A 72,089-nucleotide genomic window follows, 5' to 3' on the forward strand; every position below is an offset into this window, starting at 1 on the left:
CAGCGCGGTCTAGTGGTTTGAGTGTCGGAAGAAAACTCTGGAAAGCAGGGTTCACTTCTCAGCTTGGCCACGAAACCCACTGGGGGGCAAGTCACACTCTCTCAACCTCAGGGGAAACCTTGCCAAGAAAACCCCAGGGGAGATTGGCCTTAGGGTCGCCAGAAAGTCGGAAACGACTTGAAGGCATACATCAAACAAACAAACAAACAAAACAACCGAGGACAGTTAATGGTACTTCTTTCTGGGAGAAAGGTGGCATGCAAATGAAATAAGTAAAGTTATTTCAAGCCGGAGAGCAGCATTACTGTATTTGTTTAAAAAAAGAAAGAATGAATAAATCAACCCGATGGAAAGGGCAAAAGGGAGCTAGAAAGGGAAAGCAATGCGTTAAAATGAAATAACTCCACACCTTGAAGGGAGGAAGGGTTGAGCTTGGGAGCTGTCAGTTCAAGAGAGGCTTCGCTTCTCTGGCTTCATTTTGTAGGAAACACCTGGTGGCTCAGGTAAAGACATGCCCACCAACGCCCAACTAGGCAGCAGACGGCTAAGGCGGCATCCACACGGCAGAAAGAATCGGGTTTGACCCCACTTTAACTGCCATGGCTCCGTGCTGTGGATTATGGGGGTTGTATTGTGGCCCCACAGCGGAGCTCCGCTCCCAGAATTCCAGAGCAAGGAGCCCTGGCAGTGAAAGTGGGGCTAAACTCCATTGTTTCTGCAGTGTGGATGCAGGCAGTGGGAGAGCAGGGCCTGTTTTGGAGCAGTTTCTTTTCGTTTTGACACAAGGAAAAGAAAGAGGGTAAAGGAAAACCAAGGTTTTGTAACTGGACCGGGGCAATTGACTAGAGATCCCTCTTATCCACCCCCGAAAAGAGGAAGATTTAAACTATGTTAGTCTGGAAAAATCAGTATGCAAAGGGGTCTTGGAGCACCTTTGCTGAAAGAAAGAAGCTGGGAGGATACGAGCTTTGGCAGGTTTGCGCCTGCTTCCTGAGATGCATACCTTGGAGCACCTTTGAGGTGAACTGAAAGAGAGAGAAGTTGGTAGGATGAGCTTTGGCAGACTTGAACCTACTCCCTCGGATGCATGCCAAGGGATCTTGTAGGACCTTTGAGATGCTGAGAGAGAGAAGTTGGTAGGATGAGCTTTGGCAGAATTGAGGGGACTTCCTCAGATGCATGTCAAGGGATCTTGGAAGACCTTTGAGATAAAGTGAGATAGAGAGGTTGTTAGTATGAGCTTTGGCAAACTTGAGCCTGCTTGCTCAGATGCATGCCAAAGGTACCTGAAGCACCTCTGAGATGAATTGAGAGAGAGCTTTGGCAGACTTGAGGCTAGTTGCCTGCAAAGCGATCTTGGTCGGAGCACCTTTGAGAAGCGGCTCTAGGAAAGCCCGTGATGCCAGCTCCTTTCTTTCAGGGGATCTCAAAGGTGCTCCAAGATCCCCTTCCCCTGAAGGCGGAGGGAAGTCGTTTTCTGAATGAACCGATTGCAGCCACTGAGAATAGAGAGAGGGCGGACTTTGGGTTGAAACCGAGCCGCTTCTCCTTGTCTTCTGCCGCTCGATGGGGCAAAGGAGGAAGAGGAGGGAAGGGAAAAACCGGGCAGAGAGGAAGGCCTGAAGAAGAGACAGGAGAAAGCGGTGGGAAGGTGGGGCCCTCAAATGGTGGCGGCACTGGGTTCATCTGCACTGCAGAAGTGAAGCAGTATGACACCGCTTTAATTGCCATGGCTCTATCCGATGTGACCCTGGGATGTATAGCTTGATGTGCCCCCCAGAGCTCTCTGCCACAGAAGGCTACATGTCTCACAAGGCTACGGATCCCAGAAATCCATAGCATTGAACAATGGCAGTTAAAGCGGTGCCAACCAGGATTATTTCTGCAGTGTAGATCAGACTTTTGCAAGGCCAGCGGTAAAAACAAACAAGCAATAATCGACCAACGGCTTCTCTAGGTTTCCCTGCTTTTTAATACACACACACACACACACACACACACGTACTTGCATACAAGCATGCTCCATATGAATGTATGTGTGTGTGTGTGTATGTATGTATGTATGTATGTTTCCAGTAGATAAGTGTATGTATGTATACACACACGGACATTTATCTACATATCATTACACGCACTTATTATTATTATTATTATTATTAATGTTTATTTATATAGCGCCATTAATTTGCATGGCACTATATACATCTCTCTCTCTCTCTCTCTCGCTTAGATATATATAGATATATATATAGAATGTACACGAACACACACACACACACACAACACCAATCCACAACCCGTCTTCTTTCTTCTTTTATATGCCTCCGTTTAGGTGCGGGATCGTTTTATTAGTAAGCACATCAAAGGCGAGAGCAAGTCTGTTAAAAAGTGTGTATGTGTGTGCATGTTTAATTACATATATATATATGTGTGTGTGTGTGTGTGTATAGAGAGAGAGACGCATATATACACACATGTATATGTGTTATATATATCTATATCTATATCACACATATACATGTTATTATTTTGTATATTTTATTAGGGCAAATTCCCCCCCCCCCCGTCCTCCATTAGGACTGAACCTGCTAAGCAAGAAACGTGCAGCGCAAGGTCTGTGCAAGGAAGAGCCCAACGTCTATCTCGCGCTGCGAAAGCAGCAGGGAAATACAAACTGAGGAAACCGAGAGAGTTTGGTGTGTCAAGAAAGCGCAGGACGGTCAGAGAAAGCGAGAGGGAGAGAAAAGGCAGGGCTGGAGAAATGCAGAATTTGATGGGGAGGCAGAGAGAGACCTGAACGGATTGGTAAGGGAGGCTCAGGTAATGCATCCGCACTGAAGAAATAATCCGGTTTGAGAGCGCTTTAACTGCCATGGCTCAAGGCTATGGAACTCTGAGGGTTGTAGTACCTCCAGAATTCCATAGCCTTGAGCCATGGCAGTTAAAGCGCTCTCAAACCGATTATTTGTCCAATGCGGATGCAGCCTTGGTCCCCAACTGGGCCGCTTGGGATGGAGGGGTTCTCCCTCTCCTGGTCTTTGTGGCCCTCCTCCCCCAGCCTTGGCTTTCTTCAACCCATTGTCACACCGCAACGCAATGGGATTTTGCACACTTGAGGTGTAATAGCATTACTGCATTAATTAAAATTTTCATTTCACGTCCAGATTGTTTACTTATCTGCTGGAAACATATGTCGAGCGGAGGGAAGATGCTGGACTCTGCACTGTTGCCCAAGGTGCAATTCAATACTGGGTCGGGGAGGGGGTCGGGGATGGAGGAGGGTTTTTGGGGGGAGGGGGAAGAAGACGAAGAAAAGAGAGCCCCCACTCTCCCCTCCTCTCTTTTTTATATCCTCCAGCCTTATCTTGGTGGCTGTAAATTATAAGGGTACTTATAATATGAATATAATATATCTTATGTGAAGATTACATTCCCTGTCCCCGATCCCCCCCCCCCCCCCACTCCCCCCCCCCCCCCCCCCAAGAAAAGCTCCTTTTAAAGCCCGATCTCTCTGCAGCCTCGACGGGGCGAACAGGGTCTCGCTTTTCGGCCAGATTCCTACCCCATTTCCATTGCTTTGATGCTGATGAAAAAGATGCTGCTGCTGCTGCTGATGAAGAATCTGGGATCCTTTCCGGCCTCAGACTTGGATTAAGACACATGCAGTCCCAGGCTGCATCCGCACTGCAGGAATAATCCTGTTTGATCCCACTTGAGGGCGGGGTGGGGGGGAAAGAGAAGAGAATCTCGCGCCATTTCTCAAAAGTAGTAGGTTATTTCAGTGGTGCCACTTGTTTTTCTCCTTATACACCTGTTAGCCTGGGGACCCGCCATGGCTCCCTTTCTGGCAGAAAGGCAGCATACCATGGAAACTGAAATCCATAAAGAAATAAACGAAGACATTTCTCCCTCTTCCCAAAAGGTCTTACGCTCCCCCCCACAAAAAAAACAAAACCAGAGAAAACGTGAAACTTTAGTTATCATCACTACTGATGGGAATGGATCCGTCAGGGAGGAAGCTCCAGAAAACGATCGTTTAGAGGTGTCCATCTGGCGTTGCCAAGAGGATCTGAGGTAACCCCCCCTTTCCTGGGATCCTTTGAGATAGTGTGTCCCGAGGTCCTCCTTTTCCAGGACCTGTCCTCCATGTCAGCCTTCTTTCCAGGAGGGATTCCGACAATATCCTCCATTTGGAGCAGGACTAAACAGCTCGACTTGATCTTTCTCAGAGGGTTTTTGGAGCCCTTTCCTTTTGGAATGTCCTCCACCTTTCTGGAAGGTCCTCCATTTTTTTGGGTCCTCCTTGGCTTTGCGAGGAAGAGGAGGAGGTCTTAAGGGCCCCTTCCTCCATCCCTGCATTTATACTGGAGAAACGACCTGGTTTGGCTCTATGTCAAGTGCCCTGGTTGAATGCTATGGAATTCTGGGAATTGTAGTTGGTTGTGGTCCCCAGAGCATTCAACCATGGCACTTGAAATAGAGTCAAACTAGATTACTTCTTCAGTGCGGATGAGGCCGCAGCCAATCTGATCTGTCCTTTTGGGACCACAAAGTTGCAAAAACAAGGACAAAACAGCCCAAACTTGCCCCCCCTTCTCCCTCAAACTAAGGGGGCAGCAGGGGACAGAGTCGTCGGAGGAGGGAGGGGATCAATCCTCCTTCTCTCCCGGGATCTCTTTTATTTCAGCATCGGAGCCGCTTTGCAAGAGGCATCCAATCTCTCCTTATCTCGGCCAGGCTCCTTTCAGGCTGAGATCCGGGGGGGGGGGGGGAGGAGGGGGGGGGGGAACGGACGAAAAGAAAAAGAAAAAAAAAAAAAAAAAAGAGAGAGAGAGAGAGAGAGGGGGTAATTGTTCTTTATTTCTCTCCTCCTTCCCCCCTTCTTTTTTTTTCAAATTTAATACGACGGCCGCCGCCGCCGCTTTCAGGTCATTTATATGCCTAATTTAGTGATAAAAGTCAATAAGCCAGGATCACACAGCCTTGTCCCCACTTCCTTGCAAAATAGGGCACAGCGAGGAGTGTGTGTGTGTTTGTGTTTGTGTCTCAGAATGGGATGGAGAGAGAAAGATTGAGAAGAAGGGGGGAAAAAGAGAATATTTTTTTCCTCTACCAAATCCGCCTCCGCCTCTTCTAAAGCATCCTTTTTTTAATGTCATGAGACTGATCTTGCTTTTGCTGTCAACCAAGGCAGGTTTGGATTTCCCTCCTTGGGGATCTTCCTCCTAGACCCACCAGAAGAAAAAAGAGAGAGAGAGAGAAAAGAGAGAGAAAGAACCCTAAACAAAACCCAACCACCCGCGATAGAATCGGTTTTAACATTTCTCTTTGGTTTGACCAAACCCCGCCCAGGAAATATACACATTTCTATATTGGAAATAATTTTTTTAGGGAGTGGGTGGTTTTGTTTTGTCTTTTTTTTAAAGGGGTGGGGGATGTTTCCTTTGGTAAAGTCGGAGGAGAGGGTTCCCCCCCCTCTAATTTTTTTAAAAAGAGAAATGCTAAGGTGTCATCCTCCCTTCCTGGTCTATCTGTAATTGAATCTAGGTCAGTATTCTAAAGCAAGAAAAGTATGCTTCTGACTTTCCTACATCGCCCTAGAATTTAGGGGAAAAGGGGGGTGAGTTGTCTTTGCAATTTCATTTAAAATGTAATGGTGGATGAACTGATAAGCAAATGGGGGTTTGGGAGGGGGCTCTGCTTAAGAGGAGAGAGAGAGAGAAAAAAAATAAGGCATGGTTTTAATATGCTTCCAGGTGGGGGGAAATGATTTACATGGGAGTTTATTTCCTCTTTGCTGATATGAAAGAATTACAGATACAAAACCCACTGATCTATAGAATAAAAAAAAGAAAGAAAAGAAATGTTATTTTGCTGTAAAGGTATCAGTTCATTTATATTCATTTAACCATCCATCCATCAATTTAGTTTCTCACTCCTTGCACATATTCCTTAGCTCTGTTAAAGCCTACCAACCAATATACTTTTCTGGAATATACAATGAAGTTCCCCTTTGCTTAATAAATAAATAAATTTTTTTAAAAAAAGCATGGGATGAAGTTAGTAAAGAGGAGACCGTTTTCACCCTGGGGAACACATGTGCACACACACAGACACACACAGACACACACAGACACACACACACACACACACACACTTCTGGAGAGAGGGAGTACTAGTAAAGATGAACCAGTCATTTATTCATACATATTAAACTGATTCATCTTCCCATTCATCAATCCCTTTATAGTCATGTGCCACAGATATATACACACATCTCCACGACATTCATTTTGTTCATTATGCTGGTGATGATTATGCAAATATAATGTAGACGTGAAAAATTAGTGCACAAATATAAAATACAATATTCCAATATATCAGACACACACACACACACACACACACACACACACTGAGATAATGCATTTTATAGCTGGGCACTGATTTGGCACACCTACATTATGTTTCATATTGGCATATTTATCAATAATGATCTGAAAAATCAGAATAAGAATAATTTGAATGCATTTGTGTACATAATGTACACAACGCACACACACTTCTTAGTGAAAAAAGAGGAAGTTCTTTCTTCATTTACTGTACAGAATAAAAGAAAGAGAAGGTCAGATTAGATTCTCATAATACAGAATAGTCCCATCTGGTTTTTAAATCAATAAAAGATTTTCACTGGAGGGAACAGAGAGAGACACAGTTTGCTCTTTGTCAGGAGTATTCAAAGAAAGCAAGGCCAAACCCTTTCTCCCTGGAAGCAGCACATGCAAACATTAAAGCCAAGCAAGACCATTGTAGAAGAAGCTCATTTTTAAATCTTTACTCTCTGTACATTAGGTTTTAAAAAAAACACCATAGTGTTTTAAATGGCTTTTCTCCAGTATTTGACTCTTTCAGGCCTACTTGGGTGAGAAGTTGCAGGAAGGTAAGTGGGATTATTCTCCAGTGGTGAAAAAAAAAGGGTACAGTTCAAGTTTATATATATATAATGTCTTACCCATTTATTTGTGTAAAGAACCTTTTTTAAAAAAAAAGGCTAGGGAAATTAGCTCAAATTAAGGAAAGCATAGTAGACAAATATTTAGCAAAGGGAAGTCATGAAAAAGGGAGCAATCCTGGGCTGTCTGTCCCATTGAACTCAGAGGGACTTACTTCTGAGTAAAAATTCATTGACTTGTGTTCCTTGTTTCACTGAAAACACGGTGTGATGGGACCCCCAATATATTCAAATGTATGCATGCTCAAAAGTAAATCCCCACTGTGTGCAATGGTGTTCGCTCCCAGATAAGTGTGCACAGGATTTTAGTTTTACTTGTAATTCATTCTTCCTGGATCATGTCTAGATTTCTATCTTCAGTAAAAGAGTGGCTATGCAGCATTCTGAACTTCTTTCTCACTCTTTCAGAAACACACATCTAAATAACAGACTTATGAAATGCTCCAGACAGCCTCAAAACAATGAGACAAGCAACTTGGCAGAGAGCTTACAAAGAGATCAAAGTCTGAATGTTAAATGGGGTGCATTTTATAAAAAAAAAAAAAATTGAACCCATACCTGAATAAATCCACGATCCTGTTATAAACCATAGTTAATTATAAGGTTGCTACCAGGCTGTAAAAGAGTAAAACAAAACACGGTTTAAAGAAACATGCATGGAATTAATGCATTGAAAAGGCACTCTTGAAATACAAGCACAAGTGGAAATTAGAGTCATTGGCATCCACAGACTGGGGGCTTTTGTTTAAATTATGTAACATGGGTTTTGTGCTTGACTTTGGCAGTGGGATTCTAAAATTAAACCACTGAACCACACAAAAGCCCAGTCCCTCCTAACTAGTCTCATTTCAATCAGTGGGAGCTTGGCCATACATTTCCATGAGAGCCCAAAGGGACTTCAAAGACCCAATTGGGTTGGGAACTGAAATGCTGTTGCATAGTGCTTAATTTTATTAATCTTTTTAAGCCCACTGCTTTTGAACAAATGCCCATTTAAAGCAGTTTTGCATAATTACATGTTTCAGTCGTGTTTGAGTTGATTCTTAATTTATTATTATTATTATTATCATCGTCTTGGGTTGCATGAAAATTTCTTGATTCATTTGCTGAAACTGAGTCAGGTCTCTCTCTTGAGCTCTTTTCTCTGAGACACTTTCAGGATTCACTGCTTTGCTGCAAGAAGGTTTGGACACAGAGGACGGTGCCAGCTTCTAGAATGGGTGAGCAAATCTTTCTAGTGTTCTTCAGTTCAAATGTTCTCCAGTATAGAGTTGTGTTGCTGCACTGTGTCCCAGAATATAGTAAAGTTCCTCCCATACAAGGTTTTTCTTTATCTTTTTTCCCCTGTATGTCTTCTTGGTCACCCAAAGTCACCTCTGTCTTCCATATAAATAAATAAGGAGGCTGCTTCAGGTCATGAAGCAAGCTAGGTCTAGGGTGCTAAGTGAAGATAAAGGCTGCTGTTTCATGGTGTAACAAGATCTTTTCAAGTGTTGGCCCTAGCATGCCTTCAGTGTTTGGAGAAAGTGCCATTTGGACTCTATCTAGTTTAGGCAAAAAAATGGTCCTGGGGCAGCATTACTACCTGTACTTAACTTACTGTGGTTTCCATTTAAGACCGGGTAAACATTGGGGCTGTCCAACAACATCTGGGAGGCTACATAATTCCCATCTCTGATTTAAAACTTTAGCAGAACCAGCTGAAATCCACAGAGCTTAATTTCAAGTAGATATTCTGTAAATATAAGAAAGACAGGTTCGTCTCATTGCATCTCCTTAACATGGGCATTCAAAAAAAGTTACTTTGATAACCTGTTTCATAAAGCCAATCTAAAGTTTGATGAGAGTTATACATGAGTTTAAATATCTTCCTTTGAATTCAATGGGACTAATAGCTCATGGATTTGGCTTTCTTTGCTCCTGGATTCTACATATATCTGTGAAATGTTTAAGTTTGCATATACCTGTGAAATGTTTATTAAATGTTAATGTTTATGAAATGAAAAAACCTAAAATACGAGCAGGGCAGAACTATGTGAAATATAGGTACACACCCCAGGGAATCCAGAGGGTTCTTACTGAAAGCTGTATGTGAGAAATACATGCTTACTGTTACGATGAATGGCCTGTTAACATATTAAGACTCAGCCCTACAGTCTGACACGACTAGACAGTTCTGTCAAGGGAAAACCTTTACCTTTTACCTTTTATACACAAACACAGAATCAAAGTGAGGGCTGCAGGAAACAAGTAAACATGCACCACACACACCTGTACATAGACATTTTCCCATAAGTTGTAGCCTCAGACTTTCCCCTTTAGTGTACTCTGTGAGGGAGCATCCTTCAGTGATAGTACTTTGTTTTATATGCTCAACTCTGATATCTCTGGTTAAAAGGACCAGGTAGAAGACATTGGGAAAGGTTCTAGCTAGGAAGAGAAAACAACAGTTACCTACATAGAGGTGCAAATTGTGTGGCCCTCCCGATATTGCTCAACTACAGCTCCCAGCATCCTCACCATTAGCAATGCTGACCAGACCTGCTTGGAGTTACAGATCAACAGTATCATGAAGGCCACATAATTTGTATTCCTGGCATAGATGGGCATATAGTCTGACCTGGTGAAAGAAAGCATGCTGTTTGCCTCAAACATAGCAAATATAGGCTTGCTGGTTTGAAGATTGCCAGGATACTTTTTTAATGGATCCATCTTACTCTTATATCTAACAGAATAAACAGAGCACTATGTGTGTTTGAATGATGGGAGGAACATCAGAAATGCATGGGATGATGTTCACAAAAGAGGTTGGCCTCTAGACCATGGGATGAACCTTGGAGAGTTGTGGAACACTGAACCATACCCCAATTTCTAAAGTGTTTGTACAAGAGAATTAGAATGGATTTTGCTTTGCAGATCTATAATGTGAGTATAAAAGAAAGATTGGAAAGAGTGCTTATTTGATTTTAAAAAAAATCTCTCTTCCATTTCCCCCCTCAAGTTAAGGTGAACATGCTAAAAGATAGTCATGTGTAAAAACAATGGTCTCTTTCCCTTCTCTTTGTTTATATGTGGTAATTTCCTTGCAGATGTTTAAAGTGAGTCAACACAAGTGAAGCTTTAAGCCTTATGGTTCAAAGGCCATTTTGGTGAACTGGGCATTTGAGGCTATGTTAGGGTTTATTTCTCACTGTGGAAACATAAAATGTTTCAGAAGTTCTATTATTTTTTTGCACACACGTACACACCTTTGTCTCTCTGAGTTTTTCTTTTCCATTGAGGTTTATGAAATTAGGTGCTCCTGGCTGCTCAGGAACATAAAACAAATGTATACTCCAGTTTTGATTTTAATACAGTTAGTTTCTTTGGACTTCAGCAAGAGTTGGAAACAAAACACTTTATTTTAAAAAATGTGTGTGTAGCAGGTTGATTTAACAGAATCTACTTTTGGGGGAAGCAGACAGTTTGATCCACAACACAATTAAATGGATGGATTTAAGCCATTTTAGACCCAATGAAGACAGAGCTACCTGAATTTCAATTTTGGTTGTGGATTGGGAGCTTTGTAACCCCCCTTTGTCACTATACTGTATCTTGAATGCAGTGCAGGCCATCATATTAATTTATGGGTAGTACCACAAACCTGCTAGTATATGTTTTTATAACCCCAGACTTTCTGCATTAATTGAGTATTTCCAGGCTGAAGCTTTATAAGTGCTATTTCTCAAAACACTGCTGTTTCGTGATTCTTGTAGATGGCTCATCTACTTTCTGGTTAGCTGTTCTCGATTATACAAGTATATGTTGAGATATATGTAGGGCACTGTATCTCTCTACTTATGACTACTGTTTCCTTGCTTTTAGCTCTCTTCTCTTGTCAAATCCTGCTTACTTGTCTACATGAAAACCCACCTCTGGAAGCTGCCTTTGTGGAACCTCCTTGAATCTCTCAGTATTGTTCTACCTTATGGACACATTTTCAGATCTGCAATTCTGCTGGAAAAGGTAAGCACTAGAAATCTTTCAGTTAGTAACCTTTTTTGGACCCTTTTTAGTATAACGAGTTTGACTGCTCTTGATGTTTTCTGTCCTTCTGAATCTGCAAATGACTTTGTTTTTGATAATGTTTTCAGTACTGGTTTGTTGGTTTAAAGAAAACGAGTGGTACTAAAGGACTTGTTATGACTAGAGGCTTTTCTGCCACCCTTATGTGACCATAGAAAAGAGTCTAATCTAAAAGAGTGATTGGGATAATTCCCTTCCTTAGTTTTCATTCTTTAAATCGTCCCAAGATAACTTTTACCACCTTCAAGCAAAACCAGGCCAACTTAATTTAATAGTGGGGCCTAATGCTAGCAGTTGGTGACAGTAGTGTCACTAGGATTGGTGTCACCCTGTATGGTAACTCATGGTGTCACCCCCCCCCCCCCATTGACCTCCTCCCATAATACACTATACTGAAGCCTTAGTCATTTTTTGTACTACTGTTACTCATAAATCATAATTCAGATATATATCACTCAATGTAATGTTAATAGCTGAGACATAAACAACTAGCAAACATGAAAATTATCATATGCACAGCCTAAATGTATTTACATGCACATAATTTCATGTGGTTAAAGGGAAAATTTAGTTAGATATGATGTTTTTAAAGAAAATTAGAAAAAGAATAAACAATTTTAATTTTTTAAAATTGAAATTTTTAATTTTTTTATTTTAATAATAATAATAATAATAATAATAATAATAATAATAATTTAAAAACTGAGTCCTCTCCCCCCACTGAACCTTGCTCCACTCACAGCATTGGCTCAGCATTTTAAAATAACACAGACAAACTCCACAGCCTGTTTCTGCCAAAAGCCAAGGTATTCAGGGAGCAGTGGTGTCACCTCCACCTTTGGGTGCCACCTGATGTGGCCCACATCTCTTGAACCCTAGTGATGCCCCTGACTGGTGGAATGCGCTTTGATTTTTTGACATTTACTCAAACATTAGATGATGAGACCTATATGTTCACCAGTTTTGTTATATTGCAATGGCATTACAACCCACTTCCTCTTCTTCAGTGTTACAAGAAGAAGCATCCTGACAAGTTTGTGAGCTGGCCAAAGTTCTGAATTTCTCAAAGTCAAAAGCCCTAAAACTATTAAAAAATAATAATTTATTTAGGAAACCCTAATATAATGAAGGCTTTCTCTTCTTCTGGGCAGAAAGCAGCAGAACATTTGTTGCTTGTATATTTGGGTTACATGCTAATATAATAATAAATAAATGTTTATTTCTATACCGCTATTCCTCAATGATCACAGCTGTGTACAAGATATATAAAAACAATATAAAATGACAAAAACCCCTCCAACCCCCCACATATACAATATAAAAACAGTTAAAACATCATAAAACCCCCAATACACATAGCTGACAAGACAAAATGCATATGTACATTGCTAGAAGGGGAGAAGAATCACAAAAGAGCTCATGGGGGAAAAGCCTGGCGAAAAAGGAAGGTCTTCAGAGTCCTTTTAGAAGCATCGAGGGAGGTGGCTGTACGGAGCTCGTCGGGCAAGGTGTTCCAGAGTTGAGGGGCTGAAATGGAGAATGCCCTCCGAGTTACACTATAGCGTGTGTCTGGAATTCTTAGAAGATGTTTCCCGCCTGACCTGAGAGTGTGGGGCGGATTGTATGGGGAGAGGTGGTCCTCCAAGTACCCTGGGCCCAAGCCATTTAGGGCTTTATAGGTTGTAACCAACACCTTGTATTGAGCTCGGAAGCGAATGGGCAGCCAATGAAGAGCTTTCAAAACAGGTGTTATATGACTGGCCCTGGGACATCCAGTGACCAGTCTGGCTGCCATATTCTGCACTAACTGAAGCTTCCGAGTTTGGTACAAGGGTTGCCCCATGTAAAGTGCGTTACAGAAATCCAACCGAGAGGTTACCAGAGCATGTACCACGGTTTCAAGGTCCCCCCGGCCCAGGAAGGGTCGCAGCTGGCGTATCAGCCGAAGCTGATAGCAGGTGCTCCTGACCGTTGCATCCACCTGAGATGTAAAGTGGAGCGATGAGTCCAGAAGCACCCCCAGACTGCGTACAGAGTCCTTCACAGGGAGCATGACCCCATTCAGGACAGGTGGAAAAATTTCCTTCCCTGGGCCAGGAGAGCCTATCACCAGTACTTCCGTTTTCTCTGGATTCAAACTGAGTCTGTTTTCCCTCAATATGAAACCTCTATACAATTAAAACTTCTATGTAACCACTTGTAGGGATTTCTCCCACTTAAAAGAGTTTCTGTGTTGATTGATGAGGCTGTTACTGTGACTACAGAACAAAAAATGGATTTTAAATTTTAGACAGACTAAAAGCTTATGTCTTCTTCCTCATTATTAATACAGCAAATCTTAAACTGATGTCCTTTCATGACACACAAAATCAGCAGGGTGAGGCAACCACCTTATTCTGCCTTCTGGTAGAGCTGACTTGACATAGGCTACAGTGAAATTCTGAGATTAAGTTGTGGTTTTGAATGTAGTTCTCTTTTGTTGCCTTAATAAAAAACAACAACACCCAAACAGCCCTGTGGTTTCAGGAGATCAAAATTATGTTATTACAGAAAATCAGCTTCTCAAAACATGTTTTATCTTAAAGTGGCTATCTATGCATCTGACTGCCCCTAAAGCTATTCAAGTTAAGCTATTTAGCTTCAGATTCTAAAATAATTCACATTGGTAACAATAATCTCACCACAATTAAACTCAGGAGCCTCCGGCCAAGCTAATCTAATCTTCATCAACAACCTCTAAATTAGCTGAACAGGATCACAGAAACAAGATTCAAAATTGGGCAAAAGAAAAGTATAAACTACATATAAACAGAAAAACTAATGTTTTTGAACAAACCTTCAGTAGCACTGAATTTTTTTTTTTTTTGGTGCAGTTGTTCTTTTTTACATAAATCTACTGCAAAGGTTTAAATTGTAATATAGCAATATGCTCAGGTGAATTACTGCAGCCATAGTGGCAAAGTTCAACACCTCTACTCCTGGAAATGCCAACTATTTTTTTTAGTTAAGGCCTAGGTTTACTTGCTTTCATTACCATGTTCATTACCTTGGCAGAGAAATATGACAGCGTATATAGACAATAAGGAGCCAGTATGGTGTGTGGTTTGTGTGGGACTGTGATTCTGGAGACCAGGGTTTAATTCCCTGCTCGGCCATGGAAACCCACTGGGTGGCATTGGGCAACATATTCTGCTAGTCTCAGAGGAAATTTGTCCCCTGAATAAACCTTGCCAAGAAAATGTTGTGATAGGGTTGCCTTAGGCTTGCCATAAACCAGAGATAACTTGAAAGCACTCAAAAATAATACAGGAAATGGATTGGATCCATTGGGACAAGTTAGTCATGACTAATTTAGGTTCTATGGATTCCAGTGGGACCAAAGGATGATTAAAATATCCTTTCATTTTTTTCTTTTCTGGGGAAGGGAGGTTGGTCAGAGCTCTGGAATGATGACACAGCCCTTGCTTGGGACTTAGCAGTTGCCAGGAGAAAAAAAAAATACAAGTTCTTACTCAGTTGAAGCTTTGATTAGACCAGAAGATGAAGTAGAGAATAGCTTTCTCCCCCATAGTCCAAGTGTTATAATAATGGAAGAAATGTGCTTCCCTACTTGAACAAATTGAGAGAGGAAAGGATATATATACACTATATATATATACACACACACACACACACACACAGTAGAGTCTCGATTATCCGACATAAACGGGCGGGGTGATAGTTGGATAGCCGAAAATGTTGGATAATCCGGAGGGTCCAAGAAAAGCCTTGAAATCACTATGAATTGCAAACGTATTGAAGTTTTATTGCAGAAACAGTAAAAGTAACATTGCAGTAACGTTATAGGAATAACATTGTAACGTATAAACAGTCCTCTAAAAATGTAAAGAAATCACTGATCAACATTGTGATGTACAATATGTACTGTATAAACACTTCAGTCCTCTGAAAATGTAAAGAAATCACTGAGCAGTGACGTTGGATAATCCGGAATGTTGGATAATCGAAGGTTGGATAATCGAGACTCTACTGTATATATATATATGCAGGCCTTATTCATATCTACCGCTAAAGGCAGCTTTGCGTAACCTAGCACCCTCCAGATGTGTTGGACTGTAAGTCACACTGTTCCTAGACAGCCACTAGCTGAGATAATGGGTGTTGCAATTCAATAGGCCCAGAGAGTCTCAGACTGGAAAACATTGTTTTAAAGCAGGGGTTTGCAAAGTGCATCCTTGGGGCAGCACCCAAAACTATTTTGCAGCCCTTGTCCTTTTCAGACTCTCTGGAGTGAGATAGGCAACTGTACAGTGGGCAAGGGGCATTCTCTCCTCTGCCTGCCCGATGTGTTGCACAGGCACATTTCAGCACATTGGAGATAATGGAATTGCTGCCTTTTGGGCCACTTTTCAATCTATGTTATTTTTTTCCCCTGAGGGTTTGAATGGCTCCGGGGATTGAGGGAATGGAACCATTGCATTTGTAGGTAGTTATGGAAGGGGGGGGGGTTGTACAAAAAAGTACCCACAAGTCATGCAAAAAGCTAAAATTGGGAGTTCTGGGCCTGGAGGAAGGCTTCAGAGGCAGCACCTAGCCTCCCAAGGAATACATGTACGCTGTAGGCTGTACTTTGCCCATCCCTGCCCTAGATCATTCTTGGTCTGAAAAAAAAGTATGAATTGTATCTTCTGCAAGCCATCTATTTACTCATCAAATAGGTTACAGGGTCTCCCTACACAACTTTACCTTTTAAAATACCTATTTTTCCAAAGAGGAAGTAGACTTTCTATCACCTCTGGTTTTGTCTTTCAGTTTTTGGCAGTGCATGGAGTCCTGGAAAGGTCCAAGGGGCAGAAAATTTGCCTCTAAATGTGCCATGAGTTGTATTCTCCTGCCTTATATCATGACTTTGCAGGGGAGGCTTGCAGTACAGGATCAGCCTGTAAAATATCCCAGGTGAAGAAATCTCTAGTGTTTCCAGACTCAATCTTTGTGAGCAGGGTAAGAGAGAAAACCTTGCAGGGTTTGGCTTTATGGGCAGAGGGCTGAGTGTGTTGCGCAGGGGCACCCCCTCCCCCAGGAATTCCTCCTTGCAATGAAATTTTCCTTCAGTCCCTAAATTTCTAACATTGCAGAATGTGAGACATTGCAAACCATTTATACCCCGCACTCTTATATTTGCTGTATTTGCATTTCCTTGGCAATTTTGCCTTTCCCTTTTGTTTGCATGCCAAACTATATTTCTAAAATACAAACTGAAGTTTTAAGATACTAAAATTGTACTGGGGCATCGCTGAGGATGGTATCACCACGGAGTGGGGGGTGGGGTGGGGCCTTGCCCTTCCTTCTCGGCTGCCTGCCCACCTAGACTGCTGCTGAGTGGGGGAGGAGTGTCCATTCAGGGTCCTGGCTGCTCTCTTAGCAGCCACACCAGACCCTAAAGGCACCACACCTCCAGGGGGCCAGTTTAGGGTCTGGTGCAGCTGCTTAGTGAGTGGGAAAGGGAGGTGACACCGTTCCTTGCTTGCTCAGTAGCTTTGCCAGTCACTGTGGATGTACCACCCCACTGGATGACACCCCCCCTCTGGGATATCACCCAGTGCAGTCTGCACTCTACACACATCCCAGTGAAGCCTCTGCAATGCTAGAAATTTGAGGATGGAAGGAAAAAATCATTTGTGAGAAGGTAGCATTCTTATCTGGGAGCTTAATGCCCTCATTTTGTTCCCTCCTACAGCTACACCCCTGAGGCTGCATTACTTCAGTCCCTAATCAACTTCATATGTTTTCTTTTTTCTTTTTGTGGAACTGAAATTGGGATGTACTAGGGGAAAGCAAATGGTAGAGAAGAAGGAGATCGTATGAAAAAGAAAGCCAACCATTTTGACACTAGATGGATCTTTTTTCAGACTGAAATGTCAAGCTCCCATATTCATAAGAGGCTTCTTATTTCAAGACTGATCCACTAAGTACCCACAAGGTTGAACTGGAGACATTTTGCTTCTAGAGTATCAGCATGTGATGCCTTTCTCAATCAAGGTGTACAGAACCCAAGGAGGCCTGCTGTTTTGACCCTAGAAGCAGAGACCTCCATGTGTGCCTCACCTATCCCTTGTCCATTAAAACAATGATATGATATCAAAGGATTATTTTATTCCACAAAGTAATCAGAAGGAAGGAGAATGGGTTTAAGAGGTTTCTTTAGCTACTTGCTAGACATGCTAACAAGTGAGTAATCAAGATCTCCTGCTGTTTGTAGCCCCTGCAACTTTATTTCTAGGCAAAAAATAATAATCTTCCTTTGTTAAGCAAAGTACACACAGAGATACACACATATTAATGTGCATGCACAGACATCACTGAAGTATAGGCTGATTAATCAAAAGGATGCAAACAACTCGTCCCATGCTTTGGATTATAATCACCTAATCAACAAGGCAGCAGGTACTGTAGTTTCACTATGCAGTCTGTACAATTTTACATCCTGGGTAATTTATGCCATTTGTCCATAAATCTTTCTTGCACATGCAAACATTCTCTTGAGCTGACAGAAAAATACCCCACCAGTATTGCAGGTGAAGAGACAAACTGCAGTTTATTTTTGGAGGACTGACATCCCCATCTCTGACAAGGAAAATATTCAATTGGAAAAGAAAAGAAAGCATTTGAAAAGAAAACAAATCGCTTAAAAGACTTTTAGGAAGCGGTGGTGGGATGTATTCAGTAACCAGATTCAGATTTGCAGAAAAGAGAGAGGACAACTGTGGCCACAAGCTAAAGACATTTCTAATTTTGCTGACCTTCATTTCTATTACATGATCCATCTTATTGTCCCCTATGTGGACTTATGTAGACTTTCCTCCTCCTGGTGGTAACAATTCAAGCTATTTCTTTTATAAAGGATGAGGAGGAGGAGGTATTGAGCTCTGTTGTAAAAGTGCTGGTGCTCTTTCTCTCTACCATCTTCCAATTTACAGGTTTTTGAAAAATTGTTCATCTTTGGGACGAGAAGAATTTATTCCTTTTTAAAAAAAATCTGAATGTGGGAGAAACCAAAAATGATAAATTTATCTATCTGGGCCAAAGTTTTGTCTGCTTAAGTCTAAGTTTGAATATCTGTGTATTCAACTGCTATAGTGCTGAAAGACCTAAATGCCCTGAAGGTTCCCAATTCTGTCCGATTTTGGAAACTAAACAGGGTCAGTCATGGTTAGTACTTAGATGGAAGACTTCTAAGGAATGCAGGTGCTCTGTAGGCTGTGTTCAGAAGAAGGCAATGGCAAACCACCACTGAGTAGATCCAGCCTAAGAAAACTCTATGAAATTTATAGGGTCAACAGGGGACTTGAAAGCACACAATGGTGAATTAGGGTTGCCCACCTGTTTCTTCCTCAGAGACTTCTCATGTTTACCGGTTATATTACTCACAGATAAAATATCTAATAGCTATTCCTATCCAATTTGACCAGTGTGAATGAGTGAAAAAAATATTTCAGTTTGGTTTCTATCATAATGTACAAATATTCATATTTTTTCCATATTCAGGGTGAAAAGAACTCAGATTTTCTTTTATAATATTATGTTCAGGATAACTTGAAACTGATAGATCCTTCCGTTCCTAGCTAGTACTATCAGATATTTCCCCCAAATCCTTATACTGCCTTGTTTCCTTATGTCAGAACCATGAACACATTGAGTTGGATATTCTTTTGGCTAATAACTCATTGGACATTTCTCACTGAACAAAAGAATTCAGCATTTTCATTAAACATAATCTGTTCATCCTGTGATGCAGTTATTTGACCAAGGCTATACTAAGCTTGATGATGAAGCAGGGTATTTTAATGTTAGTTTCCTATGTTCAAAAATACAATATAAACTGACTAATTGTATTAAGATTTTTCTCAGGAATAAACCCTACATTTGATGGGGCTTATTCCCAAGCAAGGGGCTGTACAGACTGGTGGGAAAGGCTGGTCTAGGAGTGAAGTTGGGGTGTGGCATCCACATGACGCATGCCCCGACTCCACCCCAGGCTGGTGTGATGCTACGCACTGCACCACATGTCATGTGGCATCACAACGCTCCTCTGGCACTGTGTCTAATCATCATCATCATCATCATCATCATCATCATCATCATCATCATCATCATCATCATTTATAGCCCGCCCAATCACAAGGAATCTGGGCGGGTTACAGCAATAGAAATACAAAGAATACAATAAAATAAAATACAATAAAATAAGATAAAAGAGAGTGACATAAGTCATAGAATTCACAGCTAGACCTAATGGAACTGGGCCTGTCTTTTTCACTCCCTCCCAGGTCTGATAATGACAGTAGGTATGGAGGGAGGGTTCTTCTTCTTGAGGCAAGAATTTTATTTTAATTAATTTTATTTTAATTATTATTAAATTTAAGAGAAGAATTGGTGGACAGAGCAACGTAAGTCACAGTAAATGGGGAGAGGAACTAGGTAGGGAAGGCCTATTGGAAGAGATCTGTCTTAAGAGCATTCTTAAAGGCTGTAAGAGTAGAAATGTGACAGATCTCCTTCGGCAGGTAATTCCATAGCTTCAGAGCAGCGGTGGTGAAGACCCTCTGGGTAACTGAGGTTAGTCTAGATTTTTTTGGCTGAAGTAGATTCTTCCTCGAGGACTTTAGAGTGCAGGATGGACAGTACAGAAGAAGGCATTCCCTTAAGTATTCTGAACCCAAGCCATGTAGGGCTTTAAAGGTAATCACCAACACCTTGTCCCTTGTCCAGAAACTAATTGTCAGCCAGTGAAGGGATTTCAAAACTGTTGTTATGTGATCAATACGAGAAGTACCTGTAATTAACCTGGCTGCCATATTTTGTACAAGTTGATGTTTCCGAACTTGGCACAAGGGTAGCCCCATGTAGAGCGCATTACAGAAGTCCAATCGAGAGGTGACCAGCGCATGTACTACTGTTTCAAGGTCTCCTGGTTCCAGGAAGGGACACAGCTGGCATATCAGCTGAAGCTGATAACAAGTGCTCCTGACTGTCGCATCCACCTGAGCTGCAGGTGAAGAGATGAGTCGAGGAGCACCCCCAAGCTGCGGATAGAGTCTTTCAGGAGAAGTGTGACCCCATCCAGAACTGGCTGACATAATTCCATACCTGGGCTTGGGTTTCCTATAACGAGTACTTCCGTCTTACCTGGATTCTGCTTGAGTTGGGTTTCCCTCATCCAGTCCATTACCGCCCCAAGACAGGCATTCAGAGGGGAGATGCCATCCTTAGTCACTGCATCAGTCCGAGACATAGAGAAATATATTTGGGTGTCATCAGAGGTACTGATAACACCCTGCCCCATGTCTCTGGATGATCTCGCCCAGCGGCTTCATGTAAATGTTAAAGAGCATGGGAAACAGGATGGTGCCCTGGGGGATACCAAATTTTAGCTCTCTCTTAGAAGAGCAACTGTCTCCAAGTGCCACCATCTGGAATCTGCCCGAGAGGTAGGACCGGAACCACTGTAGAACAGTGCCTCTGATACCCAACTCTCTCAGGCGTTCTACATGACACAGCTCCAAAGGAGTGCATAAAAGCCACACGCAGGCAGCTATGGCACCCTTTCCAGCAGAGATCGGGGCCGCGGCATGTAGTTGCCACTGCCTTGATCTGGCACCAAAAGGGGCAGACTATCGAGCCTGTTGAGGATTGTTTGCAGCAACAGTCTACTGTGTTAGTGGTTCTCAACATTTGTTGTCCAAAGGCTTTGGATTTCAGTCTTAGAAGGTCCAGTCAGCATGACCAATGTTCACAAATTCTGGGAGATGAAGGAACTTGACAGGCCAGCCATTAATCCCAGCCTGGGGGTGGAGTCAGGGCATGGCGTCCATATGGCACATACCCTGACTTCGCCCCCACACTGGCGTGATGCTGCACGCCACTCCATATGGTGTGCCGCATCACAATGTTCCTCTGGCACTGTGTCTACATGATGCAGTGTCAAAGGAACATGGAAAAGCTGTGTGCTGGTGGCTACTGCCCCTTTCTAGGGTGCAAAAGGAAAGGAGAGATTGGGGCTATGGCATGCTGTTGCTGCAGCCCCAATCTGGTGCTGATAGATGCGGCTGTGGGCTGCCTGTACAGCCCTAAAGTCTGAGAATCACTGTACTATATTGCTTTGGGACAACCTCACACTCCCAACCCAACAAGGCAATTTTTGTGCATAGAAACAACTTTTTATTTATTCACTCATTTGTTTGTTTATCAGATCTCAATCCATCAAGGCTCCTAAGGTATTGTACAATGTGTAAAAACCTTTAAAACTTTAAATACATAACTAACCTCCCCTCCAACAAAACAAAACAAAACAAAACAAAACAACCAGAATAACACTCCTCTTTAAAAATAGTTCTTAAACCATAGATTTAAAAAAGCAACAACAGTTCAACAAAGCTAAAAATGGCCAGAGCAGTAATTCCTAATTTGAAGAATCAACAGCAAAATAGTAACATTGAAATAGCGAAGAAATCTTTGATGGATAGAAACTGAGAAGGAATGGACTTAGCCTGACCTCCTTAGGGAGGGAGTTCCACAGTCAGGGTGCTGCTCCAAAGAAAGCCCTATTATATCTACTTACTAACCCAGACTTATGAAGTGGTAGGACATGCAAGAGGACCTTAGTTGAGAATCTTAGATTTATGGATTGCTCCCAATGCATGTGCAGAAACAGCTAATATTCCTTGTATGAGGCCGCTTGGCTTCCACATGTTAAGGGGAAACAGAGTCATAGAGTTGGAAGAGACCACAAGGACCATCAAATCCAACCCCCCTGCCATACAGGAATACACAGAATCACAGAGTTGGAACAGACCACAATTCCTTGAGTCTAATCCTCTATCAAGGAGTCAAAGCATCCAACAAATGGCCATCCTGCCTTTGTTTAAAAACAGTTCCTATTTAAAAAGGAAGTTCCACCGCTCTCCGAGGTAACACATTTCACTGTTAAATAGCTCTTACCATTAGGAAGTTCTTCCTAATGTTTGTTTGTTTGTGAATTTATATTCCCCCTTTCTCCCAAAATGGGATTCAGGTGGAATCTCTATTGCTGTAGTTTGAATCCATTGCTCTGTGTCATATTCTCTGCAACAACAGAAAGCAAACTTGCTCCTTCCTTCATATGACATTTTTTGAAAGAAGGAGCAAGCCTGTTTTCTACTGGGTAGATATGAGATGTGGGGTGTTGACTTCTGCTGTTCTGTTTTGGGTAGAAGTATGTCCTTGACCATCCATACTACTTTCACACATAATGCTCATGTTTGGGATTTTTTAAAAAAAAAAATCTATTTTGCATATTGTGCATTGACAACTCAGACCCTACATTGACCAGAATCTTTTTTAGGTAGAAATGGACTCTCTTCTGTTTCCTAAACATTGATTGATGTTAAAAAAAATTTATGCTGTTTTATAATTGACCGTCAATTAATATATTGCATGAATTTGTGAGTTTGTGAATCTATGTACTGTAATGTTGATTTTAGCTATTGTCCTCTTGCCTCGATCCATGGGGAGAGGCGGGAAATATAAAGATTTTGTTATTTATTATTATTATTTGTCAGAAAAAAAAGAAAAAAAGAAAAAAAAAGAAAAAGAAAAAAAGGATATTCTTACCTGCATTTGGCAAAGTCATAAAACCACCTTTTGTATTTATAGAAAGCAACATGCTCTCTCAAGTAGTGTGTATGTGTTTTAATTAATTAATTAGTGATCAGTTAAATTCCTCCCTCTCCACCCCAAACTACACACAAAGTGAGGGCTGAAGTACATAGGAGACAACAGATGCCTATATTCAAATGCAGACCACTACCTAATATGAATAAAGTGGATGAGCAGGGAGTAATTTCAAGAAGAGAATGGGGTGAGAGTGATGCGATGTTACATATTCTTTACTCTGTTTACTCATTTTCTTCCCATAAAATCTTTCCCTGTTTAGTTGTTGCTGAGCTGAGCTCTGATCCTGAAAATTAGTTTGCCTGTGGTAAAACAACTTGGAGTAGGGGCAATAAAAGGAATGTGATGGGTAGGGGATGAATTAATCACTTCTCTTTTCCCCAGTTTTGCAATTCAAATATCTCCCTTATAACTCAAAGTAATATAATAATCATTGCAGGACATTTTGTAGCTATCTGCAATTGAAGCATGAGATTGCCTTCACTGTACATTGTTCCATCTTAATGAAGGATTCTTGAACGTACCCCAAATTTTTGTCTGATATTGAGGAATTCTATTTTTGCAGCTACAATCCAGGTTTTCTTCAGCAGATAAACAGCTCTAGAAGTGGTTTCCTTAAATGGATGGATATTTGAAAACCACAGGGACAAGCCAGCCTAGATGCTAGAACCAGAAACAACTTATTGGCTTGGCTAGATGACAGTTCTGTAATTCTGTCTCTTTATCCTTGATTGCTTTATGTCATTGGGAATTCAGAGCTGTCTCATCTTTGTGTTTCTTTTTCCATATCAATATACCACTTACTTGAAAGATATAGAGACATGTTGAGACAGCATGACCATTCTGTTTCTAGCCCATGTTAGTTTTCCATGTGCTCATTCAGTACATCCATCAAATCATGTTTCTGCATCCATGTGATAATTATTTTAAAATTGTATGAAAATTTCTTTTTAAATATAGATTTTTCAAAAATTTGATTTATAGCTCACCTTTCCTTCTAACAACTTCAGGAAACTAAAAAACTCACACAAAAATACATGGGTAAAACTGCAAATTTCCAGTACTTAAAATCACCAATCTAAAAATAATAGATTACACATGCTTAAAACTTATTTTATCTCAAACCACACATTTCTAAAAGTATAATATGGTAAATAACACATTTCAAATGCATTTTTGTATTTTTTTATTGAATCATTTTATAGTGAAATTTAGAAAAGAGGAAAATCTGAAAGATAAATCTATTTTAATCTATGCATAAAAATCAGAGTATGAAACCACTGGACATGATGAGAACCCATGCTATGCTGGTAGACAGATTCTGGGAGTTGCAGTGGAAAGAAACATTTTTTCCAAGATCTGCTCAGAATTCAAAAAGATGGAATATCTCAACCTTCCCTAGTTGCAAAGTTGGTGCAAGAAGGAAATCATCTTCTTTTTCCATATAGGAAGCAGTCAGGATACAGGCTGAGAAATTATGTGTGTGCAACGTGTGACATTTTGTGTTTCAGGATGATTTCATACACTGTTGAGTGCTGCCTGGTTATTTTGAGGATCATTTGTAAGGCCATCCAAGTTATTTTGCTGTCTTTCAAAACACGGCAAAGAGAATTCTTGCCTCCATGATAAGGTACTTGTTACAACTGAATGAAGTGGAAGTTCATTTTAAGACAGAGAAGGAGGAAGTTCCAAAGCATTTAAAAAATCTTATTAATAAATATTACTATTCATGTCCATCACTACTGGAGCTTTAGAGCATGGTGGCATTGTGACTTGCTAAACAGCCTGTGAGCTTGGACTCTAAGAAAGGGAAATAGTTGCTTTAAGAAATGTCGCCATTCTCACACGAAAAAAAGCTTCTAGGGAAGGAATCAGAGACAAAAGTTATGCCAGTCTAGAAGATTGATTAAGTGGTCCTTAGAATGTACTAAACAGCTGCATTAGAATCTGTAAAAGATTTCGTTTTGTCCTCAGGGCATATGAAAGTGTTGCCTTTGGTATCAATCCCTTTGCACATGTGTCTATAAAGAGAAAGAAGGCTGAACCAAAGCTGAAGTATTTTATAATTGTGTTGATTTCAGTGGGATTACATAATACATGTGTGTGCAGGGTGATCAGATGTTCTAACTGCAAAACAGGGCAAGGCATCATAAAATGTAGGACATTTTAAAAAAAATGTAGAACATGACCAAATAAAAACTAAAAACATTCATGGAAATTTACATTTATGCTTCTTAGCCATGCTCCCAACTGGGATGCAGTGGTTTAATGGTTAAGATGCCAGTTCTGATAATCAGAAGATTGGAAGGTTGGTGGTTCAAGGTCCGAGTGCTGCATGATGGGGTGAACTCCTGTCACTAGTCCCAGTTTATGCCAATCTAGGTGTTCAAAAGTATGTAAATGAAAGTAGATAAATAGGTACAACTGTAGTTGGAAGGTAACAGCCTTAGGTGCAGTCATGCTGGCCACATGACTGCCAGATTAGTCTTTGGACAATGCTGTCTCTTCAGCTTAGTAACAGAGATGGGCACTGCCCCCTACAGTCAGTTACGACTGGACACTCATGTCAAGGGACATTTTGGAATTCCTCCTGAACAGAAGGTTAAAATGTTGGACATGTCATGGAAAAGGAGGATGTCTGGTCACCCTGGGTGTTTTGTGAAGAATTTGTTTATTCTTAAAGAGGCTTCACATTGGATTGTATCACATGATAATGAATGGAGTGTGAAAACATTGTGTTTCTATACTGAAGTTGAAACCTTGGTATATGAGGGCAAGGGTAGTATAACTCTTACTATGTCAGATTAAATACCTTGAAGACAAGAGATCCTGGTTGACCTTGGTAGCTAAGCAGGGTAAGGTTTGGATAGTACTTAGATGATGGGCGGCTGCCAAAGAACCACAATTGCTACAAGCGATATTTCAGACGAAGACCATCACTCCTTATTCCTTGCCTGAGAAAACATATGAAATTCATGGGTCACCATAAGTCAATAGGTGACTGGGAAAGTGTGTGTTGTGTGAACACCTACACCAGAATAAGCCGTTGGAGCTTTACATTGAAACCCCTAGTCAGCCATGAATCTTACTGTGTGACCTTGTCTGTCATTATTCTTCAGCATCTCAAGTCTGTTGAGATAAAAATGTGGGAGGGGGTGTATGCCATCTCAAATGTGTTGAAGCAAAGATGTGATAGAGAAATGGGGGGAAAGTTTTCCTTTGGGTTTTTTGGGAGGGTACATTTGTCAAGCTGTAGTGGGGGGTTAATAAGACACATTTTTAATCTCTGATGTTTGTGTGTCTATTTATTAGTTATAGTTATAATTATAACCCACTGTTCCTCCAATGAGCTCAAAGAGGCATTCCTTGTTGTCCTCTCCTACCACTTTCACTTCACAACTGGTGCATCTACAGTGTAGAAATAATGCAGTTTGACCTCAATTTAATTACCAAGATTGCATAGGATGGACTTACAGGACTTAAAGTAGTGTCAAACTTCATTATTTCTACAGTATAGATGCACCCAACAAACTTTGTGCCATGTAAAAAATTGTTAAACATATTGTGTATAAAAATAGCTTCAGGTTATGTGTATAAGATTTGTCACAAAAAAGAAGAAAAAGGGAATTTTGTGTTTTGAGTTATGTCTCATCTTCAAGATAACACATTATGTATATGAAAATATTCAAAAATCTGAAAACCTCTGAAATCCAAAACATTTTTGGTCTCAAGCCTTTAGGACAGGGGTAGGCAACCCTTTTGAGCCAGGGGCCGGGTTGATGTCCCTCAGACAACTGGGGGGCCAAAGCCAAAAAATAAATAATTAATTTTTTTTAAAAAAAAATTAAATAAATAAATAAACCGGGACAAATGTAGGACAAAATTTTCAAATGGAGGGCACTTTTTAAATAAAAAATGGAGGACACGCGAAAAAATTCGCTGATTTTTTAAAAAATGTTAAGATAAATGCATGTTTCTGAGGCTTCTATAGACAATTGCCCCACCATGCCCCTCGCGTGAGACGCCAAAAGCCCCGGCGGCAATCGGTGGCAGGACCGGGCTGGGGCCGGTCCCAAGGCCTCGCCGGGCCACAGGTTGCCTACCCCTGCTTTAGGATAAGGGAGACTCAACCTGTACTGTCTATAAGATTTAAAGGGGGATGGTTCTGTTTCTGTGGTACCTGGAATCTTTTTATGACACCTGAATCCTCCTCAAACATGTATTACTTTTTTTTTTTTGCCTGCAGTTCTGCCACAGGACAGCTTTGAATTAACCAGAGACTTATTTATTGGATTTATATTCCACCTTTCTCCCAAAATAGGATTCAATTTAGAATTCACATCACAATTTACCACAGGAGTCTAAAGTTTTGAACTTGTTGGCTTTGTTTCCAAACTGGGAACGTTGCATTAGGAATTCTCTATTGCTTGAATTTGTTTATCTTTATGAACTGAATATGGTGCTATGTTTGCCCAATTTGCACTAGTTTTTAGTTCCTTCCCTGTATTTGCATATGTCCACCCCCTTATGTTATCAATATTCACATACCTATTGACAAAATATTGCAAAGAAGACAGTCCTGATGCAATCAAGTAAATACACATTTGCATCAGGATTCTTTTTTACATGAATAACTGATGTGCTAGATCACATGTACACATCAGTAAAATATATTGCACAAAAGAATGTTGATACAATTATACAGGTAGTTGCATCAAGACTGGGAGGGGTGTTTTCTTGGCAATGCTTTGCAAATCACACATGTATTTTCAATATACAGGAGTGAGGGAGAGGATGCAAATGAAATGAAAGAGCAAGGAACCGAGAGAAACTGCATGCTCCAAATACAGAATTAATTACAGAAAGTTTTCTGGTCAAACTGGTATTTGGGAGGGGTGGATGCAAGACAGATGAAACCAGACAAAAAGTAAAGGAATGGAACAGAAGAAATGCTTTCATTGTTAGCATTAACAACAGGTTAGAAAGGCTACCTTTAGGGATTGCAACTCCCAGGATGCCTGAGCCAACACAGTTGCTCACCATGCTGGTGTGGGATTGGGGATGTAGTCCAGAATTTAACTTTCCCAAGCTCTAACTACATCACAGTGACTATTTAAAATATAAGATGTCAAATATATTCAGAAAGATTGCCAACTTCTAATTTTTTACAGCTCACCCTATTAAAAAAAATGTGGCCAGGAAAGCAAGTTTAAAATCAACGTTATACATTTTAGTTTATTTATTCCATACATTCAGCTTTTGCCCCATGAATAGGACTAAAGGCACCTTACAACTGAAAAGAAGAAATGCAGTTTGAACCAAAATCTAGACTTTCATTTTTCTTTTCTTTTCTTTTCTTAAAAACACACATTTAAAAACCAACCAATAAATAAAAATACTGTACTTATGCAGCTAAAAGCTCCATATACAGTAAGCTAGATCAGTTACTAATGCTCACTTGTGAAATGTCTATTCATTATTTGAATTTTGTATCTAATCCCCCCCCCCCCTAAAACCCCCCAACAGCTAGAATCATAGAATCATAGAATCATAGAATCATAGAATCATAGAATCGTAGAGTTGGAAGAGACCACTAGGGCCATCCAGTCCAACCCCCTGCCATGCAGGAAATCCAAATCAAAGCATCCCTGACAGATGGCCATCCAGCCTCTGTTTAAAGACCTCCAAGGAAGGAGACTCTATCACCCTCCGAGGGAGCGCATTCCACTGTCGAACAGCCCTTACTGTCAGGAAGTTCCTCCTAATGTTCAGGTGGAATCTCTTTTCCTGTAGCTTGCATCCATTGTTCCGGGTCCTGTTCTCTGGAGCAGCAGAAAACAAGCTTGCTCCCTCTTCAATATGACATCCTTTCAAATATTTAAACAGGGCTATCATATCACCTCTTAACCTTCTTTTCTCCAGGCTAAACATCCCCAGCTCCCTAAGTCGTTCCTCATAGGGCATGGTTTCCAGACCTTTCACCATTTTTGTCGCCCTCCTTTGGACACGCTCCAGTTTCTCAATGTCCTTTCTGAATTGTGGCGCCCAGAACTGGACACAATATTCCAGGTGGGGCCTGACCAAAGCAGAATACAGTGGCACTATTACTTCTCTTGATCTAGATACTATACTTCTATTGATGCAGCCTAAAATAGCATTGGCCTTTTTAGCTGCCGCATCTCACTGTTCACTCATGTTCAACTTGTGGTCTACTTGGACTCCTAGATCCCTTTCACATGTAGTTTCATTCAGCCAGGTGTCACCCATCCTATATCTGTGCATTTTATTTTTCCGCCCTAAGTGCAATACCTTAGGGCGGAAACTATTGCCCATTCTGGCTTACTTGTGTCAAGTGTCCAGCGGAAAGGCCCTGAGGTGTGCACAGATGAAGAGACAGGGAGTCTCTATTCATATCCACATAGTAGAAACATACTTTGCCAGTTATAGCCAGTGGCAACTGGTAGACTTCATGTCTAGTGGAGTGGTGAGTTTACTCCAGGCTACAGTTCTCACTTTAAATATGCCAGTCAAGCAGCTTAGCCTATTTTCAGGGTGGAGATCAGCATTTTGAGTAGCTCTTTAAAGTGAAAATTAAGGCCTGGAGAGGATTTTCTTCTCTACTGACATAGGAACCACAAGCCACAACTGGATGTAGCATCAAGACTGTACCTGTTGGTTTTGCCTATGGATTACAATGGGATTCAGGAATGGAGATAAGAGGGTGAATCAAAGATAAGAGGGTGAATCTTAAAAGTGTCCTCCTTTTTAAAGTATATTTAATTAAAAAACAGTGTGGCTGTCCAAATATCTGTGTTGATTACTGGAGCGTCAGTGGTTGTTAGCTTTAGATTAATCATTTCACTGCTGATAAGGTCCCCACTTATTCATTTTTGAAAAAACAAACAAACAAACCTCGGTGCTTAAACAGCTATTTCATCTTTTAATCTACAGACATCCAAAATTATACAATGCAAGAATCAAATGCAAATTCTTGGGTGGATGGAACTCTTGGTTATGGATATATTTTCAGCCTTCAGCTGTGGCAGGGCGCACTCATAAAGAACATGAGGAGAATAAGTGACTCCGCCGATGTAGTTATACTGGATCAGCTCTAATGTGTGAGTACTGATGACGTGGACAAGCTGCTTGGTAAGGTGAGGAAGACAACTTGCCCTCTCGACCCTTGCCCATCATGGCTGGCCGTCCGGGGGGGGATGCATTGATGAGATTCCTCACGGATATCATCGGTGCATCCTTCAGGGAAGGACATGTTCCATCTTGTTTAAAGGAAGCGGCGGTTAGGCCACTCCTGAAAAACCCTTCCCTAGACCCCCTGGATATGAGGAATTATAGGCCGGTGTCATTGCTGCCATTTTTGAGCAAGGTGATCGAGAGGGCGGTTGCCCTTCAGCTCCAAGCTGTCTTGGATGAAACCGATTATCTAGACCCATTTCAAACTGGCTTTAGGACAGGCTTTGGGGTTGAGACTGCCATGGTTGCCTTGACCGACGATCTGCGTCTGAGCATTGACAGGGGGAGTGTGACCCTGTTGGTGCTCTTAGACCTCTCAGCGGCTTTTGATACTATAGATCATGGCATCCTCTTGGACTGCCTGAGGGGGTTAGGTATCGGGGGCACTGCTTTGCAGTGGTTCCGGTCCTTCCTCTCGGGCAGGTCTCAAAGGGTGCTACTCGGGGACTGTAGCTCCAGTAAGAGGTACCTCACTTGTGGGGTTCCTCAGGGGGGCTATTTTGTCCCCGATGTTATTTAACATCTATATGAAGCCGCTGGGTGAGATAATACGGAGTCATGGTGCTGGGTGTTATCAGTACGCTGATGACACCCAAATCTATTTCTCTGTATCTCGTTCGTCGGCCTCGAATTACGATAGCATCTCTTCTCTCAATGAATGTCTTCAGGCGGTAATGGGCTGGATGAGGAAAAACAGATTGAAACTGAATCCAGACAAGACGGAGGTGTTCATGGTAGCGGCCCCGAAACCAAGAATTGGGTTGCAACCTCCAGTCCTGGATGGGGTCACACTCTCCTCCAGCGACTGTGTTCGCAGTCTGGGGGTGCTCCTTGACTCGTCGCTCCTGATGACAAATCAGGTAAATGCGACGGTCAGGAGTGCCTGTTATCAGCTTCGGCTGATACGCCAGCTGCGCCCTTTTCTGGAAGTAAGGGATCTCGAGACGGTTTTGCACGCGCTGGTAACCTCACGCCTTGACTTCTGTAATGCACTCTACATGGGGCTACCCCTGTGCTTGACTCGGAAATTACAGCTGGTTCAAAATATGGCAGCCAGGCTTGTCTCAGGAACATCTAGGAGGGACCACATTACTCCGGTTTTGAGGTCCCTCCACTGGATGCCTATCAGCTTCCGGGCCCAGTACAAGGTGTTGGTTATCACCTTTAAAGCCCTAAATGGCTTGGGTCCAAGCTATCTTAGGGACCACCTCCTCCCATACAATCCTCCCCGTGCTCTCCGGTCTTCTGGGAGGAACTTACTACAGCCTTTAAAATCTAGGCTTGCGGCGACCTCCCAGAGGGCATTCTCTGCTGTCGCCCCCAAACTCTGGAACGACCTGCCGGATGAGATCCGTCAGATAACATCATTACACAGCTTTAAAAAAGCGGTCAAGACGGATCTCTTCCGGCAGGCCTTTCCAGATTAACCATCCCGGCCCAGGTTCCTGATTCCCTCATTCCTCCCGTGGCCCCATCTTAGTGATGGATGAGGATCAACAGAGGGATATCAGGGTTCTTAGTTTTTATGCATTGACATTGTGTTTTAATATCTTATACTGTTTAATACTGTCTTAAGGGGGGGAGGGATAAAGTGTTTTTAATTGTCATATTTTATATTTTACTGTTGTTAACCGCCCGGATTGGTTTGTTATTATTATTATATTATTATATTATATTATATTAGTATATTATATTATATTATTATATTATTATAAAACACATTTGGAGGCAGGGCACTAGCCATGTTGCTTCTCCTCTTTAAGAACCATTGCCTTTAAGTCATGTACAGCAAAGATAATGAAACAAGTCATTTGGGAGTTCTTAAATAATGTGAACAGGAACACTGAGGGAGGGACTATCTGTACAGACCTACCAGCACAGAGATGAGTCTGTTTGAGGAGAAAACTCAGAAAAAACCCTTTGAAGGAGCAACTGGGATCATTGCTTTGGATCCTTGACCTATGGAATAAAGAAAAAGGATCTAGTTCTTTCAGGTTTGCATTCTTGCAATTTTTCGGCTATTTGCATGGTTGCAGGCAGGCAGTTTTTCATGTCTGCCTGCAACCATGCAAATAAGTACTATTGCTAAACCCAACTAGAACAGATCAATTGCTGAATAGTAAGGCAAAACTTACCTAAATTCCCTTTTTTGGTGTGTTTTATTCCTTCCTTTCTTCTGAGTCAGGGACCCAGGACATCTTGCAAAACAATTAAAAATTAAATGCAGCACAACAACAACAACAAGAAGAACAGTATTATAATAGTAAAGTGCAATTAAACATGTTTACCAAAATCCTATTAGTTAATTCTGGCTTAAGTAGACCAATTGAATCAATTGTTGACTGATGAGGCAATACCTATGTAAGTCCCACTGATTCATGAGATCTGCTCTAAGAGGGGTTAACAACAGGATTTAGGCTACCATGATATTAAAATAACCATTGAGTTAAAACAGTTATTTAAGAATGTAAAATGGATATATTTGGTATACTCTGGTAAGGACTAGCCTAAATGTTGCCTGCATTGGATGTATGAAAAATGTTACTTCTCTATAAGAGGATGAGACTGGCCACAGTTCTGATATGGTCATCTGCATGGACTCTGTCCTGGAACTTGTCTTAGCATCTCATCCTCTTAGCTTCACATGCTACAGAGAAAATTTTTATCTGTATTGGAAAGTTAAAGACCTGTCATGAAATACCTGAAATTATGTTTATTAAACATGGATGGACAAAAGCTGCTTGACTCTGGAGTGGTAGTGGTTGTGGTGGGGTGTGAGAATATCCTAATGTTGTCACACAGAAACTGGTTCTCCTTTTTATTATTATCATTCTGATGTACATTTTATACACAGAAATGGTATTGTATGTAAATACATCTCTCTGTGTCTTTCTGTCTGCCCTCCCTTCCTCTCTGCTAATAGAGTGTTGAGCTATTTTGCGTGAGGACCAGATAGAAAGGTAACAAAGCGGTAAAATAAGAAAATAAGCTAAGGATCCACAGAGGCAATTTTAGTTTCTCCCTTGGTGTATGTATGTGAGGGTCTTTTTAAGCAACCCAGTTTGGGGGAGAACAGTTCCTTCATCTATTTGTCCTTGATTGGTAACCTTCTTTAGCTTCTTGCACCGGTACACCTCATGAGCTAAAGCCATCCTGCAGGGAAATTTCACAAATGGACAGCTTGTCTAATAGTGATGACTTCTGCACTATAACTTTTTGCATTAAGATGGACTCCCACAGCTCTTTTCTTTCCTCTAAAAATAATGTTTGAAAAGTATGCTGAATCTTCAAATCTAGCCATGACCGCTTTAGTTGTTGGGTAATGCTCTCATTTAATGGCTTTATTTAGATCCATTTTCTGTATGCAAATCCTCAGGATTTGGCTTTACAGCAGCCAGTTTAAAGCACTCTTCATCCAGCCAACTGCATTTGTTCAAGACTCTTGCATGTCCTGCTTTTTCATTCCCTCTCCTAAAGGGACTTGTGTGATGCAGGCATTTTGATAGCCTTCTGTTTTTTACATTAATATGGTGCATTCATACATTCTTAGCTATAAGCCAGCACGCTCAGAGGCCAGCACAAGCTGTGCATGCCATGAAGCAATGAATGGCTGATATTTTCTGAAGTTAGAATCCTGAATTGCATTGTGATTACTTAAACTTGGCAAGCTGACATTTATTATGATACCCTTGATATTCATCAGCTGACTGAAATGAGAATTATTTCCTTAAAGTGACTTCTAAAGTTTTTTTAAATTGTTATAATGTCTGAAAAATTTGGAAATTCAAACTGCACAGCTGATGTTTTTGACATATATTGGATTTGTGAAACATTTCTAGTTTTCCTTCCTTTCATATCAGATTTCCTCTTTCCCTAAGAAAGGCAGATCCCAATTTTTCATCCTTTGAAAACACATTCATTATCATATCATTTTCCTGTTGTCTTCTTTATGTGGGCTTGTATTCCTGTTCATTTAATCTAATGGAAATATGAACTTTGGTAACTGAGGATAAGATCTTGAGTTGCCAAACTGAATATCAGGGCCCTCTTAGATTATAGTATTCTCCCTTTCTTCCTTTGGCCCAGTAACTATGTCCTGTACTCTCTTTTGCAATTTATGAAACCATTCCTAAGAATAATCCATGAAATTTAAGAGGTCACCATAATATGACAGATGACTTGAGGCAAATACACATGTATGACTTTCTAAAATCTTGTAGAACTCTTTCTTAATCTTTGTGCTGGCTGCTTGAGAATCACTGCATAGCTACTCTGTGTTGTACTGTAGCACTAAAGATCTGTCACTGTAAAAATCAACATGTTAATCAAAGATTGATGTTCGTTTTGATGGCCATGTTTAATAATCTGCACACACACACCCATATGCAGGAAAGCCACCTTTTACTATGATTCCCTGATGTGTATAAACACATCTGAATATTCCTGATTCTCACATGACCGTTAAATGATATGACTTTCAGATTCTAGAAGAGATGCAGCTGGATTCAGACTTATCCATAATTGGTGTTGACCCACTGAAATCAAAGGGTCTGAAGTTAGTCATGACTTCATGGAAGCACCATTGATTTCTATCAGTCTAGATTCAACTCAAGATGAGGTCAAGTGTTACGTTTTTCAATAAGGGAGAAAAAAACACTGGGGGAGGGGTGAAAAATGGTACATGAAAACACTAAATCAGTGCATATTTTTCAGGCAAGATCCATGCAAGCGTCAACTAATTTGTATGTAAGGAATTAATAGTGTAAGGAGGAATTTTCAGCAATCTTCTGGCTCCTTTAATAATTTAGAAAAGCATATTTTCTTTATTTTCTTTGTGATTTGTCCATATTTTTTGCTATTAGCTTCATCTTAGACTAATAACAAAAACAAAAATAACAACAATTTATAAATAAAGGTTAATAATAATAATAATAATAATAATAATAATAATAATAACAACAATTTAGGAAAAGCTCCTTTCAAATTATTATAGGCATTCCACCCAGACCAAGGTTTGATTCCTGGCTCGGCCATGAAACCCACTGGCTGCCATAAGCAAGGCAATGGCAAACCTCATCTGAACAAATCTTGCAAAGAAACCTGTTAGGTTTTTTTTGTGGGTTTTTCAGGCTATGTGACCATGTTCTAGAAGAGTTTATTCCTGGCGTTTCACCAGCATCTGTGGCTGGCATCTTCAGAGACTTCAAAAAATGACTTCACAAAACCCTTACAGTTTTCATCTTAGGGCTGACATAAGTTGGAAATGACTTGAAGGCACATAACAATAACTTCTAGAACATAAGAAGGCTGAGATTTGTCACTGTCAACAGCAAACCACTATATGAGTTGTTCTGTTGAACCCAATGGCTGTGTCCCCTTACATAAGGCCAAAGCCCTGTCTTGTTATTGAAAGTTGAGGGTACCCGTGTTCACTGGAAGTGAAATTGCACAATGCACTGTAAAAACATAAAGGAGAATTTATTTTTAAAAATAAATTTAATAAATAAATAATTTTTAAAAATGGGGCAATAGCTTAAATTCTATAGCATATTTTTAAAAAGACTAATGAACCTGGCCACACAGAGAAGATTAATGATGCCATATCCATTTGAAAGTTGCCATGAAGACAAGGAGGCTGAATTAACTGTCAGTGTTATCCTGTAGGAAGAAGGCAATGTGAGTTAATGTGAAATAAATGTACTTAGCTTCTAGATCTCTGGCCTAGACTTTAATGCTCCATATTTCCTCTGCTATATTTTCTCCCCTTCTTTTAAAAGACCAGCTTTACCTTTTGAAGGCAAGAGGCCTATTTAATTTAACTACCTGAGTTCATTTGCTTTTTCTACCTGGAATGTCTTCCTCAGTGATTGTAACCAAGTGGAGGCCTTCTTTGTATGTCTTGCCTCATTCAATTTTTCCCTTTTTCTTTTCTGAAGTAAATGTTTTTGTCAAAACTTCAGTAAAGTCCATTCATGGTAAGAACCATTAAAGTGATTGTTACAGCAAGGGAAATATACTGTGGAAAAACTGAACTTCACACAATACAGGCATACCTGCAATTCTACTGTGAGATGTTTTTCCCCTCAGTGTAGGACCTGATAGTCAGCTCACTCAGTGGAGGCAGATGAGAACTTGTGTTGACTGGCTATCGAAAGAAAAGACAACATGATACTCATTGATGTTGCATCAAAGCTTTTTATTTTATTGAATGTGAGAATTCTCTGTGTGAAACTTACAAAAACTCTCTTAATGAAGTGTTCTGAGCTGTCTTGTTTTCTTGAATGGGCAATATACACTCTCTCCCTCTCTCATGTCTATAGAATAAAGCCTGAGTGAAAATAATGTCAGCTACCAATTCTCTCTTGCTCTCTCAGAAGTTTATCGCACGGGGCCTAAACCGGTCCCCAGCGCGTTCTAACGGGGGCGAGCGGGCGCGTGCATGGAATGCGATGGGCAGGGGGCCTCAAAAGAGCACTTTATCGCACGGGGGCCGCCGCCCGCCGCCGCCGCATGTTCCCATTGCGTCCAATTCTGTTCCAGAGGGCGCCATTTCTGGGAACTGTTTCAAAGCGTCCCCAAAATGGCGCCCTCTGGAACAGAACTGGGACACACATGGGAACATGCGGCGGTGGCGCGGCCCCCCGTGCGATAAAGTCGCATTTGGGCCCCATCCGGTGCCCATCGCGTTCAGGCACGCGCCCGCTCGCCCCCGTTAGAACGCGCTGGGACCGTTTAGGCCCGTGCGATAAACTTATCAGTCCCTTCCCCATCTATCTATCTATCTTTGTTTTTAATTGTTTTAAGTTTTTGAAATTATGTCCGGGAAACGCAGCCAAGGGCTGATAAGGCAGCTAGTTCTCAAACAAACAACCCCCTCCACAGCACAGCAAGTCAGTGTAAGCTACCAGTCCAGAGAGTTGCAGTAGTTTACCAAGGGATTACCAAGAGAATGTCAGACGGTCCGAGGTTCAGGTAACAGATGAGGTCATGAGCAGGCCAGTCCAAGGTCAAATTTCCGGGTATTCAAGACAAGAAGCCAAGGAGCAGAGAGACAGTCTTCCCCTAAAAGAGTCAGAATCATAGAATCATAGAATCATAGAATCATAGATTGGAAGAGACCACAGGGGCCATCCAGTCCAACCCCCCGCCATGCAGGAAATAACAATCAAAGCATCCCCGACAGATGGCCATCCAGCCCCTTGAACTTCCAAGGAAGGAAATCCACTACACTCCGAGGGAGTTTGTTCCACTGTCAAACAGCCCTTACTGTCGGGAAGTTCCTCCTAATATTGAGGTGGAATCTCTTTTCCTGCAGTTTGCATCCATTGTTCCCGGTCCAGTCTCTGGAGCAGCAGAAAACAGCTTGCTCCCTCCTCAATATGACATCCCTTCAAATATTTGAACAGGCTATCATATCACCTCTTAACCTTCTTTCTCCAGGCTAAAACATCCCCAGCTCCTAAGTCGTTCCTCATAGGGCATGGTTTCCAGACCTTTCACCATTTTAGTCGCCCTCCTTGGACACGCTCCAGTTTCTCAATGTCCTTTTTGAATTGTGGCGCCCAGAACTGGACACATATTTCTAGGTGGGGCCTGACCAGAGCAGAATAGAGTGGCACATTATTACTTCCCTTGATCTAAACGCTATACTTCTATTGATGCAGCCTAAACGCAATTGGCCTTGTTAGCTGCCGCATCGCACTGTTGACTCATGTTCAACTTGGGGTCTACTTGGACTCTAGATCCCTTTCACATGTTGTCTCCTTTAGCCAGGTGTCACCCATCCTAATCTGTGCATTTCATTTTTTCGCCCTAATGCATACCTACATTTCTCCCTGTTGAATTCATTCTGTTTGCTGTGGCCCACTTTCTAGTCTATTCAGTCATTTTGAATGTTGATCCGGTCCTCTGGAGATTAGCTATTCCTCCTAATTTGGTATCTGCAAATTTGATAAGTATGCTCCAATTCTGTCATCCAGGTCATTGATAAATGTTGAATAGCACTGGGCCCAGGACAGAGCCCTGTGGGACCCCACTGGTCACTTCTCTCCAGGATGAAAAGGTGCCATGTTGAGCACCCTTTGGGTTCGTCCGGTCAACCAGTTACAAATCCACTTAACAGTTGCCTTGTCTAGCCCACATTTTACAAGCTTGTTTGCAAGAATGTCATGGGGAACTTTGTCAAAGGCCTTACTGAAATCAAGATATAACTATATCCACAGCATTCCCTTCATCACCAAGCTGGTATTTTTATCAAAGAAAGAGATTAGATTTGTCTGGCATGACTTGTTTCTCTGAAACCCATGTTGACTTTGTGATTAGGGCATTGGCTTCTAGATGTTCACAGATTCTCTGTTTAATGATCTGCTCCAAATCTTTCCTAGTATATGTCAGACTAACTGGACGATAAGTGTTGGGTCCTCTTTTTCCCTTTTTGAAGATGGGGACAACGTTTGCCCTCCTCCAGTCTGCTGGCACTTCTCCTGTTCTGCAGGAGTTTTCAAAGATGATTGCCAATGGCTCCGATATTACATTTGCCAGTTCTTTTAATACCCTTGGATGTAGCTCATCGGTCCCGGAGACTTAAATTCGTTTAGATTAATAAGATGTTCCTCACTCTCTTTACTTATTCTGTGCTGGAATCCCCTATTCGTCCTCTGCTCCATTATCCTCAGGTTGAGCACCCTTTGCCTTTTCTGAGAAGACGGAGGCAAAGAAAGTGTTGAGTATTCGGCCTTTTCCTGTCCTCTGTTAGCATTGCCATCTTCTGCACACAGTGACCACTGTTTCCTTTCTTCTTCCTGCTGCGGACATATCCAAAAAGCCCTTTTTGTTGTTCTTAACCTCTCTAGCAAGCCTGAGTTCATTCTGCGCTTTAGCTTTTCTGACCTTATCCTACACTTGCTACTATTGTTTTATTCCTCTTGGTGATTTCCCCTTTTCCATTTCTTAACATGTTCCGTTTAAAATTTGCTGAGCTGAAAGTTCCTTGGTCATCCATCCTGGGTTCTTGCAACACCTCCCATTTTTCTTTCTCACTGGAACTGTTTTAATTTGTGCCTTTAGTATCCTTTTTTAGAAACTCCTCCATCTTGAACTCCCTTCTCTTAGTATTCCTGACCATGGGATCGCCCCCAGTATTTCTCTAAGTTTACTGAAATCTGCTCTCCTAAAGTCTAGGATGCGTGTCTGACTATGCCTGGCTTCTCCTTCCACGGTATAACAACTCCAGGAGAACATGGTCACTTCCACCTAAGGATCCCACCACTTGCACCCCGTTAACCAAGTCATCCTTGTTGGTTAGAATCAGATCTAAAATAGCTGATCCCCTTGGTGCGTCTTCCACCTTTTGGACCATGAAATTGTCTCCAAGGCAAGTGAGGAATTTACTAGACCTTGAGGATTTGGCTGAGTTTGACTTCCAACAAATATCATGTAGTTGAAGTCACCCATCACTACTACATCCTCCTTTCTGATGTGTGGTCATCTGTTCTAGAAAGGCACCATCCAATTCCTCCGTCTGACTGGGGTCTGTAGTAGACTCCCACCATAACATCCTTGTTGTTTCCCTGCCCTTTAATTTTTACCAGATGCCCTCCACCTGGCTTCCAGGATTGATCCTGGATCTCTTCACTGGTGTAAATGTCCCTGACATATAGGGCTATCCTCCTCCCCTTTCTATTTGGCCTGTTCTCTTGAAAAGTTATACCCCCCTATTTCCACATTCCAACATGAGACTCATCCCACCAGTTTCAGTGATGCCTATTAACATATTTGCTTTGTTGTACTAGGAGTTGAAATTCATCTTGCTTATTTCCCATGCTCTGTGCATTAGTGTAGAGGCATCTAAGACCATGTGTTCCCTTCCTTGCTGCCTGTCCAAGTTCTTTTCTTCCCACGTTGGGCCTTGCACTGTGTCTTATTCCCTCTCTGCCAGTTTGACTATCTTCTCCAGCCTTTTTGCCTTCCAGAATACTGTCTCCTCCCCCACATAACTCAGTTTAAAGCCCTCCTGATCAAATTCTGAGGCATTGGCAAAAATGTTTTTGCCAACTGGCTGAGATGCAACCACCCTTGCCAGAAGTCCCCCTCCTCATGGAACCAGCCCATGGTCCAAGAATCCAAATCGTTCTTGGCGGCACCATCTACGGAGCCAGTTATTTACATCCGCTATTTTCTTCTCCCCTTCCTGTACCATGCCCTTCGACTGGGAGAAGAGAGAGATGACAACCTGTGCATCCACCTCTTTCAACTCCTACCCAAACCTCATAATCCCTTATGATATTCTGAAGGCTATGCCTTGCAGTACATGTTTCCCACATGAACCAAAAGAAAGGGGTAATGGTCAGTGGGTTGACCAGTCTTGTCAGCCTCTCTGTCACATCACGGATCTTGCCCCAGGGAGACAGCACACTCCCGAGACATCTTGTCAGGCCCACAAACCACTGGTTCAGTGCCTCTCAGCAAAGAGTCCCCGATGACCACCACACGCCTCCTTCGAGGCTTAGTAGCGGCCGTTCCCTTTGGTGGAGCTCTCTGGGTCCCCTGCTCTGTCCCTGAGGTTTGTCCCTGCTGTTTTCCTCATCATCTTTGATAGTAGAGAGAGATTGAAATCGTTCTGTATCTGTAAGCTTACAGAATGTCCCTGGTTTCCCTACCTGTGTGTGACCTTCCTCCAACTATCTACTCTGTTGTTGTGTGAAATGACCTTCTCTCCCCAGCAACTTCCTCTTGTGTTTCCTGTCCAGAACAATTTGGTCCGTTCTGGTCAAGAAAACCTTTTCCTCCCTATGATGCTGAAGTGTAGCCATCTGGACCCCAGCTGCTGACCTTCTTCTAAGAGGGCTACCAACTGCACTTGGGCAGGTAAAGTTCCCCATATCCCTAGGCAAGAAGACAAACATCCCACAGGTGTTGCAGGTGACTGCAGCAGGGCCTTCAGTGTCCATATTGAAAGTCTTAAGGAAACTCTGAACAAAACTGTGGTTTCCCCTGCTAAACACAAGTGTAAAGACCCCCTGATGGCTAGCCTTTCCCCCCAAACTCTGTCCTTGAGTTCAGTTCACTGGCCTTATATTATGTACCAGCTCCTTCAGAGCAACTCTCTGACTCACTCCTCAGCAGAAGTACTCACAAGCCCCTTAAGGAAAAGGGAAAAGAAAATGTGGAAAATTAGAGGGCCCCCTCTAACAATGTTCCCAGCCCAGCTTCTCCTGTGTAGTCCAAACCCTCCTTGTCTAATAACAATTTTTAAAAATAAAAATAAACAATTCGCGCGCCGTTAGGCGCGCGCCTCCCCCAAGACTTAAAGAGAATTAGGCTCTTTTCCACCCCACCAATATCCACAACAATATCCCAAGTTTAAAAAGGTCAGATCTCACCAAAGCACATGGAGAGAGAAAACCAGCTTTCCTCTTGAAAAAGGTGAGCTAGAGGCCTCCCCCCAGGACTTAAAGAGAATTAGGCTTCTTTCCACTCCCACCAATACCACAACAATCCCAAGTTTAAAAGGTCAGATCTCACAAAAGCACATGGAGAGAGAAAACCAGCTTTCCTCTTGGAAAAGGTGAGCTAGAATGCCTCCCCCAGGACTAAAGAGAATTAGGCTTCTTTCCACTCCCACCAATATCCACAACATATCCCAAGTTTAAAAAGGTCAGATCTCACAAAAGCACATGGAGAGAGAAACCAGCTTTCCTTTGGAAAAGGTGAGCAGAATGCCTCCCCCAAGACTTAAAGAGAATTAGGCTTCTTTCACACTCCCACCAATATCCACAACAATATCCCAAGTTTAAAAAGGTCAGATCACCAAACACATGGAGAGAGAAAACCAGCTTTCCTCTTGGAAAAGGTGAGCTAGAATGCCTCCCCCGGACTTAAAGAGAATTAGGCTTCTTTCCACTCCCACCAAATCCACAACAATATCCCAAGTTAAAAAGGTCAGATCTCACCAAAGCACATGGAGAGAGAAAACCAGCTTTCCTCTTGGAAAAGGTGAGCTAAATGCCTCCCCCAGAGACTTAAAGAGAATTAGGCTTCTTTCCACTCCCACCAATATCCACAACAATATCCCAAGTTTAAAAAGGTCAGATCTCACCAAGCCACATGGAGAGAGAAAACCAGCTTTTCCTCTTGGAAAAGTGCCTAGAATGCCTCCCCCAGGACTTAAAGAATTAGGCTTCTTTCCACTCCCACCAATATCCACAACAAATCCCAATTTAAAAAGGTCAGATCTCACCAAAGCACATGGAAGAGAAAACCAGCTTCCTCTGGAAAAGGTGAGCTAGAATGCCTCCCCAGGACTTAAAGAGAATTAGGCTCTTTCCACCCCACCAAACCACAACAATACCCAAGTTTAAAAAGGTCAGATCTCACCAAAGCACATGGAGAGAGAAAACCAGCTTTCCTCTTGAAAAGGGTAGCTAGAATGCCTCCCCAGGACTTAAAGAGAATTAGGCTTCTTTCCACTCCCAACCAATATCCACAACAATATCCCAAGTTTAAAAGGTCAGATCTCACCAAAGCACGGAGAGAGAAAACCAGCTTTCCTCTTGGAAAAGGTGAGCTAGATGCTCCCCCAGGACTTAAAGAGAATTAGCTTCTTTCCACTCCCACCAATATCCACAACAATATCCCAAGTTTAAAAGGTCAGATCTCACCAAAGCCATGGAGAGAGAAAACCACTTTCCTCTTGGAAAAGGTGAGCTAGAATGCCTCCCCCAGGACTTAAAGAGAATTAGGCTTCTTCCACTCCCACCAATATCCACAAAAAATCCCAAGTTTAAAAAGGCAGATCTCACCAAAGCACTGAGAGAGAAAACCAGCTTTCCTCTTGGAAAAGGTGAGCTAGAATGCCTCCCCCAGGACTTAAAGAGAATTAGGCTTCTTTCCACTCCACCAATATCCACAACAATATCCCAAGTTTAAAAAGGTCAGATCCCTCAAAGCACATGGAGAGAGAAAACCAGCTTTCCTCTTGGAAAAGGTGACTAGAATGCCTCCTCCAGGACTTAAAGAGAATAGGCTTCTTTCCACTCCCACCAATACCACAACAATATCCCAAGTTTAATGATACCACTGGCAAAGAACCACACATGCTCCAGGTGCTTAAGAAGGCAAGGAGCTGGCCTTCAGCTGTGCCTGATTATGAAGACGCTTCTGATAAAGCCCCGAGATCTTCGAAGGCCCTCTCTTCTGCTCGACGCTCATTGAAGGTAGCACACTGCCCAGACCTCCTCCATGTCCACAGCCTCGGCACCAGGCAAACTTGACTGCTGAACCTCTGGGAGGGCCCATAGACTCTGCTCCAGCAGAACAGGGCCAGCCTCTGGCTCCTCCATTACAGTTCAAGCCCCTGGGGCTCTGGCTCCTCACATACAGGTCAGATCCCAGAGGCTTATGCTCATCCTCTGAGTCCTCCAAGCCATCTTCCAGGCTGGGCATGACAAATTATATGTTTTATTCTTGTATTTTATTGTTACTGTTAGGTTGTAATCCCACCTCGATCCACCTGGGAAAGGTGGGAAAATACAAATATTATTATTATTATTATTATTATTATTATTATTATTATTATATCTATCTATCTATCTATCTATCTATCTATCTATCTATCTATCTTTCCAAAAGATAAAAACTTATTCTTTTCTTCTCGGGGAAATGATACAATGATGATTGCTTATTTGTATATTTTATTCACTGTGACCATGGACAAGTACAACACACTTAGAGGAAGGCAATGGCAAGCCTCCTCTGAAAACATCCTACCAAGAAACACTGATAGGGTTGCCATAAGTCTGAAATGAATTGAAGACACGACACAAAGCAACAACAAACCCACAGTGAAGAAGTCCAGCTGTTGTTAGTGGAGGCCAGTGGCTCCAGTATCAGTGGGACAGTGAATCCATTCTTAGTGCAAACTTCAAAAGGATCTATCTAAGGTATGGGACTTCTAGAAGATAGGATTTAGTACCTTGGACACATCCTGTAAGGTCTTCACTTGAGCACAGAATGGATTGACTTGCCCCACTGATGTGAAAGCCACCAGTATCTTCTGGCTGCTGAATCTGCTGTACTCTGTTAGACCTTTGTCCCATTTAGACATGAACTAGTACTTGCCGGATGAGGTATTTTCTAGTCCCACTAGCTGAGACCATTTTCACTGGAGGTTTGAATTTTGGACATTCTACATTCAAAACAATGTGCAAGGTTAGTGAGCTGTGGCCCTTCTGAGTCTGACAGTGTAATCCTGGACAGAAGTAAGCCACCTAGCTTTTTTTTAAAAAATCTCTCCTGAGGTATACATGTGTGTATAGGGTTGTAACTGGAGTGTGTCAGCTGACAACAATGGATGGGATTTACAAGTAATATACCCTCGTGTGTCCCGGATAGAGCACAGTGTGCTAAGCAGGGTAGCTCAGAGCTACATGGGCAAGTGGTCTAACTCACAGAACAGCAGTTTTGACAACCTATATACTCTTAGAGATGTCACACAAAGAGGCATTCACTGCCTCCTTATGCAACACTCCACCTAAGTACTGGGTGTACTCTTATATTTTACTAGTGACAGGGAGAAGGTGAGAATGCTCAGGTAGCATCAAGCTGCAGTTGTGTAGGTAGGAGAAATTAACAATTCTTGCTCTCTCACATCTCCAGAAAATGCTAGAGTACCTAGTGAACTTGCTATAGATCCAGAAGCTCTTCCTTTTGCCATGATGCACAAATTCAGCCAGATGCTGCTCCACCACCCCAGTCCCATCAAACTGTTATGCTGGGGTAAAAATGGAAGTACAGAGTAATTACTGTACGTTGTTTTTTGCCAGGGTGGTAGTGGATCTTAGCCAATGTGAGCTAGTAATTTTCATATTACCTCATTTATATTGATGTTAAATTCCTATGTGTGTAGGAAATAAAAAAATAAGCCAGTGTGGTTTGGTTTGAGTACTGGACTATGGCTCATGTGTAGCAGTTTGAGTGTTGGACTATGAGTCTAGCAAACTAGGATTTTAATCCCTGCTCAGCTATGCAAACCCACCAGGTGACCTTGGGCAAGTCACACTCTCTAAGTTTAAGAGGAAGGCAATGTTGAACCTCTGCTGAATAAATATTGCCAAGAAAATTTGCATAGAGAGTAAATGAGAGCAAGCATATGAGCGAAGACAAAGAGAAAGGGCATACATGCACCCATGTACCCCACAAAGGAAGAGTATCTACCTTTGTGAGTGTTTATATGCTGGTTTCTATCAATCCATATGGAAGTGTATTGTATGGCTTCCCATAACCTTTAAGACAGTACTACATACACCAAATATATTATTACAAGATACTGGAGATTCTTCCCAACCTACATAGTCTCTATGAGACTCCTTGAGCTCCCATTTGAACTCTAAAGTCCCACTGTGATCATGACAACAGTGTTTATGTGCTATTGTAATGCTGGTTTGATAAGCCTAAGTGCTTTTTAATGCATAACATTACAGCTTGTGTACCTTATTCTATCCCTTACAGAATGGCTGTCTGGAGGGATGTAATTCCAGTTTCTTGCTTCTGCACACCATTATTTACAAGACACAGTATCATTCCTATGCTGAAGATGGTTAGAGCCACTATCAAGCTATATTTAGTTGCAGTAATTTGGCAAGTGTCACACTCACAGAGTATAATAACACCCTCTCCATTATGTACATGACTGGATACTAGTGCTGTCTTGATTTCTATTGAGCACGGACAGGCTTGTTTAGAGGACTGGAGAGCTTTTTTGGCTCTCAGCATGGACTGAATTACCACTAGTTTTGAGAAATAGAAGTGATTTTCTGGTCACTTCTGCTCAGTTTTGGAGACTATATGTGTTGGACCCTTTAAAACAGCATTTTGTGGCAACCCACATCCCCCAGGGAGAGTTTTCAGCTGAAAATCCAGATTTTTTCCAGGCTTTTTTTTTTTTTTGAGAGGAGGATGGAACTTTAGGGGACACGGCATGGGACACGGCCAGCACAAAACTATGCATGTGTGGTCCACACTATTCTCATCCACATGGTAGAGAATTCATTTGTCCCCAGGGAGGATTCTTGAGCACCTCAGGGATGAATCTGCTCAGTTTCAACAGGTAATAGGAGTAGCTGGTGTCTCACCCACCTATCCTACAAAGCCACATTCTCAACATCTTCCCTTGGCTGTACTTAGTGAAAACTCTTCTTGGTTTTTTTTTTTCATTAAAAAAAAAACCCAACCTCTTACATGGACACTCCAAAGGAGGTGTTTAAGCTTCCAGAGGGATATGGCTGGTTGATGCTAGAAAGAGGAGGAAAAGCAGGCATAGATGGATCTTTACTTTCCATGATTTTATGTTCCAAAGCAGAGACAGGCAACTATGGAAGTTTCAGAGGCAGTATCTGCTACAATGGCAATCCACCCTGAGATTTCTGAAAGTTGTACTTCTACTTTTGTGAAAAGGCTTTGGGGACTAAAGCAAGGGAGTGCCTGTCTTGTTTGAGCCATAAATTGTGATCCAGGGACATGATTCTCTGTTTTTCACTCCCATACTTTTTTAGTGTGTGTGTTGTGTGCCTTCTGACTTATGGGGTTTTCTTGGTGAGATTTGTTCAAAGAAAGTTAGCCATTGTCTTCCTCTGAGGCTGAGAGCATGTGACTTTCCCAAGGTCACCCAGCTTTCATGGTCAAGTGAGAATTGAACCCTGGTCTCCAGAGTTGTAGTACAATATTCAAACTGCAGGAGGCTTGAAAACTTGGAATCATGGGCTGCGTGATTCCCATCCCCATTCTAATGCAACAGCCACCAAATTTTGAATTTTTATTCTTGCATGAAAATATTTTCTCTTAGCAGGCTAATTTCTTATGATGAACCTTCCAAATTAATTTCCCACCAATATCGTCTTTCAAATTAATGTTCCATTCAGTTACTTCTCCCTAAGACGATTCCTCTAGCCTGAAGGAAAGACTCCACCCCAATTTCCTAATCTCATTCAGTCATGCCAGCTTGCCTTCAATCTTATGAGGGTCCCTCTGCCTTCCCTGCATGTGTTTGCAAAGAAGCTCTCAAAATGAGGGGGAGGAGGGGGGAGAAAAGAAAGATGCATGTTCATGGGAAGCCCTAGACATTGCAACAGAAGCTGGACAAGACACCAGACCAATCCACTTTTCCACTGAAATCATGCTATCTCCCCTCCACTATAGAGGCAATACTCAAGACTAGAGATGTCAATACTGACTATGTTTGTGTTTTTGTAGTAAGTGGACAATGCAAATAAAATTCTTCTTACTGTGATGTGGTGAGAGTCCCCCCCCCCAGATTTTGTGCATTTTTGTAAACATTATTTTTTGCATTTCTTTAGAACGTGTAAAATTGAAAAATACAGTCACTGTTGCCTTGTTGCATAGACTAGCAAAAATAACATTTAATTTGTTTATGTCTGTGTTAACAATGAAAAGGGATCCTGTAGCCACATTTGAGACTGAGAGAAAGAAGTTTGTAGTGCAACCTTTCATAAACTGAGTGTATTTCATCAGGGTGAGCAATGCCCTTTGTGTCCTTATATGCTTGTTGTGTCCATGTGTACAGAGAAGAGGCACTAATGGTGCATAGAAAACATGAAGGGGGACAAAATGTTCAGGCATTGTGCTAGAAGGGAGTTCTTGTGAGGAAGGTGGTGAATTCTGACAGGCTGTCTGATCAGACTGAGGAGGCCTGTCTTAACCAAAATCATAGCAGTGGCAAGCTTATTTAACCTCCCTACTCAAGACAAAACAAGACGCACAACTGATGGGCAGCTGTTGTCCCATCAGTGAGCCATCTAGCTGGTTTCCATGCCTCTGCCCAACTATGGCTCAGTAGGCCAGTTCTGCTTGTTCCTAAAGGCAGTGGTAACTCAGGGCTGTACATACGGATGGCGGGATGCCACCCCTGTTTGCCCCAGATTCAGGTCATGGCAACCACATGCGGCAGCCTCCAGAGGGAGCAAAAAAAAAAAAAAAAAGAAGCCCCCGAAAGGGGCTTCTTCTTCTGTCCTGGAAGGAGCGCCATAGGTGCGTTGGTGCACCATGATGATGCCTTTTCCACACTGTGCCATTTGGGTGCTGTGCCTGACATGCATCATCATGGTGTACACCATGTGGATGGGCGTGTGCCAAAATGGCACTCGGGTGGTGCAGTAAAGGCTTCGAGCGTGCAAATTCTCAGCACTCACCGTGCAAATAGCTCCATACTCCTCAATTACATCAAAACTAGATTAATGTAATTCCCTTCATGTGGGACCATCTTTGAAGAGTCTTCCAAAGCTACAGCTGGTCTAGAGTATAGCATCAAGGGTTAGAAGGCATGTGACCTTGGAATCACATTACTGCATTTGCTATTAATTTTCTTCCAGTCCCAGTTCAAAGTATTGGTGATAGTCCTGAAAGTCCCAGATGCCTTGAGTAAATGATCCCTGATTGCCTCTTTCAGCTTTCTGAGTTACGAAGGTAGGAGCTTTCTGAGGTTTCCATGGACTGGAGATACTGTGACAATTTCTTGGTAACTGCACCGACCTTGTGGTATGGATGGACCACCTCATCTTGTTAAATAGAAGCTGTTCCTCTCTCTGGATATCATTTTTTAATTGATGAAGATATATCAATTCAGGAATCCCTTTGTTTTTGTTAATGATTTCTATGCATTTTTATTGCTTCTGTATTTTTTTTTAAATTCATGCTTTTATATTACCTGTGTTTCTATACTGTGGTAGGGAAACTGTGGCCCATGGATCATATGCAGCCTCTGCCCCCCATTTGGACTCCCCAGGCCCTCAGGACAAGACTCCAAATGGCCAAAAACAGATGAAAGATGTTGCTTCCAGTTTGCAGAATAAATGAAGACTTGTTTAACATTTTGGATTGTTTCACATTTCAGAGAAATTCATGGAATTTGACAGAAGCAATCTTTTTTAAAAATAAATGTTATTAATTATAAAACATGACATACAGGTGACACAACATAAATACATTCCATAAAAACAATACTAGAAAACATACAGAACATACAAACAGAAAAATCTTATAAAATCTGATGCCAAGATGACTTGATTATGTGTTTATAATGGTTATTGAAAAGAATATAAGTTTCAGTAGAATCTGTTATTAATGTATCCGTAATCAAGAAAGTCTTACTTCCTGTTACTCCAATTAATTCGTTTTCGACGTTAAATTTAGTATATTGTTTTGTCATTTAAAGAAAAATTTACTCTCTAGCATAAACAAACAGACTAACAAAAATAGCAAGTATATAAAGGTTATTTCTCATTGCAGATCTTGTATTTTACTATTAAATTTTATACATTCCTATTTCTTGTTCAACCTTTACTAGAAAAAACACTGTTCCTCATATCTGGCTAGATCTGCTAGTAACTCAAAATCATCTCTGTGAAACTATGGTGGGTTACAGACCGCCGAAAAGCGGCGCTCTGCCGCTGCCGGCGGTTGCTGCATCTGGGAACCACAGCAGCCAAACTGCGCGGTTCCCGGATGCAGCGAAATAGAAGCGCCAAAATAGTGCTTCTTCTTGCGCCCCGGATGGGATGCCGCGAGGTGCTACTCACGCACTTGCGGCGTCACATTCAGGGTGCAACGTACGGACGCTATGCGTCCGATACGTCAAAATGGTGGCACCCGTGTGTATAGGGCGCCGCCATTTTTACGCCCTCGTCACGTGCTAGGGGAGAGGCCGGTATGGACGCTAGGTCCTTGGCCAACCCCTAGCACATGACGGGGGCGCCGCTAAGGCCTGTTTGTAACAGGCCTACAGTTATTTAAACTTTATTCTTTCAATCCTTTAGGAGATTAGGTGGCCCCATTTTTCCCCCTAAATAATCTAACACTTTCTGCCATACTTCCAAAAATTTATCTGATTTTTCATCTCTCAACTTTCTTGTTAATTTATCTAGCTCAAGTACCTCATACAGTTTTAACATCCACGCCTCTATACTCGGAACACTCTTGCTTTTCCAATACCTTGCATATACAATTCTGGCTGATGAAATCATATAAAATAAAGTGCAGCTGTATTCCCCCCCCCCCCCGCCCAATTCATCATTAATCATATTTAACAGAAATATTTCAGGCTTGAATTCCAGTTTTATACTCAATATCTTATTGATTATTTTACAAATAGTTGACCAGTATTTTGATCCCTTTTTACATTTCCACTATAAGTGGTACAGTGATGCCTTCTTCTTAACACATTTCCAGCATTTATCTATTCCCATAGATTTTACAAGTTTTTACTGGTATCATGTACCATCGATAACATAATTTATAATAATTTTCTCTTATATCCTGGCAAAAGGTATATTTCACTCTTTTCGTCCTTGTGTTTTCCCATTGTTTTAAATCTAATGTTCTTGCTATATCTTGCACCCATCTTGATACAGGAGGAATAAGAATGGAAACTGACAGGCTTTCAGATATGAGTGGGTCCGGATGGAACAGGATTGGCCCTTTAATATAATTTAAATGGAATAATTTGCTTTATCTGAACAAAGAAGCAGGCCAGCCCCACTCACAGTCTCCCCATCTTCCCAGTCCCTGACATTTCCATGGTTCATGGCATGGTGTGAGGAAAGGGGCTTTTCTTCATGTTCCCTTGAACATAGGGCTATCTATGTTTGGTGAGGTATTTTGAATTCTCTGCCAGAGACCACTAGTCCTAATTCTCTGATTCAACAAACTACAAATCCCTGGATTCCATAGTGTGTAGTCATGGAAATCAAAGTAATATGAAAGAGTTGCAACTGTGTACAGTGAAAGGATGTTTTAACAGCACTTTGCAGGTGTTGCAAAAGGACTGTTCAAAGTCTTTTGCTATGCTCTTATCAATCCTAAGAGCCCCCGCCCCCCACATATAAAAAAATAAAAACTAGCAAGGACTGCAACAAACAGTTCAAGTTATTCTTTAAACATTGCAATATGCAATGGCAACGAACTAATTTTTGAATACTGTGGGTTTAACAGGAATATATTAATTTTTAGAATCCACTTTCCTGACCCTGTGTTCAATTGAACATGAATAGAAGGCTTCTCCTTCAGAAAAAGCCAATGCAGCCAGAAAAGCCAATGCTGTTTTGGAAGATATCTAGAGAGCACCAGGATTCTCACCCAATATTTTACCATTGTTCCTACTCATGTTAGTTCTGAAATGTAATCTCACTTGTATTCTTGTTACAAAATAAGCTACAGACAATAACTCAGCTTGTGACTTCTTCCAAGTGAATGCATAGGAAGATCATGGTCTGATCAGAGTGAACTCTCTCACTCTAAAATTTGTGGAATGAAGCTCATTTATTGAACCATAAGTCATCACTGCTTTGACATGTATAGAAAGTTCAGCAAATCTCCTTTATTAGGATTCCTGGCTCCAGATGTTCAATGAAACATCAATAGAATCACCACTTAGTACAGGGCTGGCATGTGGGGAAATATGCCAAGTAGGGTTCCTGTATGTCTGTATACTCCCATTTCTTCAGCCTCTTAGTTGTCATCTGTGCTGCCTAAATGCCAGCTTAGGGCATGGGTCTTGCCTCCTCAATGGAAAGGTGGATTGGTGATGGATTGAAGGTGCTTCCTTTAAGGGCTGAACCATAGCAGCTGGGAGTTTCCATGCCAGTGAGATGGTGAATCTTCTGTAGGCTTTAGTCCAGATTTGAAAGGAGTTCTCTAGACCTGTTTGGGAGGGATAGATTGCAGTAGCTTGGATAACTCCCTTAATTTTTAAATTAAGCATAGGGTGGATTCACTGCCCCATTGACATGGAAACTAGCTGTATGAATGGAATAAAACAATCAAAGGAACACAAAGACACAAAGTACTGATACCCTGAATGTGGTTACCTCTACTTGCTAGGAGGCCATTGCTCTGTGGAAAGAACTGGTTGCATCCACATTCCACAACAGAGGTCTTTCCACACTGTACAATTATAGCACTATGATTTCACATTGCCATTGCAACCTCCTATGGAATCTTGGGATCTGTAGTTCAGTGAAGCTCTAGAGTTTTTGGACTGAGAATTCTAACTGCCCCTCACTAAACTGCAAATTCTATGATTCCACAAGATGGAATCATGGCAGATCAGTGGAATTGTAGTGCTATTACTCTGTAGTGTGAAAGAGGCCTAGATGAAGGGAAGAGCTTGGTGTGCCTTCAAGTCATTTCCGACTTATGGTGACCCTAAGGTGAACCTACTATGAGGTTTTCTTGGCAAGTTTCTTCAGAGGGGGTTGCCACTGCCATTCTCTGAGGCTGAGAGAGAATGACTTGTCCAAGGTTGTCCATGGCTAAGCTGGGGTTCGAGCCCTAGTCTCCCAGTGTCCTAGTCTAATGCTCAAATAATAATAGTTTAATACTATGCTGGCTCTGAACAGAAGAGCTACTTCAGCCATTATGCCTCAGTAACCCTATGCTTCTTGTTACAGGAAAAAGCCACCTGCTGCTTGATTCAGGGGGAAAAAGATATTCTGTTGTTTCCAACCCCTTCTGCTGAAGGAGACACAACAGTGTTATCGTGCCATCTTGTGGTTTCATCAAGAAGGGGCATTTAACAGCAATGCAGTTTGGCAGCAAGCAGAAAGTTTTAAGGACTGTTTCCTGGTGGACGATCTAACAGACAATCTGGAATTGGTGATAGCCTGCTACGTCCTATGGCATGTCTGTTTCACACAGGGCACATTTTTCTGAGTGATGATGACAAGAAATTGGAAGTGACAAAAGGCATGAATAAATCTGCCCTGGAATGTTAATTACAGTGAGATTTGCTTGTAATGTTTTTGCAAAGATGAAATTGATAGCCTGCTGTGACATTATTACCTGTCGACATTCTTCTGCTTTAATATTTGTTGTGTCCACAAATTATGATTGATGCATATTTCAACAGACTGGATGCATATACTGTGGATTTCCTCTGTTGTGCTATTCTTTCTGTGCGTGTTTCCAGTAGTGAATTCACCATGGGGTGGTTAGATAGAGGTTGTGCCACTTTAAATCGCTTAGTTCTTTACAGCTGTAGCCTTTTCTTTGCTCAGAAGCATACAAAATAAACACAGTACAGTATGGTCTTTCTGGGCTGAGCCATGGAATCTACTTCTCTAGATGCAGAAGATCCTTGGGATGCTATTTTCTGCACCTGCCATAAAGCATAGGGAGATTCCTTTTTGCATATTATTGAGGGGAATGACCTGTCCCATGTTTTTCAACGTGGGAAGGCAAGGTAAGCTTTTGTCTAGGGCAGGGGTAGGCAACCTGCGGCCCGCGGGCCAGATCCGGCCCGCCAAGGCCTTCCAAGCAGCCCCCCAAGCAGTCCTGCCACCAATTGCCACCGATTTCCCCATTTTTCGCCGCTCCGGGCGCCATTTTGTTTTTCAAAATGGTGGCCGAAGTCTCGCGTGACCTCAGGATGTCAAAGGTCACACTAGATTTTGGCCGCCATTTTGAAAAACAAAATGGCAGCGCCCATGTAGGAGGCCTGGTGCAGCCCGTGGAGCACTCCAACAGGGCTCCAGGGGCTGCAGTAGGCCTGCAGCAGGCTCCACCTCGCTCTCCGCCCTCCTCCTCCTCCTCCCTAAGAGCAGGGAAAGGAGGAGGAGGAAGCAGAAGGAGTGCAGAGCCAGGGAGAAAGGGAGCCAGAGCGGCAGCTGCAGCCACAGCAAGGCCAGAAATCGGTTCATTGGGGGAGGGGGTTAGCTGGGTGTTCTTTCTGCAAACTTCCCTCTCAGCACCCTTAGCTTTTCTGGGTTGAAACTGTGTGCATGCTTGCTGCAGTTTATTTTCAATTGCACTGAAGTAATTTCCTTGCTTGTAACTTTATTCTTAGTCTTATTTATTATTTTTACTTGCCCTGGGTGGTGTTTGTGCAAACTTCCCTCTCAGCACCCTGTGGCTTTTCTGGGTTGAAACTGTGTGCATGCTTGCTGCAGTTTATTTTCAGTTGCATTGTAGTAATTTCCTTGCTTGTAACTTTATTCTTAGTATTATTTATTATTATTACTACTTGCCCTGGGTGTTCTTTGTGCAAAATCCCCTCTCAAAGAGAAAGAGCAGGAGGAGGAGAAAGAGGAGGAGGAGGAGTGTGACTTTCCAAAGTGCATTTCTGTGTATTTTTGGTGCATTTATTGCTGAAAGGTCTGCTGTAACAATGATAGTAGTGGAGGTGGTGATGATGATGATGATGCTTTGGTGGAAGCTCCGCCCCGTAGGGTGGAAGCTCCAACCCTGGCATGTGGCTCCGCCCCTGGAGGGTGGAAGCCCCACCCACGGCATGCGGCTCCACCCCCGGCTTCGGCCCCCCAGTTGTCTGAGGGACAGCAACCTGGCCCCCGGCTCAAAAAGGTTGCCTACCCCTGGTCTAGGGAATGGTAAACATGGTGACCTCTGGATGCCCTTGATCTGCAACTCCCAGGCTTCTTCCTTATCCCGATACACTGCACATCCAGAAATGTACTAGTAAATTCTGATCTACGTTCTCTCCCCTACCCAAATTATGAGTAGCTTTGGGTAGACCAACCCTTCTCATATTACAGATGTCTTTTAAAACATCAGACAATCGTAACTGTGTCCCCTATAGTATTTTTTAACTTGTTTGAACTGTACATCACCCCAAACTTCCCAGCCTAATCATATTGTTTAAGGGACTCTGGGAGCTGTAGTTTCAGAGCCAACATCTGCTACAAACACATGAAGGATCAGGAATTATAAGAGGACTAGGTAGTTTCTCTCCCACATCCCACTGACTCATTCACTCACTCATTCTGTGAAGCATACTGCTTTTGATAAGAGGATCTTACCTCTTTATTAAAACACTAAATAAAAGGCACATGGTGACATTTGATTCAATACTGTATCAAGGATAAAGTCCTATATGTAACATCAGTCCATGTTTGCATCAGTCCCTGCAATATGAGTCATGGAAAAGTCCATGGCCATATGAAATGGCCCAAGCTGCTTCATCACTTCCAATGTCAATAAGGAATAACATCAGCTAGTGTAATACGTATCTATTGGATGGGGACATGAAAGATCCAGGTTCTAGTCATCCCTAAGCCATGAAACCTCAGGCTGATCACTCTCAAGAGCCTAGCCTACCATACAGGACTGTTGTGAGGATGATGACAGGGCAGGAGGAGAGCATTGTAGGCCATCTTGACCATGTTGGAGGATATCAATCTAATACGTATACAGATATAAATACCATGGCAATCTTTTACATTTCTTTATGGTCTTGGCTGTTTGTGGCTCCCAAGCATCTAGGCCATGGCCTCTCTCACCAGGGTGACGGAATTCAGAACCTTTGTTAGTATCTTGGATAGATGTTAACAGCAGTTTAATGGCATATAAAGCAGTTTAAGAAACTGGTGGGTCAGCCATGATATAATCTGGGTTGATATAATCATGATATAATCATGAAATAATGGGTTGAATTAGTTGTTTAGGAGACCAGTTCTATCACTTGTTGCAAGGGAACTGCTTTATACTATCACCTAAAAGACTGCCATTTTCTCTCTTGTAGACTTCCTGCTGGATCATTGACCATAAATAAAGCTTATTTTACAACAATGATATGTGCCAGTGCTTGGTATCCAAAGAAATTTTGGGAAGGCCTGGGATTACAGCCAGTTCCAGCTCAGAACACCACAACCTGAAAATACAGTATCTTTTTCTTCAGCTGTATATTGGGCAAAATGGTGACCAAAAGTTGTGTTATGGCACTTATAGATACCATTTTGCCTGATATTTAATGTTTGTGTTCAACTTGCAACTGAATGGTCAATGGGATGTATAATGGAATGTGCAACCAAACTCACATCCACATACACATTGACATCATACATACAACTCTGCTTCCATAAATTTGGACCACATCGGATAAAAATGTTCAGCTCCTTCTAAAAAGGAACTTATACATACATAAGATACTAACCAGTTTCTGGTCAAGATCACATTTGTTTCCATAAAGACTAGGTGTAGCATAGTTGTTACACCTTTGGCAAAGCGAGTAAAGGACAATGATATCAGCCCATATTGTCTGTTTCACTGACAATAATTCCTAGTCAGCAATGCCTTCTTAAATGGTTTATTTCAGGGAAATAGGCACTGCTGGCACTAAGTTGGGGGGGCACTTAGCATGGGGACTGCAGTGGAACAACCTCCCCTGCAACTAGAAGCAGGGCATGCAAAGTAAGTACTCTCGTAGGCTGCAACTGATCTTCTGATCTCACTGTTAAGGGGTGGACTTTCTGCTGTCCTTTTCCCAACCATGTTGCTCCCTGAACTTGGACTCAAAAACAGGGTTGTCCCTGTTTAAGAGAATGAATAGATGCAACTCAGGCATCAGTAGCTGCAGCTTGGACATAAACCTGTTTGGAGCATGGCAATCTCCTTGGACTCTCATTTTCTGACCTTAGTTGATGGACATAAATAACACAGCTATTTTTTAAAAGGACAATCACTCCTGCAGGTGGTAGTTCTGAACCTGATTAACAAATATTATTGATCCAAGAAGGATTACTAGTGGTGGTCACATTATAAAATGTCATCATCCAGTTAGTGTCTATACCTGTTTTTTTATTATTTGATTAATAAAGATAACCTCCTGTATGCACCCACTACCCACATCATTCTGTCTGTCTGTTTAGTTTTTGTGATGGACGAAGACAACAGCTTCAGGATCCACAAACTGCCAGATGAAACCACCTACCAATATATTTCAGGCAGCATGTTTGGGGCATCATGTAATATCAGAAAATAATTGATCTATTGTTGTCTGTATAGATATAGGTATTGATACAGATATAGAAGATATAGATAGATATCTATATCTAGTGTGTGTGTGTGTGTGTGTGTGTGTGTGTGTGTATGTGTGTATAGATAGATAGATAGATAGATCGATCGATCCCTGGTAGAAGTGTCCATGCTGGCTGAGGGATTCAGGGCATTGTAGTCCAAAAGTAACAAAAAAAAAATCACAAAGCAACAGCCCAAATTTACTAGAACAGTTGGTTTGCAAGGAGCTGCCATCTTCACTCCCTGCACATCAGCCATCTTTTCAGAGGCCTGCATACTTTTTGTAGGCTTTAGAAGGGTCCAGCCAATGAAATAGCTGACCAGCACCATGGGAGATAGGCCCTCTTTCTGATCAGGAATGAGTTTGAAGGCTTCACTCTTCTCTAATTGGAAGGAATTAAAGCACTCTCTTGCTACTTTTTTGCGAGTTTAGCTCTTCCTGCCTAACCTTCCACCCACTCAATTTTAATTGTTTACTAGTGGTTGCAATTATGGCACTGGTTGAAATCTATTTGCTTCTTGATTTGTTACTTTGATGCCACAACTTTGGCAGTGTGGCATGGGGAGAGCCAGTTTTTTTTTTTGGGGGGGGGGGGAGGTGGCAATGGTTGTTCTTTATCCCTCTTTTATTGGGGTCTTTTTTGGCAGAAAGTACCTTGGCAGTAGGCAAACAGGTTCAAGCCCAACCTGGGTGATGGTGGGCATGTTTTATTCCCAGGTAACAGGGAGCCACATAGTGGCTGAGCATCCATGTGGATTTATTTTCTGTCATTTCAGGTTGATTCCTGGCAGATGGGCTCAGGAGATGGGGTTGTCAGATGACAGGATTAACTGATGCCTCAATGCAGGGCTCATACCAGGCCAACACTATAATGATGTGACTAACTGGCAAGTTAAAGTGGTCTTGTTGACCAAACAAATGCCAGCCAACTCTAAAACATGGTATTATAGCATGCATGTCCACAGGTAGGAAGAACCAAGTGAACATCCTTTATCCTCACCCTTCTTTGCCAGCACCCATATACACCAATGAAAAGGTGTCACTGAAGAGGTTTTGTGAAATGAGCTGCATGTGTCTGGATGATACAGACTGTGGTATGATGGGGAGGGGGGCATTACGCTACTGAAGAACTGTTCAATTATTCATTTCCTATTTCTGCATATACAAAAGGTTAATCCACTAGGCGCTCACCACACAGGGAAAGCAGCTCTTTGGAGACAGCTCCACATTAGTTCTTTTCTAATGGCTTCTCAAGTATTATCTGGCTTCTGTTGCTTTCATTTGGGGGGATTGGGTGGGGGTTGTTCAGAAGGGACCATGACAAGGAGGAAACTCATAGTGGGAAAGGAGGAAGTGGAGGACAAATGATAACATTTTTGCACAGGGAAGCTGGTTACTGTTTCCCCTTTGTTTCTGGGAAGCCTGTTGTCCTAGGAATGTATATGCTTGCACTAATCACTACCCAAAGTGAACTATGGATCCCTGATTTCATAATAATAATAATAAAATAATAAAATTTATTTGTATCCCGCCCCTCTGAGAACAATCGGGGTGGCTAACATACACGTGAAAGCTAAGGGGCTTTTCAGTTCATCTCAAGATCCTCATGCCAATTTCAGTTATTCCTAGGCTCAACCCTTGCAAGGAATATCAAAATGACATTATTTCCCTATGAAGAATGAACCTCAGACACAAGTGAATATATTCATAGATTCTCACTTCCCTTTTCATTTTAAACCCATATATGGTTCTGAGAGTTGAACTAGCAGAATTGGACTAGTGGTATACTAATAAGATGGGGGATACTTGGTTTAGCAGCAGTACATATGAAAAAGACCTTAAGATTATTGTTGAACAATAATTGTTGAACAACCTCAAGCGGGTCTTGTTGAACAACATCAAGAGGGTCTTGAACTTGCCCCAGCAGTGTGATGCTGCAGCAAAGAAGGCAAATAATATTTAGATGGCTTTAATAGAACTGTAGTTTTTAAGACAGGGGAAGTAATAGTCCAACTATATTCTACATTACTGAGGCCTCATCTGGAGTACTGTGTTTAGTCCTGGGCATCTCAGTTTAGGAAGAATATAGACAAGGTGGAGCAAGTTCAGAGAAGGGCAGCAAAGATAATAAGAGGTATGAAGAACAAAACATATGAGGAAAGGTTGAAGGAGCCAGTCATGTTCATCTTGGTGACATGATTGCACTCATATCTAAAGAGTTGTCATAGAGAGGAGGGTGCAAGTTTGGTCTCTGCTGCCTCAGAGGGTAGAGCCAGGTCTGTAGATTTTAAGTTCGGGAGGGTAGATTTCAGTTGAACATTAGTAGGAACTTCCTGATGTTAAGAGCTGTTCAATAGTGGCACCAATTACCTAGAGAAGTGGTGGGATCTCTTTCAAAAAGAAGTCAAACTGCTACCTGCTGGAGATACTCTAGCTGGATTTCCTGCACTGAGTGGGTGTTGCATTCAGTGACCTATGGGGCCCTTTCCAGCTCTATAATCTTATGGTTTCAGGACACCAGGGTTTCAATCCCTGCTCAGCCATGGAAACCCACTGAATGACCTTGGACAAGTCAAACTCTCTCAACCTCAGAGGAAACCCCTCTGAACAAATCTTTTCAAGAAAAGGGTCTGTATAAGTCAGAAACAATTTGAAAGCACACAACAAGCAATCCAGATCATGCTGTAAGTGATAATGGACTGCATCTTGATCATTGCTTTAAAATATTTCTTCTTCTCTTTAGCACAAAGGGTCAAAGTTGCAGAAAGAAACTGAACGATACAGGCCGGACTTCTTTAGGAGTCTGATGTAAGCACAAGTTCCCCTAGAGAAGTGGTTGGACATTTGTGTTCATTGTGGAACCTCTGCACTCTGTACAAAGTTGAGGAAGCAGAAATATCCATTTTGTGCTATTACATATGTGCATTGTACATTAATGTGCATTTCACACTGATGCACAAGTATATTTTGCATTGATGTGTATTAAGGCATATTGCCCATTTACATGCACAGCACATTTGGTTCTGAAACATCACATATCATTAGGAAGGTGGAGTTGCACAACTCTGTGGACATAAAGTCACCCTCCAACTCTGCAATGTAGGATCTCTACCACGATTTGTTATTTACAGTTGGAACTATCCAACTGAACAATTTCCCCCAAATCAAAACAGAATCTTAGCTCCTTTTAAATTCAGACTAAAACTGAAAGTAGATTCATTATCATGGACCTGGAAGCTGTCAGTTTTCACTGGAAGAATGCATGCCGCATCTGACGAAATGGGCTACAAGCCACAGGAGATTGTGACAAAAAACCCTGCTAGTCTTTACTGTGAAACACCTCACGCATCCTGCATCAAGATGTGGCAAAATACAAAAAACAAAATAAAAAATAAAATACACACACACACGAAAAGAAAAAGGAAAAAAAAGCACATCCACCATTATGCAACATCATGAAAGGTACAGACAAACCTATTTACAGTATAGCTAAATAGTCATTTTAAGATGTTCCTTTATATGAGTGCATTAAGAAATATGCACCATCTACTAAATGAATGCTAGGACCACTGTACATATGGATGGATGAAGAGACAGCTGCACTGGCAGCTGATGGCCCATGTCAGGATTGAGGTGAATTCACTCCTGATTTTAGTCTACCACAGTTCTCAAATTTTCTTCATATCTGGGATGGAAAAAAACAAAACAAAACCATGTGATTTTCAAATCAAACTGAAACAGACAAATTTATCCATTCAACCTCAAGAGGCTCTTGAGTGCTTAACATGCCTGTACTTAGATCACTGTGTATTCAACGATGTAACTGCTGAATTAGAATTTTGCTAGAAGTGTTGGCAAAATCCATAAAAGAATCCACTGGTATTAGATTTGTGTGTGTGTGTGTGTGTATGTTCTTTGCAATGCAAGGTTACATTTACCTTAAGGGACTCCGTGGCTGGGTGGGAAACATCCTCTGCCCTTGAAATTTACAGAGACATTTACATATACGCCTATGGAAAACATTATGTTATTCTCCACAGTGATGGATGATGATGAAAAAAATGCAAACCAAATGGGAGAAAAAGTGCATTTTGTGGTATACAAAAGCATGTAAGTGGTTTCACATTGTTATGCCTTGTATAATAGTATTCTTTTTGCATATTATTTTCAACCCCAAATCCACTAACATGAAAATAACCAGCCAATTTGCCCATTATAGACGAATGAGAAATTTATATCAGTTTATTTAAAAAAAATTAGTACAATTCTCAAATTTGGTTGGAATTTGGGATGATAAGAATTTGAAATTTAACACATCTAACATGTTTTTTTTGCAGATGTTCTTTCTTTGGTTAATAGATGAAACCAGATTTATTTTTCCTGTTATATTTCCTTTGAAAGCAGTGCAAATGTTCAGTGTATTTGAGGTTTGGGGGTAGGGGCTATAGAAGGCACATACTGGAGAAAACACCCCTGGAGCTAAATAAATTGACCAGAATCCTGTTTTACACTCATCTAATAGTGTCACAATCATGATTGAGGATTGAGTAGCTATCATGAAAACAAAGCAGTTACCCAAGTTCACTCCCTTTTTATATTCACAATCACTAGTCAGAGTGTATCCACAATGAAAAAATGAAGCAGTTTGACACCATCGCCATGACTCTGTTCTACAGAATCTTGGGATCTGTAATAATAATAATAATAATAATAATAATAATAATAATAATAATAATAAATTTTATTTGTATTTATTTATTTACAGACCATATAAAAACCATTAAAAACATCTCATAAAAATAGATAAAATCCACTAATACAAATTATACAAAATCTGAACACAGTCATTCAAGAGGGTAAGGCAGAGAATCGATGGGAATGGGAATACACAGTTTCATTTTACAGGGGGGAAGGTTTGACAGAAGAGGAAGGTTTTGAGCCTCTTTTTAAATGTTACCAGGGAGGTCACAAGACGGAGCTCCTCGGGGAGACCATTCCAAATTTGTGGGGACGCCACTGAATAGGCCATCCGGGATGTAGAAACATGTTTGGAAGATGGAATTTCCAACAAGTTCTTCCCGGACGTCCTGAGTGTGCGGGGCGGATTATATGGGGAGATGCGGTCCCTCAAGTAACTCGGGCTCAAGCCATATAGGGCTTTATAGGTAATAACCAACACCTTGTATTGTGCTCGGAAGTGAATAGCTGTAGCTTGGTTCAGCAGCAGAACTCTCTGAAAGACCGGGTTGAATACCTCATCAAAGTACAAATCCCAGGATTCTACAGGATGGAACCATGACAATTAAGGTGGTATCAAACTGTATTATTTCTGCAGTGTTTAATAAATAATAATAATAAATAATAATAAAATTTATTTATATCCTGCCTCTCTACAAAAAGCAATCGGGACGGCTTACAAAGTTAAAATATACAGTCCAAACCCTCAACCCCCCCCCCCCTTAAAATACAATCTGGCTGTGTGTTCTGAACTAATTGACGTTTCCGGACCAAGCATGAGGGTAGCCCCATGTAGAGTGCATTACAGAAATCAAGATGTGAGGTTACCAGCGCATGTACTACGGTCTCAAGGTCCCTAACTTCCAGGAAAGGGCGCAGCTGGCGTATCAGCTGAAGCTGATAACAGGCACTCCTGACCGTCGCGTTCACCTGATTTGCCATGTGAAGCGATAAATCTAGGAGCACCCTCAGACTGGTTTAAGACCAGTAATCACTATTGTCATGTAACCTCCCCATCACAACCTACTTTACCAGGTATCAGCTGCATGGAGAGAAGGAGATCCATTCTATTGACAACTGGAGCACAGGTAAATGGTGTTTCCATCAGATTTGGGGGTGTTTGGCCAGGAGAGGTTACTTAGGCTGGGTCCAGACTGGCGCTTTATGCAGGCCTGGCCACATACTAGGGTTGTGTGGGGGTGGAGCATCTGCACGGCCAGCAACCCTAGTACATGGCGGCAGCATCATCATGGCGGCCTCTCATCCACACGGGGGCCACCATGATGACTTCACGCAAGCGCCGCATCCAAACAATGTGGTGTGTGTGTGATGTCTCCGTGCTGCCCCAGGCCACTTATGGCAGCCTGGGCACAGCTTGGGAAGGAGCTCCAAAATGGAGCTCCTTTTGGGTACCACATTATTCCCACAGCAACCAAATGGCTGCAGCTCCCGGGGTGTCCAAGGGCATGACACCTGAAGGACACACCTTTTCTGGGCCACAGAGAAGCAACATTTTGCCACTTCTCGGTGGCCCAGAAAAACTCCAGACTGAGGTTGCAGGGCTGCTGGTGAGGCTGCCCTGCCCCCAAACCAGAGATAACTGGGGCACCTTTGGGGCAGTCTGTACCATGCCTTAGTCAAGTATACTTAGCTAAAGTAGCTATCACAGGATTCTGATGAGCTGCTTTTGTTGTGCCATGAGCTTCCCTAGGTCATAACTTTCTTCATCAAATGAATAAAATAATTAATCACCAACAATAACATAAAAATATGCAATAATAGATGCACACATACCATGATATGAGATGAAAGATATAACCAATGAATCTCAGACAATAACATTTAGCAGCAACCATGTGTTATGGCAATTACATTGAAATACAAGGCTTACATTTTTAAAGCATCAAAACATGGCTATCATGCCCTTTTAGCCACTCAAAATATGAATGCTAATTTCAAACCCATCAAACTGGTATCCATGCTGGCTGGAAATGATAGGAGTTGTAGTAGTCCATTTATTTATTTGTTTGTTTTATACACTGTTTTTCTACCAGCATGGGTGGCTTGCAAAGGCTAAAAATAAGATAAGTCAAAAACCTGATAACAAAAATGTTAAAATGTAAACAGTAATCTCATTAAAACATTATCACCATTTTAAAAAATATAAAATAATTTTAAAAACATACAATAAAGTTAAAAACATAGCACACACACTTCATAAAAGGCTCTCTGCAACAAATTAATCATTAAAAACCTATTTGAATAAAAAAGGTCTTTCTTTGCCCCTAAAAGGAGAGCAGAGAATGTGGTTAGTTGAGCCTCTCATAGAAAGGAATTTTAGATAGGACGGAGCAGCCTCTGAGCAGGTTCTCTCTTGTGTCCTCACCAGATAAGCCTGCGATGAGGGCAGGCAGGACTGAGAGAAAGTCCTTCACCAGTGGATCTTAACACATTAATAGGTCTTACAGGAAGATATCATCTTTCAGATAGTTTGAACCTGAGCTGTATTGGGTTTTGTAGTTCATAATCAGCACTTTGAACTATGTCCAGAAAGGAACCTGTAGACAGTGGGGCTGTTTCAACAATGGAGTTATTTTATCCCTCTCTCTTGCCCCATTCAGCATTTTGGCTTCAATATTTTGGGCCTGATGAAGTTTCTGAATACTTTCCAAAGGCAGACCCATATACAGTGTGTTACAGAGGTCCAGACTGGGTGAAATCAAGGGATGTATCATTGTATTCAGACCTGACTGCTCAAAATGACCAAGGCAGTAGGTTGTGGAATCTGGAGAGCCAACCATCTGAAGAACCAAAAGGAGATAATTCTTTGTAATGAGAAAAACTTTATTTATTTAATGAAGACGCATGTGCATTTCAGTAGAAATACATGCTCCCAATAAAATGCAAGTCACAGCTGAGGCTTTACCTACAAAGGCAAAATGTTCAAGAGTTTTTAAGTCTCACAAAAATCCACGAGACTTAAAAGTGCTTAGCTTTGGTTGGGTTGTGCCTTGACTTTGCTACTGCTCAGAGGCCTATTTAAATCTAGTGATGTGTTATTATGAGGCATGATTCTACAGCGTGTGTGACTTTGAACTGCTTTTCATCCCACTAGATATGGATGCCAGCAAAATTCTCATTGCTTTGAAATGGAGCTTCAAATAAAGGATAAGGGAACTCTGAGATGATTTTATTCAAAGGAAGAGACTTCAGATGTGAATCTCTTAGTAAAGCCACTGAAAAATTATGTTCAATAATTTTATACCAAGAGAATGAAGACTATAACCTTTAAGATAGTGTGTTTGCTAGTCTGTTTACTTGACATTAGAGAACCTGAGTAAGCATGAACAACTCTGCTAATACGTACTTTGTGGACCAGAAATTATGAAGATTTTTCCCAGTAGCCCCTTAATCCTGTAGTACTGAACATACTTAATAGGGAATAATCCCCTGAATACTGTGGAACTCAACTTTTGAGTAAACACACATAGGATTGTGCTGAAGACAGACCATCATGGCTACTACTGATAAACTAAGTATGCTGAAGCCTTCCCTCAGATAGCTACATGTCTGCTTCAGAATAAATGATTTGGGGATTGGTGGTCTTTGAGAAGCACAGGTTTACTGATACAGAATGAGTGTAAAATGTGTCACATTTCTAGGATTTTTTAACAAGGGAAGTCAGCAACATGTTAACTTGCTGAAATGTCTTGTGAGTCTTTGGTCAATATGTCACATTATGCCACTATTTCTATATGCCCTGAATCCCAGGATTGCCATGGGTGGTTTATGGAAGATCCCATGGGTGGTTCATGGAAGAGTGAAAGAGAAAAGTCCTCTTCAAGGAAGTCAACAAAACTGTTCAGGAAAATGGAAATTTAGAAATAGTTTAGGATTTGTGAAGGACCACAATGAGTCAGCATGATGCATACAGAAACTGAGACTAAAGCTTTTAGCCACACACTGGATTGATGACCCCTAAAATCTAGGTGACCCTAATGCTCTTCTATTATTCATCCTACCTAGCAGATCTCACAGATAGGGTTAGGAAGGTCAGTCCAATTTTAATATGTTGAACTGGAAGACACCATAGGCTAGAAATTGAGCTTGTCACACCAGAGTGATTCTCACTGATGGTATTTGATTTGTCATTAATATTAATTTTTTCTTTGATGGACATTTACAGAGATTGCCATGTACTATCTATCTGTGAGTTGCTATCATTCAGCTTTTGAAAAAAACACAAACACATTTCCTGTAGGTTTATTATTAAACACAGTAGCTTTTAGCCTTCTTTCCCAAGGTGATGACTAGAGGAACTCCATAGATATGCCCAACTAGATTGGACCTAGCAAGGGGAGATCTATTTCTGCATTTCTCCTAGGTGTAGTTTTGTGTTTCCTACAGACAGATGTATATGAGGGTCAAAGGGACAGTAAGGGAAAGATATATTCCCCATGACTATGTTGCTTTTCCCCCCACAATAGAATTTCCTCAGAGAAATATGCCTTGGCAATCAGACTTACAAATTAAGCCTGTGTGTAACCTTTCAAAGACCAGTCTCAAACAAAGCACACTAAAAATAAGATACATAAGTGAGGAAAATAATATGCTATAATGAATGATGTGTCTTTCAACACTTAGGGGGGCTTTTCTGCAAAAAATAAACAAAATATATAAATAGAGTGATTCTGAGAGGTACAGACTTGGAAAGCAACCATACTTATAGTACAAAGCTCACAGGGGTTCAAGTTATATTGTACCTAATCTTTGGAAACTCTTCCCAAAACAGGTTTTAAATATCTTAAGTGACAGATATACAATGTTGCATTTTGACACAACAACTCGATCCATTCTGCTTTCAAAAATGATTCTTTTGAGAAGCAATTCTTTATGGCAGGGTCGGCAAGCTACGGCCCGCGGGCCACCTGCGGCCCGCTGAGGCCTAGGGACCGGCCTCAGCCCAGCCTGCCACAGATTGCCCCAGGGCCTCTGGCGCAGGCACAAGGGGCCTTTGTGCACGGGGCAAGCGGCGGGCAAAGGGGGGCAAGGAGGGCAAGTGGGGGCAAGGGGGGGCAGGGGGAGCAAGGGGGGCAAGGGGGCAAGTGGGAGGCAGGGGGAGCAAGGGGGGAAATTGTCTATAGAAGCCTCAGAAACATGCATTTGTATTAACATTTTTAAAAAAATCAGCAGATTTTTTTTGCGTGTCCTCCATTTTTTAAAATAAAAAGTGTCCTCCATTTTAAATTTTTGTCCTACATTTGTCCCAGTTTATTTATTTATTTAATTAAAAATATTTAATTTTGGGGGGGCTTCGGCCCCCCCGAGTTGTCTGAGGGACAGCAACCCGGCCCCCGGGTCAAAAAGGTTGCCTACCCCTGCTTTATGGAAAATGGAAGTGTTCCCAAAATGAGCCTGCGGAGGGGGAGGAGACAAATATCTTTGACAGAACGTAATCAAGAACTGTACTGGGTTCTGACATTTTTGGCTTTTTTCTGCACTGAAATTCATACATTTGTATGCATTTTGCTAGTTTGCAGAGTTTCGTTTTGTATAACTCTTCTAATCAATTGAATAAATTGTGTTTCTGCATATTTTTTAAAGACACATATTTTAGTGATTCACATTTTCAAATACACATGTTGTATGCATATTTGATTTATTGAAGATATTAGGTAAAACATGGAAATGTGTGAATCTTTGAAGGAAGGTACACATTTGCTCACAACAGGTCACTGAAGGTGTGAAAATATGAAATCTAAAGAAATTTATTTCCAGGCCTACCATACCCACAGCCTTACACACATTAATCTCAAAGAGCCAAAGTTAGTATAGTAAGTAACCAGCTTCTCTTCTCTGGTTCTCTTCGATCACACACACACACACACACACACACACACACACACACACACACACTTGAATGCAAGATATTAGACAGTATTAGGTCCCTTTAGGTTTATCAGAGAGCACAGTGTCCTTGTTAAAATAACACTGTGCAGTAGAACAGAAAATAAGATGTCACGGCAAGCTAAACTCTTCCACTTTTGAAACATACTAAACAGCCCTCTGGTGAGAGCTCAAGGCAACAAACTCAGCTGCCTTTGGAGTAATATTTATTTATTTGCCTTGAATGACTTATATCCTGATACAGAGTCCAGTTCACCCTCAGGGCATAGACCACTTAGGAGAGCCGAACCAGTCACTTGTATTTGAATATGAGTCCCCATTAGGGAAAAATGAAAGCTTTTAGGGGGATCTTATGCTCCTCCTCAAAGACACATCAGATCCTGCCCTGAGTGTCCTTATTGTGCTTGCTGTAACATCTTATTTTCTGTCTCATTGCACAGTGTTATTTTAATCTGCTCACTGATAAACTTTGAAGATCACTCCAGTGAGCTTCACTGTATGAAAGCTCTGGGCACTCTGGCTTTATTTATTGGTTCATTTTACTTTCCTTTATTTTCCTGCCATGTTTAATACGAGTGAGTGGCCAATTCAATAAAAAATGGAAAACTCGCATGGTCTGTATAATAAAGTGGAGCAGGTTACTGAAGGCTGGGTATTATATTTTTCAATATTCTTTTCAAAAATAGAGATTTGAAATACAGATATGCTGGATAAGATGGGTTGCTGATATTTTGTTTCAATTCATATTATTGCTATGAATAGGAAGAGTCACTGGCATATAACTATGAGATCTCCTGAGGAAATATGATCTTGGGAACAACTCAGCTACTAGAGAAAGAAAGAGGGCCTCACATCATCTTCCCATAAAACTACCAGTCGTACAAAGGCGTGGATCTTAACCAATTACTGCAAGTGACATGGATACTGATACTGAAGAAAATACACCATTTACTACAGGAATGGTCAACTTCCCTGTGTCTAAGGTCTGCACACTAAAATTAGGAAGGATGCACCTTCCCTACAACCCCCATTTTCCCTATTTCTCTTTTCAAGTACCTTTATAGGGAAATATATAACTAGAATTTCATGTAGGCTTATTCTAGACCCAGGGGGTCTTTTTTACTCAACAAACAAGAACTGACCAGAAGTCACTTCCAGTTTTCAGAAAAAGTCAGAGACACTAAAACTGGTGAAATTGCTGTCTTCCTTTGTGTGCATAGGTTGTGGAAGATTTTCTTCATGAAGTCATGCTATTTCAGGGAGGAGCAATGCATACTGGGGCCTTGGGAAGCCACATGAGGCCTATAGAGTGCACCCTGCTCAATCTGATTAATAATAATAATAATAATAATAATAATAATAATAATACTGTTTATTTATAGCCTGCTTTTCCAAAAAGAGATCAAAGCGGGTTACAACAAGGGTACAAAACATAGTACAATTTACAACAGTATCAACATCATAAAATATCATAAAAAATACACCATGTTAAAAGCAGAATAAAATTACAGACATTAAAACTAACAACAAACTAGCTTGAAAGTGCAATGTGATGGGGAGAGAACAGATGTCACAACGCATGGGGGAAAGGCTGTTGGAAGAGGTAGGTCTTCAGCTTCTTCCTAAACAGGTCAAGGGAGGTAACAGAGCGGAGCTCGTCAGGAAGAGAGTTCCAGATGTGCGGGGCCAAGACAGAAAAGGCTCTTTGAGAAGACGATGTGTATCTTGTCTTGGGAACCCTTAGCAATTGCTTCCCAACCGATCTGAGAGTCATCAAATATAGTAGGAACCTGGAAGGAATGTGTGAGTGGCATCTTGGAGTTGCTTAGGGTTGCCAGATTGAAAACTGGAGAGAGACCCTGTGCCTTTAATGATTGTTGTACAAGAAAGACAGCATAGTATCATTGTTGACTGTTGGACTATAACTCTAGAGAACAGAGTGTGAATTGCCATTCAACCAAGGAAGCCCATTGGGCATGTCACACTTTCTCAACCTCAGAGGAAGGCAATAGCAAACCTTCTTTGAACAAACCTTGCTGACAAAAACTCATGATAGGTTAACCACAGGAACACCATAATTTAGAAACAATTTGAAGGCACATTAAGAACAATATACTATCAGCTTTCGGTGTTTGGGCAGGCTAATATGAGATAATATGGTCTTTCAGATAGTTTGAACCTGAGTGTTATAAGAACTGATAGGGGTTGACCAGCACTTCAACTAGTATTTGTATACTCTGTAGAAACAAAATAAAGGAAAAAAAATCTGACAAGGAGAACCTTACTCAAGTTCCTTTCTCATTCCCTCCCCCTTCAACACTCAAATAGAATGAGCAAGGAGGATTGTCATTATGAGCTGTATTCTAATTGCTTGACATGTCTTCAGTGGCATTTCTCCAATGTCATGGGTGAGCTAACAGTACACAGGTGGTGAGGTCATAGCCTTCCTTGTCCTCCCCTGAATTTCCCCTACCCCAACCCCTTTCTGATATTACATCAAGGATGTATCTGTGGGAATCAAAGGGGGAATCCTGGAAGGCTATAGCTTTCTGATGCTTGTCTGACTTTCCTTCTCTCACTCTCCTGTTGTTGCATGGAAAGTGTCAGGAGAAGCCAGGAGAGGGTCCTGGAGGGTTATAACCTATAGCCTAGAGTTTAGCTTATAACTTAATCCTTACCTAGCTTCCCTTCCTGATGTCATGAAGGGGTGGGCAGAGGGAATCTCCCTGTCCACTGTCAGATACTTTGCTTCTAAGCCAAAAGATGGACATCATGTTATGGGTTGCAAACAGGCCACAACTTTAATTGATATATCACAATAAAAAAACATATTCTACAATGTATCAACAGCAGTGAGGAGGAGGGACATAGGGCCTGATAGGTCAATACTCATTAATTCACTATATGAGGGTGGTAACCGGCACAGTTCAGTAAACCTCAGTGCAGTGCAAGGTATTCCAAATAAACCACTCAGTGCTTCAAGCTGATATCTAGGCAAGGGTTGTGATTACTTATATGCCTTGATGGCAGGCACCTCTCCTTTTCTTCTTTCTGCCCCCAATTGTGATCTCTCCTCCACTTTAACTCATGCCTGGTGTCCCCACCTTACTTACATATCCACTAGTTGTAGTAAAACAGCAATTATCTCAAAAGAGGGTGCAAGTGAGGTGATTCATGAGCCAAAGGCACCTCATATACATAAAGGAATGTAATGTTAAAGGCAAAACCACTCAGAAATGAATAATCATGCATAAGGCAACATAACTTAAAAAACAAAGAACTACACAAGGAATACATATCTGAGTTAAATAACAGATCCATATCTAGGCTGGGCAAAACACCCTGGAGAAAGTAAACAGCCCATGCCACAATAATATGGTAAAATTCATTCCCAGCCCCTGAAGGTGACCTACCAAAGCACTGAGATATGGCCAAAAATGGCTGACAACAATAGAAGGCCTGTCAAATCCCACCCCCAAATCTGTTGAGATTAGATATCTCATAAGACTTTGCTACATGATCTGGAGCAATAATTGTACTAGATCACACTTAAAGTCTCATGATGGTGTTGCCATGATGTGGCTTCACTTTGTGCCAGTGCCCAGCTGTGCTGTGCCAGCCTGATACAACAAAGCATCCCTCTGGAATTTTTAAGGTAAGTCTTTCTCTCCTGCACAACTTCTTTAAAAACTGCATAGTTTTCAAAGGCAACTGGCAATATGGAAAAATTGATTAAATTGTTTGCACTTCATTGTGGGAATGAGTAATTTAACATAGCACGTCCTTAACTGAATTGTTCCCTGAAACAGACCAGAAGCCAGTGAAGCTGTTGGTACAATAGAGTTGTATGATGCCTATAACCAACTTCAGTTAAAGATATGGATGCAGCACTTTGGAACACTGAAGTTTCCAAACATTCTTCAAAGGCAGCCACATGTAGAGTTGTCATTGTTTTCATCATTGTTGATGATAGACACTGATTTTGAGCCAGCACAACTTCCTCAGAATTTATTGGAAAGAAGAAATGGACTTGAGTGTCATGGCACTAAATGCCAAATCCCAAAGTAATGGCACTAAATCCCAAATCTGAACAATCTCTCTTAGAAGTTTGATGTTAAATAGTATGGAGGACAAAATGTAACTGTTAGGGACTCTGCAGAGCAAAGGCCAAGAAGTTGAACAGAAATTCCGGAGTACCACTTTCTGTGCTCAAGGATGGAATCTGTAAAATAACACCTCCAAGTCCCATTCTAGCAAAGCAGCCAGGTATGATATCATGGTAATGGTATTGGAAGCTGCTTTGAGGTGCAGCAGAACCAACAGTGGTCCAAAACACACATGATAAACATTTCCACAATTAGAAAGACTGCGTTCTCACAAGCAATGTATCAGAAGTGTCATTAAAAGCTGCAGTACTGAGCTAGCCTATGAGACTGAAGCAGGAAATGACTAATCTATGAGAGCATTAAAAGCAATTAAGGGGGAGAAAAGAGCATAGTTCCATGGGGGAAAAGTTTTATAACTAATGTCATCACTATTGGGAATGTCTTGAAATGAATGCTGAAAGAACTATATTCTCAAAAAGAAAGA

At 41.5% G+C, this 72,089-nt stretch overlaps 1 long non-coding RNA gene across 1 annotated transcript; it reads left to right on the forward strand.

The window, feature by feature from the left end:
- The first annotated feature begins 6,134 nt into the window (after positions 1-6,134).
- Positions 6,135-52,625, forward strand: LOC121927191. Its single transcript, XR_006103156.1, has 4 exons — positions 6,135-8,232; positions 9,745-9,937; positions 10,877-11,017; positions 52,495-52,625. It is a non-coding gene; the product is annotated as an uncharacterized LOC121927191 (long non-coding RNA).
- The last annotated feature ends 19,464 nt before the right edge of the window (positions 52,626-72,089 follow it).

The sequence above is a fragment of the Sceloporus undulatus genome, chromosome 3, assembly GCF_019175285.1.
Source record: "Sceloporus undulatus isolate JIND9_A2432 ecotype Alabama chromosome 3, SceUnd_v1.1, whole genome shotgun sequence".
Lineage (NCBI taxonomy): Eukaryota > Metazoa > Chordata > Lepidosauria > Squamata > Phrynosomatidae > Sceloporus > Sceloporus undulatus.